The sequence below is a fragment of the Panthera leo genome, chromosome E2, assembly GCF_018350215.1.
Source record: "Panthera leo isolate Ple1 chromosome E2, P.leo_Ple1_pat1.1, whole genome shotgun sequence".
Lineage (NCBI taxonomy): Eukaryota > Metazoa > Chordata > Mammalia > Carnivora > Felidae > Panthera > Panthera leo.
This window is the reverse complement of record NC_056693.1, coordinates 29,505,381-29,577,469: the sequence shown is the minus strand read 5'-3', so window position 1 is coordinate 29,577,469 and position 72,089 is coordinate 29,505,381.

Genomic DNA, 72,089 nt, shown 5'->3' with positions numbered 1-72,089 from the left:
AAAAAAAAAAAGAGAGAGATTAGCAAATACCAGTTTATGGTTGAACATGGTCTGGAGATACATTTCCAGGCCCAGTTTGGAAATTTTTTCTAAAACTGACAACATTTAAAACTCAGACAATTGCACAGATATCTCTATATATTTCCGTTCGACTCTTAAGTCCAAAGGTGGCTAACATACCACAGTTTCCTATTTAGACAGGGTAGGTCATTTGCACTTTGATAGTCCTTACCTGGCACATTCCCCCCATTTATTTTACCTGCCTAACCTCTGTAGAAATTTGAGTTTGTAATTCTTGCAATAAGATTACAGGTTTCTGTGATATCTGATTATTATTATAACCAACCTCCCTTCCCACTAGCTTGTATCGCACTGACCCACCGACTGAGAACAAGTAGAAAAGCCGGATAAATGTTTGAGGAAATTTATTTGAAGGTACTGGAGAGCTAGTGAGGCAAGCAGGATTTAAAGAACTGTGGTTCCCGAGAAAAGGGAGATGCATGGAGTTAAACCTGAAAGTCCTTAACTTTCAGAAAAAGAAAGCACTTTTCTACCTGAGGCACTGGCAGATTCATAAGCAACAAGAAGTAAGAGAATATATATATATATTCTAAGTAGAAAATATCACCTACAAGAAGAATCTGAGCAAAAGGTTTTGCTTAGGAAGATAAAAAAAATTGGAATTTAGAATTTGCAAAATAGCCAGGCTATGAGAGGGCAAAATCCTAGAGAGAAAGGAGCCAAGAAATCCACTCAGTATCCCACATGACTTTTTTAGTTGAGGCATGGGACAATGTGTAAGCAGCAGCCCACAGCAGCATAAGATACTGGGCATAACTTTTTACAATCCCATGATGCTAGGGAGACAAATTGGGGTTTGGAGCTTTCCAGAAAGAGAAGGGATTTTAACAAACATCCCTGGCTTTCATTGGGCACCGCTGAATATCGCATCCTGGGCATGAGGGCAACTTAGAAGTAGTCTCAGTATCAAATGTGCTTCATTGGAAACCACCCCTCCTTTAACTGCCTGATAAAGCAGAGTAGAACCTCTTTGGGTGTAGACACCATCATTTGGATCCGCTATAGATTTTATACGTGGTACGTGACTCTCGGTAAAATGGGGCCAGACTGAAAGGACATAGTATTACTAAGTAAAAGCCGAAAGAAAAGAAAAAAAGAGCTGTCAGTAAAACAGATCCATAGGTAATTCAGACATCAGTGTATTAAGATATAGATTTAAAATCATTGTGACCGATATGTTCGATAAGGTAGACAACAAGATAAAGAATATCATCAGAAAAATAGAATCTATAAAAAAGAAGTAAATGAAAGTTACATTACTGAAAAATAATTTAAATTAAGAGCTCAATCTATAGGTTGAATGGCAGATAAGACAAGCTGAAAAAAGAATTAGTGAAATGAAAGACAAGTAAGAAGGTGTTCAGTCCGAAGATATTTAGGAGCACAATAAAAATGGACAACGCATACAAAAATCTAACATATGGGGAGTTGGAGCGTTAGTGATAGGAGAAAAAGAATGGAGCAAAATCAGTATTTGAGAAGATAATGACCAGCATTAACCCAAACTGAAGAAAGCACCATGCCAAAGATGATTTAAACTCTATGAACTCAAGCAGGGTGAACATAAAATGAAAAATAAATAAAAACAACACATGCTGAGGTGCACAGTAGTAAAACCGCTAAAAATCCAAACCAAAGAGAAACGTAAAGGCAGCTGTTTGGGAGGGGGTTGGTGGGAGGTATGAGAAAAGAAAAGTTTACCAGCAAAGAAACAAAACTGACAGCAATTTTTCAACCACACAATGGAAGTCAAAACACAAAGGAAGACATTTTTAAAGTTCTGAAAGGAAAGACCGTCAACTTAGAATTCTATACCAAGTGAAAATGCCCTCCCAAAAGAAGGGTAGAATAAAGACATTTCCAGACAAACAAAATCTAAAATAATTAGCCAGCAGCAGACTTGTACTAAAAGAAATAATAAGGAGGTGGTTTCAGATCGACACGTAAAAATGAGTGAAAGCGTTAAGAACAGAAAGCCTATAAATATGTGGGTAATCTACGTTAATATTAATGTTTTGTGGGGTTTAAAATATAGGTAGAATTAAAACCTCATAGTGATTATACAAGCCACGAGACAGAAGATGCAATGAAAGTTTTCGAAGATCTTTGTGTTAGGCCGAAGTTGCTAAAAACACTTTTACTGTCTCTATCGAATCAAGAATCCATATTGTAATATCTAGTTTAACCACTGACGGAACAGTGAAATTATATGTCACCAACAATTAATAGGATGAACACCAGAACAGTCTAAACTGCTTTATTCGTCCAAAAGGAAACAAGAGAAAAGATACAGAGGAACATAAAACCGATGGAACAAATAAGAAACAAAAACACATACGTCAGTAATTTCATTTAATTTATTCAGATTCAATGTCCCAGTTAAAAGACAAAGATAGACTGAATAAAACTTCAAAACCTAATTATCTGCAGCTTACGAGACAAGACTTAAATGCAAGGTAACACATAGGGTGAAACTGTACATTGTTAAAGACATACCATTCAAACACTAACCAAAAGGAAGCCGTTGTAGCTAGGCCGAAGCCAGAAGGGTAGATTTTATGCAAAAGTGAGTAATAAAGGGAGGTATTTCATAATATTGAATGACATAATATGTCAGGAAAATAGAACAATTCTAAACTTGTATGTACCTGAAACATAGCCTCAGAATATATAAAGCAAATATCAACAGAACCAAAAGAAGAAATTAAAAAAAAAAAAAACACCATAAGCATACTTGGAGATGTTACTGTACCTTTCTCAATGGCTGAAAAGATGAATATTTAAAGAATTATAACACGAGAGACCTGCACACCATGGCACGCACGGTCGTTGAGCTGTAGAAATACATATTCTTTCTTAAGTGAATATGGAATATTTACCTATTTGGGGCCATAAAGCAAATAGGATGATATTATCTATGGAACGCTCTTTGCAGTGAAATTAACCTAGATATTATTTTTTTGGTTATTGGAATATCCTTACATATTTGGCTATTAAAGAGGGCGTGTATAAATCATATATGTATCAAGGAAGACATCAGAGTAGAAATTAGAAAACATTCTGAGCTTAATAAAAATACAATACAGTAAACATTTTGGGATGCGGTTACAGCCATGGGTTAGGTACGAGGCTGACAGCCTTAAAGACACTTGTTTGAAAAAGGTAGATGGAGGGGCACCTGAGGGGCTCAGTCCGTTAAGCGTCAGACTTCAGCGCAGGTTGTGACCTCTTGGTCTGTGAGTTCCAGCCCCGCGTCGCACTCTGTGCTGACATCGCATAATCTGGAGCCTGCTTCGGATCCTATGTCTCCGTCTCTCTCTGCCCCACCCCTGCTCGTGCTCTGTCTCTCTTTGTCTTTCAAAATTGAATCAATGTTAAAAAAAATTTTTTTTAAAGAAAAAGGTAGATGGAAAATTAACATATTCATGTTAAGAAGTGAGAAAAAAAGAAAATGATGCTCAAAAGAAGAATGAGAGCTAAATGGCAGAATTTAATGAAATTAATGAAAAAAATATAAAGAGAACCAACAAATCCAAAAGAAAGAATTTCCTTAAAAAGATCAATATAATGGGTACAATCTGGCAAGAATGGAGATGACCCAGAAAAGAAAGTGTGTAAGAAAAGGGGCGCCTGGGTGGCTCAGTCGGTTAAGCATCCAACTTCGGCTCAGGTCACGATCGCATGGCTTGTGAGTTCGAGCCCCACGTTGGGCCCTGTGCTGACAGCTCAGAGCCTGGAGCCTGCTTGGGATTCTGTGTCTCCTTCCCTCTCTGCTCCTCCCCAACTTGTGCTCTGTCATCTCTATGTCTCTCAAAAAATAAATAAATGTAAAAACAAAAATTAAAAAAAAAGAAAAGATGAATAGCAGACCTGGGTTGCTCAAACCCTGCATATTTGTAAGAAAGGCCTGTGTTCAGGACAGGCTCTTGGCCAGCTCCTAGGAGATGAACTCTGAGTCCTTAGAAGATTTTGCTTGATGAGGGTGTTAGAGGTCTGAGGCAGTGGGCCATGCAGTACCCGTGTGACCTGATAGTTTACACTGACAAAGTAATTTTGGGGGAACAACTGTTTTTCGGACCCAGGGCAGGAATCTGACCAAGTAGCTGAAGTTAGTCACACAACTGCTGCAGGCCTACCGAACTGACATCCATTAAAAAGCCTGGTCACCAAGACTCACACGAGCATCTCTAGTTGATGGCACTTTGCACATGTTGTCGCACATTGTTGCTGGGGGAGTCGGGTGCCTCTGTGTGAACCCAGTGGGAGGAAGCACTGGGAAGCTTTACCTGGTTTCTCTTGGACTCTTCCCCATACACCTTTTCCTTGTGCCGATTTCAATCTGTATCGTTTCACTATAATAAATTGCAGCCATAGGTATCACAACTTTAGAGTCCCGTGGGTCCTACTAGCAAATCGTGGCCTCTGAGGGAAGTCTTGGGGTACCCACCACCACACACACTTGCATATACACACAGGTTACAAATTACTGATGTTAAGATGCAAAGGATAATAAGAAATTATTCTGATAATTTAAAGTATAAGAAATTTTAATTAAACAAAATTTTTTAAGTATTTATTTTTGAAAGAGAGAGAGAGAGAGAGAGAGCACAAGCAGGGAGGGGCAGAGAGAGAGGGAGACACAGAATCGGAAGCAGGCTCCAGGCTCCGAGCTGTCGGCACGGAGCCCGACGCGGGGCTCAAACTCACGAGCTGTGAGATCATGACCCGAGCCGAAGTCGGACGCCCAACTGACTGAGCCACCCAGGCGCCCCAAGTATAATAAATTTAAACTAATACATTTAAAAACTTGGACAGAATCAGCAAATTAATACAAGGCACCACTAAAAAAATTAGAAATAAAGTAGAATATATGACTAGCCATGTATCTACTAAAGAAACTATATGCACAACCAAAGATCTACTTACAAAGTAAAGCAATTCCTCTTGAGGGTCAGTAGTAGAAGAAAAAGAGAATTAAAGAGTTTATATTTCCAGATACCAATCTCATTACAAAGCTGTGGTAAATAAAAATTGTGAATTTTCCCCCCCATAAGACACATACAAACAATAAAACAAAATGGAGGGCCCCCAAATCCCACATCCACACAGATACACAGATGTGATACTGTAATGCAGTAGAGAAAGAGTAGCCTTTGCAGTAAATGGTGCCAGGCCAAGTGAGTATCCATGAAGAAAAAGAAGCGAATCTTGGCTTCTGTTTCACATCGAAGTCAAGAATGAGTTCCGTGTTGAGCACGTTTTCAATGTAAACGGTAAAAATAGTTTTCTAGAATTTATATAGGAGAATTATTTAGTGACCTAGGGGTAGGCAGATATCTTGTAAAAGTGCACAAAAAAGCACTAACCTTAAGGGGAAGAAAGACCTATAAGTTGGAATTTTACAAATAAAGAGCAAAAAGGAAGAGTGAGAGAAGATATTGCAATCCATTTATCTGATTCAGGGCTGGTATTCAGAGTGAACAATCACATGCTACAAATCAATAAATAAGACGGACAACCCAATAGCATAGTATGCAAAAAAAGTTTGAGCAGGCACTTTACAAGAGAGGAAATTCAAAGGGCCACTAAGCACATAGAAAGCATCAGCCTCCTTGGTCGTTAGAGAGACACAAATTAGAACCACTATGGTTTATATCCACATACCCGAAAATAACTAAAATTAAAACAAACTTAAAAATACTAAATGCTGACAGAGATGCAGAGTAATGGCTATTTTCCTACATTGGAGTGGATACACATAGTCTACATACTTGTACAACCACTTTTGAAAATTGGTAATCTCTGCTAAAGCTAACTGTATAGTCAACTTATGATTTAAGAATTCCTCTGACAGAAATGTACTTAACAGAGACACATACGCACGTGGACAAGGGCTGTCTAAGAATGTCCATAGCAGCATCTTTGGTGGCTAAAAATTGGAAACAATGGGAACGGCTACCAATAGTAAAACGTAAAAATAAGTTGTAGTCTATCCATACAATGAGATGTTTTAGGTCAATGAACAGTGAACAGATTACCGCTACCTTCAAAAACATGGATGAATCCTATGGATCAATTTTGAACGGAAAAAAAAAAAAAAAAAAGCCAAACACACAAAACGATACCTGTTACGTGATTCCCTTCAGACACACTGAAAACAGATTACATTGATCTGTGTTTTCAGATGTCTAGGAAATGGTTACCTTTGGGAAGAGGTGGGTTTTGATGTGGAGGGGATATAAAGGGCTTCTGGGGGTTCTGATTATATTTCGCTTATTCATCTGGGTACTGGTTACATAGGTGCGCCCACTTTGTGAAAATTTACTGACCTCCACCTGTGTGATTTATGTACTTTTTCTCTTTGTTATACATCAATTTTAAAAGTATACTAAAAAGAAAAAACATTTTATATAGATAAAGGTTAACAATGTCATTCCCTACGGTTTTGAGTTTCCACAGTGCTTGGTGGGAAAAAAATGGCGTTTCTTCCCCCTGGAGATCACTGAGAACCAGCTGCTGTCTAAGCAGCACGGGGCTTAGAGACTGCCTTCCACCATCAGGACCATGTAAGGCTTAACTGTGAAAACATCTCTGCTCGTGCCTTAACATTTTGACCAGGATGAGACAGGTTACGGTTTTCAAAACACTTTGCCGATATTTTCCCCTTGAGATGAAAGGAAGCTAAGCCAAGGATTCAGTTACTCGTATTTTCTCTCTTACTGTTGAGATGCTCAACCGTGGTCACTGGAAGATGGCGGGAAGGAAAGAGATGATACATCTGCACTTGGAGCAGGTTTGAGGGGTGAATCAGCCGTAATTGACCTTGAATGAACTAATTGCCAACAGAAGAAAACAAAATTTCCGTTAGAGGGAATTCCTGGGAGGTTCAGTTCATTAGATTTTGCCGCTCAGATCCTTGTTGGGATTATTGTAATACTTACTCCATTACTTCCGATTTTCTGTGGTTTGTGGGAACGACCTCATGGTCTACCAATTATTTCCATTTTTGCTGTATGTTAGTGGAACTCGTTTCTGATACTTGCAACCAAAGAAGCCTAGTTGATGGGCCACGTTACCATTTTGCGCAGCATGGAGACCCCTGGATTTTGCATAGCTAGTGCCTAGCAGGCAAGCAAACTCTCGGAGCAAAAGACAGTGAGAGCCAAGTCTCATGTGGTTTCCTCAATGCCCAGTGATTCCCTTTAGCCAACAGGGAGGGAAAAATGACTAATATTTACGTTTGGAGCTTCTTCTGAAAAGATTCAGTCTGGGATTTGGGAATATGAGTTCTTAGCAGTAGGCAGTGCCCGGTGGGAGAAATATATCCTTCCAATAGCAGTTAGGAGGACATAGCCAACTATACCCACAGCTATCGATAATAACATCAACAAAAACTGACACTTCTTCGGGACTTACTATGTGTCAGGCACAGTGTGAAACATGTTACAAGCATCATCTCATTGATGCTCAACCCAGTAGGGTGCCAAGATGGGTAGAATGTCAATTTCATGAGAGTGAGGGATTTTGTCTGCTTTGGTCCTTGTGTTCAAGGCACCTGAAAGACTGCCTAGTTTGTTAGTAGATAGTTGATGCTCCATAAGCTGGTCAAATGAGCTTGTTGGCTCTCATCATTGCATAGATTACATGTGGGCGAAGTAACCTGCCTGCATCTAGGAAGTGATAAATCAAGGATATTGTTCAGGTCATCAGGCTCCAAAGACAACAGTCTTCACCATGACCCAATTTTGACGTTTTGGGAAAACAAAACTGGTCAGAGAATAGAGAAAGTCTTGGTGGGGCAGTGCATCCAAAGGGTTTTGCTGACCCAAATCTTCCATGGCTTTGGAGCTGTCCCCTTGTTTCAAAGCCAAGTGGTGATGCTGTTAGGATTTGTGGAGAGGCAGGAAGGAAGCAAGTGTGTCACTCAATACTCCTTCACAGGATGAAATGAATGAGTGTAGAGAACTTTGTTGATCTTATTGACGATTCCCTCAAGTAGTCAATGGAACCTGTTCATCCGCTCACTTTACTTTTCAGAATCACAGAAAATGTTCCTATTCAGACTCATTAAAGAATGAAAACTATTATGAAGTTGAACTGACCACTGAATGACACATATTGAGGGAGGAAGAAATGGAGTCACAAGTGGACTCTGGTTCCTAAGTTGCCGTTTCTTTTGGATATTCAGTCCATGGGGACCAAACCGTCAAGATCAGTGGCAATTTCACTTTCCCAGGAAACCGTTCCCTATATCTGGTTGAAGAAAGTCTGCATCTTCCTTTGCAAAAACCACCAAAAAAAGACCCCAACAGATCTTACTAAAACACTGCTTATGATGTCTAAAATGATTTTGTAGCCAAGAATGAACTGCAATAGCAAAAACGACGACAACAACAATCTCTAAGTAGTGTCCTTTGGAGAACGGGCCTCTGAGAATGTTTCGGGGCATTCTTGAATTCAAGTGAATGTCAGAATCTGCTCTTAGAAACTGTTAATGTTGATTTCCGTTATTTTCTTTTTCTGTCTTATTCTGATTCCCTTCAGATGCGAATGGCAGAAACCTGACTTATTACCATCTCAGTGGTTCACATAACTGAAAAGTCTAGGGTCATGTAGCTGAGCTAAGGATACATCCCAGAGTTCAGATGATGTCATGAGGATTCCTTCTCTGTTGTCCCAGCTTTTAATTCTGCTTTTCTGTGTGCTTCAGTCTAGGTAGGTCCTCTCAAAGGGGTGGCCTCCAATAGCGTCAAGCCGAACGTCATCCCTCTGACTCCCAGTTGCAACCAAAGTCCAGGAACTTAGGATCTTTGGCTTGCTTTGAGCGACATAAAGCTCCCTAATCTGAAACCATGACTAGACAGAAAAATAAAGGTACCTGCTTTGGGAACTTACCTTCCCCCAAAATGTCTCTCTGACATCACAGACCATGGAGAGGTTTGCAACTATGATTTGGATTATGGCATTTCACCTCTGGAAGCCAATCTTTTTGGTAGATTTGATAAAGTGAGAGCCATCTTGGTCACAGCCTACCATTGTTTTGCTGGTCTAGGCCAGGCTGGTTCCTCTCACAGCTGTGGGCTTGACTTCTCCTCCTTCAGAAACTAATGGCCCCAGGAGAGGTGATCGTAGCGTCCCAGTGGCCACAGTTAACAATAAGAGTAATGGAAATAAGACATGGCTAGAAGGTGAGGACTCTATCTGGAGTCCCCCCTTAGTATATCATTATTTCCTTAAAAAGTATTAGACCTTATGATGTAGGGGTAAATAATACGGGCTGAGGAATAATATGGATCAATATTTATGTCAAGTCTATGATCTAACATAAAATACTTAACAGAACTATAAAGTGAAGATATTAAAAATATCTACACCACAGGGGTGTGCCTCACTCATGACCAAGGTAGGTGTCCCTATTGTGCCATCTTCCCAGTATTTACCTTCATGACTAGCATGCTCCCCCTTTCCCCTGAGTTGTAGGATTTGCAAAATGAGAAGGTTTTCCCCTCCTAACTCCTAGACTTTACTCTCCCAGCACATCTCATTCCTGTATAATAACTTCTCAGATAACCCTCAGTTCAAATCTTTCCTCTTCTACTCACTTCTTGGTTGACCCTGACCAAGAAAAACACACTTCTTGGTTGACCCTGACCAAGAAAAACACTCAATCTTCTCATCTGTCAAATGAGATTATTTGTATGTACTTCCCAAGGATGTAGTAAAGTTTCAGTTAGTGCATATATGGCATCTGGAACACGATAGATGCCAATAAGTTTTCTTTCATGTAGTGATTACTTGCATACAGGTGCCAGTGCTAGTTTTAAGTACTTTGGAAGTTTCAATTCATTTAATTCAGTTTTTTATTAATTTTTTAATGTTTGCTTATTTTTTTTGAGAGAGAGAGAGACAGAGTGCAAGCAGGGGAAGGGCAGAGAGAAAGAGAGAGAGAGAGAGAGACATAGACTCAGAAGCAGGCTCCAGGATCTGAGCTCTCAGCACAGAGCCTGTCGCGGGGCTCAAACCCACAAACTGTGAGATCACGACCTGAGCCAAAGAGAGATATTTAACCAACTGAGCCACCCAAGCACCCCAATTCAATTTTTTAAAGAATTAACCCTACCATTATTACCTTACAGACAAGGAAATGTTGAGACGTTTAGCGAGCTGCCGAAGGGAACACTGCTGGTACATGGTGGGAGTGAGATTTGAACTCAGGCAGTCTTACCCAGGCTCCGTTACCTTAACCACTTTTTCCTCTCTCACCTACTTCTTACCAGAAGATGACGGATGTGTGGTCAGAATTGAATGAAAGGTTGGGATGTCATCTCATATCTGTTTAGTGGAGCTTGAGTCCATCCTACCGTTCAACAGCGTATTTGCCCAAGGAAGTACTTAGTTGTGGAGAGTGGCAACGGTTTTCTAAGAGATGCAATTTTCCTTTATGCATCACGCTGAGTAGTATACTCAGTAGTATACTCACTGATTCCTCTTCGTGGAAGGCTTACTCAGGGCAGGTACCACATTGTGTCACTGATCACACATCGTCAAAGCTTTACAACTACCCGGTGACACAGCAACAAACCCCTAGTGTTGCTCAGCCAAGATACGGCAGATCCATGACTCTTGTGTTCAGAGGGCTTGCTTTTAATGGGCATGCCATACCATCACTGGTGTAACAAAGAACACCGAGAATACAGAGAAACGTCCTCCGCATGTCTGTGATGGTCCCTTGTTCTTAGAACCCACAATGAACACTTTTACTTCCGTCTTTAACCTGCCTTTGTTAATCATTTACCATAGTCTAGACAATAACTATGTGACGCTCGAAGGAGAGATCACTTTTGAGCTGTTTCACCCAACTTGGAGACATTGCCCAGGTCACATCATCTCACCATTCCTGCCAGCCTTGCATGATAGGATGTACTGGTGTGGGGTATGTCATCAATGTCACTGATTGTCCTCGTTACAAACCTTAACATAAATTTGTGTTTCAAGCTCCTGAAAACCAATAGCTGAAAGAGTAAAAAGACTTAAGATGAATGCAGGAATTTGGGGTTTACTTTCCTAGCGGTGGTCACTTCACTGTAATCATAAGCTTTATCACAAGGCGGATGAGGGAGATGATGGTCAATCTCACAAATATTGGACCTCCCATGGTCCTCCTCACCATACACTTTAGATACTGTAGTGGCCTCAGGGATATCAAAGTTTTCATAGATTTGAGAATGAACATAGCTAAGACTGATTAAGAAGTTATAACTTAGACTCACACTTAGAAGGTAAATATTGTACCAGTCAAATTTGACCGTTAATGAGCTGTGTCTGCCAATTCAAAAATAGGAAAATGCCCCTTTCTCTACTCTTTATCTCCTGAGCCCCACTTGTTTCTTAGCCCACTTGGGCCATGGGGTGTAAGTTTGGGCGAGAGAATCAATAAAATCTTGCCAGAGCAAATAGTTACAGTTTACTAATTTCCTGATGACCCTGTGTAGCATTAGTCTCAAGTTTCTCACTATTAAAATCTGGGCTCCGCTGTCTCAGAAGTGACCCCTCTGGCTAAAAAGACCATCAAGAATATGTGGCGTCTCAACCATCTCCCGCCCACAGACCAGCCTGATTAATCCCGATCGAGTCTTTGGAAAGCGCACAAATATAAACTATTCATTTATTTCAAATCGGCGGGCGCCGTGGGGAAGTTATCACATATAATCTAGTGTTAGTCTATCCACTGCATCATAAAAATTAATTTGTCTAATTAATGACATTAGTACTTCTATACATGCATAATTCATATTAATTGATAGGTCTGCCTAAAAAGAATACCTTTTGGAAGAAAAATGATCCCATTAGCGCAAGTTTAATCCAAATCAGGGCTGACAAAGCATGGAGCCTTCAAGGCGTATCTTCAGCTTTGTTAATTGTCATAAACATTCTAAATTGATTATTCTTACATTAGCATGAGACATTTCATTCATCAATGCTTTGCTGTAAAGGAAATTTGTCTAATGGATTTGGGTAGCTTAACTAAATAAGTAGTATTTTTTTTTTCCAGGGTAGCTAGAGGGGCATTCGAAGCATATTAATTCACTAATACTGGAGGGAAGAAAAATTAGCGGTGGAAATATATAGAAATATCATACAAAATTAGATTTCTGACACTGAATAATTTTTGTGATATCTATTTCAATGGTAATTGAGTGAACGCGCCTCCACTTTTATTGCTTTTCTGTTTTGCAAGCTCTGTGATAAACAGCTCATGTTAATATTTCTTATGAGTTATGTTCCTGCACCTGGTAGGGCCACAGGGGGTTGAGCTTGAGGATGAATGAGAGGAATATGCATTTTGGCTGGGGTGGGGGGGGGCTGCTAGAAGGCACAGGGATTATACGAGGATTGGCCATATAGCGCCATGGACCTTGGGCTTCTGGGGGAACCATTTCCACAGACATGTGCAGCCAGCTAAGCCACAGAAAGACAGTACACCTAGGTCTGATTGTGTCCCCATTCAGACACACTAGACATCTGGAGATTCATTAAATTTGGGGGCTGCCTCTCCTTTTTTTTTTTTTTTTTTTTAAGAAGTCATTGAGGAATTCTTTTTAATGGCCAAAAACAAAACCACTGGCTCATAGCCAAAGATTTACACAAAGCTGGTTTGGGATTCTCTGTTGGGGAAGCAAAAAGTTATGAATGAGCTAGGCAGTTCGATTTAACAGTTGCTTCTGTTCTCTTTTTGGACTGTGTAGACAGCTTCCACACTACGGGTTCTGGGCTCACCTAAGAAGTTTGTCTGGGTGTGGCAGGACTTGGGCCGTAAGGATCTTAGTTAGCCCAGGACATTGTCCATGATAGTCTCCTACTTGGAGCATCTCCTTCTCCTACTTCTTCTTGGCTTTCGCATAAGGGTGGATTTGAGATATGTCTAATACTTTAGACTATCAGAGGCCCTGGGAGACGGTACATCTGTATTAGAGTCTTAGCCAATCTTAGTGCCTGGGTGGCTCAGTCGCTTAAGCGTCCAACTTTACCTCAGGTCATGATCTCACAATTCATGGGTTTGAGCTCTGTGCCGACAGCTATCTCCCTCCCTCTCTGCCCGCCCCCTTTCCCCCCGGCCCCAAGCTCTGTGTTTCTCTCACTCTCTCAAAAATAAATAAACATTGAAAAAATTAAAAAGAAAGAGTCTTAGCCAGGTACTCAGAAACCAAGTGACCTTGGGCAAGTTTCTTAATGTCTTTGACCTTCAGTCTCTAAGAGCAGCAATTTCATTGTGTTGTTCTGATGATCACGTAAATGAGATAATGCACACACAAAGGGTTTAGGAGGACACGTGACTCATCACAACTGCCCCCAAAATTGAAACAATTATCTTTCACTATTATTTGGCTGAACTAGATGGAGACAAAGAGATGCTTTCTTGTGTTCTTACTACTCTTTGTAATTTCCCTTCTTTCCTGAAGAGTTTTTGACTCTAAGTGACATTTTTTCATAATCTCGATTTCCTTCAAGTTCAGAGTAGAGTCTTTTGGTCACTTGGCATCCACAGAAATTTCAGGCAAGTAAAAAGTGCTGGGGTGCCTAGGTGTCTCAATCAGTTGAAGGTCCAATTCTTGATTTAGGCTCAGGTCATGATCCCAGGGTCGCTGGATCGAGCCCTATATTGGGTTCCATGCTGAGCTGAACGTGGAGCCTGCTTATGATTCTCTCTGTCTCTCTGTCTCTTTATTTATCTCTCTCCTCCTGTCCCCCTTCCCCACTCTCTCTCTCTAAAAATAAAAAAATGAAAAAAAGGATTTCTTTAGAAAAAAAAAAAAAAAACAGCTAACAAACCTCCCATCAACCTTCCAGAACGTTGCAATAGTTGTTATTCCAAGTGTATCACTTACTTCAAAGTGTCTGTGCTTTGTCAAAAGAGCCAGCCTTGTGGGGTAGATTAAACTCGGGTTTCAGATTTAGATAAACCTGAACTGCAAACCTCTCTCATTCATTCATTCATTCACTCATTCATTCATTCAGAAGATGTTAAATGAGTACCAGTTGTGTTCCAGGCACTATGCCAGGTCTTGGGGATACTGACATGTGCTCAAGGAGTTGGCATTCTAGTCAAGTTGATGGAAAATACACCAGTGAGCACCAACATAGAGAATTGAGAGAGAGAAGAGCTGAGGAGAGAGGTAGACCAGGAATGTGGTGCAGAGTGGCTGGGCTGTGGGCAGAGGGGAGACTTCTTTAGCAAGGATGGTCAGAAAAAAACTCTGCTATAGAAACAGATCCATGAAAAGGAGCCATCTTTCCAGGAAAAGGGAACATCACAGGTGAAGTGCCTCTGCAAAAGGCAGGTTCTTGGCACATTTGAGGTCCAGAAAGGAGTGTGTGACTGCAGAATCGTCATCAAGGAGGAGGGTGGTAGGAAATGAGTCTCAGGATGGGCAGGGACTTGAATCAAACCCATCTCTGCCATTTTCTAAACTATTTTCTTGGGAAGGTTTCCCAGACTTCTCCAAGCTTCACTGTCCTCCTCTGCGAGATGAAACTAATCATGTTTGTTTTCTCACAAGGTTTTCTTCATGAGTAAACAAGGTATCTCAAGATTAGAGATAAATCCGGGCTCATAAAATGTTGTTCCCTTGTCTCTTTCCACTCCCTGAGTACTATTCCTTGACACGTATCGAAATATTTCCATTCTGTTGAATGGCCCTTACCCGATTTATTTTGGGGTTTTCATACAATCCACTAGATAGTTGCAGATTTCCTTCAACCAGAGACACCTTCTTCTGCTTGGTGACTGTACGTCTCACTTGACAAGACTGGTAGAGTCTGGAATAAACAGTGAGGACCAGAAAGAACTCATCCCCATCCCCCAACTTCTGAGGCAGAACTACTCACGGACTACATTCTATCTTTGGGTGTGTTCACCTTCCAGCATCTTGCACTCACTGCTGGCTCTTCCGGGATGTTTTCAGAAAACTCCTGACAAGCCCCATGTGTCTCATGATGTTCTCCCGGACCCTTCAGAACTGGAATCATTTCTTCCCTAGGCCCTAATCTCGAATCTTCCTGTTCTAATAGCTAATGATTTACACATCCATTTTCAGTCTGTTCACCAAGCTTTCTGTTTAGGTCTCAGTTTACGACGGAAAGGAAACACTTCCTAAAGTTGTTCATTTTGGTTTCCAGTAGACAGAATTTGGGAAGGATAGAGATATTGCATATCCCACAACTAAAATATACCAGATGTGTCACTTTATTCTGGTTTTTAACATATTATATTCCTGTTTTCCTAAGTGTAACTTAATATTGCTTTCAGCATGGAATGCGATACCCAAATTAGACAAAACATAAGCCATACCACTCCCCGAATATATATTTGTACATAGACTAATGGATGGGACTAGGGCAAATGATCTGTGTTAGATATTCCAAATGTGAAAAAAAAAAGAGGTTTGTAGCGATAGATTTAATAGCTATTGGGGGAGTGCTTACAATAATTGGTTATTGTTGAAAAGAAATGTCAGATATCATTATTGGCATTTACAATTTTAATTAGCTTGATCGCTGAGTCCAATATGTTATATTTTCCTCTTTTCAATTTCTTTTTTTTTTTTTTTTTTTTTCTGGAAGAAATAAAACCAATAAGCTTTCACAGTTATTTAAGGAAATGTTATTAAGATCCACAATGCTGGGATGTACTAATAGTTTAATGGATAAAGAATAAGGGTCATTTTTCATGCTAAAACACAGCCTTGAAATGAAATACTTGCCCCATTTCCTACAGAGACAGAGCGGCGGAATGCACGATTTCCTCCAAGCCCTTGGTTTGTTCAAGGTGTCCTGTACTTTTTGATCTTTGTGCCACCCATTCTCCACCACCCACCCTTGTTTCAAGGAAGAGGATGAATGGGGGACAGCTCCAGGAGATTTTGAGTTGAAGAACTGAATTCTGTGCGAGGCATGGCTTTGAAGCTTAAAAGGCAAGGCATCTTTCCTCCCAGGCACCTCCAGGGTTAGAAGTTTCCTGTTTACCTGCAGGTGGTTCTAGACACTTTTGGTAGCATCCTACACATGCAATTTCATTCTGCAAGGTGTTTCATAAACGGGAGAAGATCGGCTTCTCCTGATGTGTAATAGTCCCAACCCACATATTGCCAACGATCACAAGGTCATCTCTTTTCTGAAGCAAACAGCCCGGAACGTAGGTGGGTTTTCAGAGACCTCTTAATTATTTATCGATTGTGATATTGTGACATAAGAAGAAATATGTATTTTGATGTTCACCCCCAGCTCTTGGCCAGAGGTCTTAAAACCTTTGAAATTTCCTACACGATGCAAGTTCTAGGGGCATATTTTGGTCTGATGTTTGGTCTCTTCTTTGGTTCCTGACACAGAGCTCCTAAATTCCTTAGAAATTCTAAGGTGATAGGATAATTTTTATTCTACGGACATGACGCTTGAGGCCCCAGATACCTTCGGGATGGAGGCTGGTCGTCCGAAAGACAAAGTTATGATTGGAAGCTTAGACATTTCAGCCCCATCCTCGGGGAAGGAGAAGGGCTAGAGATTGAGTTAGTGATGAAGGCCTGTGTAATGAAGCCTCCGTAAAAATACCTGAGCTACAGAGTTTGGAGAACTTCCAGTTGGTGAACACATCTACATGCCAGGTGGGTGCCATGGCGAGTGTTTTGGGAGTAGAGAACAGAGGAAAAATGGAGACTTTTTCCTTTTCTACACACACACACACACACACACACACACACACACACACACATACATAATGTATATACTATCTGTATCATGCACAGTATATACTTGAATAACCTGTTCAAACATCATGATGCATGGAATTTTAAATATTTATTTTGAGAGAGAGAGAGAGAGCACAAGCAGGGGAGGGGCAGGGAGAGAGGGAAAGAGCGACTTCCAAACTGGCTCCACACTGTCAGTGCAGAGCCCAACACGGGGCTCGATCTCATGAACCGTGGGATCATGACCTGAGCTGAAACCAGGAGTCAGATGCCACACCGACTGAGCCACCCAGGTGCTTCCAAGTGGAATTTTAAATGCAAAATTCTGAAGCCAGACAGAAAAGCTTTTAAATCACTCTTGCTTGGGGATTATCAGTGCCACCTCATACAGGTGACTAAGGATGATATAACTAACATGGACACTCTAGGCTCCCTCGTAACATGTGTTGGGGCTTGGAGAAAGGAGGCGAAAGAGGCCTATACGCCATATGCCTCAATATGTAAAATTATAAGTCAAGCTAACAAACTGCTTAACATATTCTGTCCTTGACAAATATAAATCACAATTTCGCAGAGTTGCACGATGGAATGTGGCTGTTCCCTGAGAGTGGAGTTCTAGCTCCTCCTGTGGTACTCAGTAATATCTACCTTCGTTTCCTTCACCAGCTTCCTCCCACATAGAGGGAGGCTTTAGCTCTTGAGTGTGGACAGTCTGGCCTGCATTTCTAGTCTCTTCCTCTGTCTCTTTAATGAGCTACCCCTTCAGGTACAGGGGTATGTACTTGGGGTAGTATCATCCCACCCTCGGAAAAGCAGATCCCCAGAAGCAGATCAGGGGTAACTGATTAAGGGTGTTTCAGGGTCCTGGGGCTGTGGAGTGTGGTCCAAGGAGGAGACAGGTTTCTGCACAGATCCAACTCCTTGGCCTCAGTGGTATTTTGGCCAGAGGTAGCCAGAGTAGAGACACTTTGAAGGATGAGGCCCAGGGCTAAGGGTAGCACTGAAAATTCCTTTGCATGGTTAAACTCATTATCTGGATGTTTTAGCTTTAAAAGCTCCCTACAAAACAGGTATTATTAAAAATTAGAGATGAGGTTCACTTCTATCAAATTATCCAGTAAACAAGTTGTTTCTTTGTTGCCATTTCTTCAAAGAGACCCAACCAGTATAGTCATGGTTCATTTTTGGATGGGAGGATAGGAGATCTCACACTATTGGAAAGAGTAGAAGAGAGAGAGAGAGAGAGAGAGAGAGAGAGGAGACATTCTACTATAGCTTATGGAAACAGTAAAAGAAGCTAAAAGATCTTTGTATCATACTATTGGCTAGAGGAGACAAAAATTTTGGAAAAGCCAGCCTGAATTTTAGCTCTAATCAAAAATGATACCATCATGCTTCAACAGGGGCCTTCATCTTGTACAAGTTGGTTGCGTGTGCTTTGATAGACTTTCTGTGCCTTCTCACTGAATGGTCCCAAGGAAGTCACGTAAGTGAAGGTTGTTTGTGTCAGTATCTAATTTCTGTAAGTTCAGTAATGGCCGAGCTCCATTTATTTTCCCCAAGTGTAATGAATACTGTATAAGCCCGTGTTCTCAGTCATCGACGTCAGGTTTCTCGATGATCCGAAGGAAAATTGAACCTCTTTGTTGGCTCAGCGTCAGCAGACATTTTCTCAGCACATTGTATCTCTGCACAGGATTGGTGGAGAAAATGTTTGGTAAATTTCTTCAAAGCCACGTACATCCTCTTGGACAGTGAAGTTGAGTGGGCCTGGAATCCCTGGTTGAACTGAGTAGATGAGTTCCTGGCAGGAGTTTGGGAGGACCTGCTGGGGCCACAGTGTCCTTGTGGGGACACTGTGCCCTGTGTCCTTTCACTTAAGAAGGATAGAAGTGGAGGCAGGACCTGGGAGCAGCCTGAGGCCTGCCAGTCTATGGAGGAGTTGGCACTGGGTGGTTGAGTATTAAGTATGTTGAAGCCAGAAAACTTCAGAAACATTCTTGATAGAATATCTGGGCTCAATTCTCTCTTCAGAGACCTAGAAAATAGCAGAGTACTCACCCTCCCTATCCCCCTGCTCTTCTGGTTGTGCGTGTCTGAATGAGACAAAAAGCTCAGGGAAGTTCTTACTTAACCTTTACATCTTAAAGCAAAAGGATCTATGGGTATGTCAAGTCTCCAGGATCCTGTATGATCCCGGACTGTCTTTTTTACCACCCTTGTCTTATACTACTTCCCCTCTTGTTTTGTTTTGTTTTTACACTTTTCTAGACAAATGGACCTTCTTTTATGTCCCCCTAAAGCTGTGTCAGCTCCCACCTCAGCGCCTTTGCACACACAGTTTTCTCTGGAATGATCTCTCAGGACACCACAGGCCTCCCTCCTCACTTGACCCTTGTCTTCTCACTCACCTCCATGCCTCAGGTCTAAATGTAGGAGCCATATCCTCAGGGACCCTTTTGTCTATCTTTCATGTTCCATCGGGTCCTTCGTGATGTGCTGCTTGCATAGAGTTCTTGAACATGGACTTGGCAGCGCTGTGCCCACTTGGAATTATCTGATGTTGCCAAGCAGGCCGTCGGAACAACGTGAGTACGCTGCTCACTGCCTGGGACAGTGCAGGTGCTCCGTATACATACATGTGCATTTGCACATGCGTATACACAGTGTAGGGATTGATTTGAGGGCTGACAGCCAAGTGGAGGACCATTTCTGTCTTTGGAGGGAGGCATCAAAGAATAGTGTAAAGGACTTTGGTATGGAAGACAAGAATCCTAGGCCCTAGACCCAGTCCTAAAATTAATTTCTTGGGTGACTTTGAAAGGTTATGAGAAGAAAAAGTGCCTAGAAATTCCCAATATCATGGCAAAGTAAGATAAGAAAGGAGAGGAGACTTATTTGAGTCAACCATATAAAATTGTTGATTTTGACTTTTTTTTTTTTTTTTAACTTACTCAAGTGGCCATTTCATAGGGTTTAAACCAACTGAATAGAGAAGGTCTCCATAGAATCCATAGAATTTAGCTCTGTCATGGGGTTGTTGAGTTTTGTCTGCAAAGCCGGAGGTCCCATTTTTTTTTTTTTCCAACGTTTTTTATTTATTTTTGGGACAGAGAGAGACAGAGCATGAACGGGGGAGGGGCAGAGAGAGAGGGAGACACAGAATCGGAAACAGGCTCCAGGCTCCGAGCCATCAGCCCAGAGCCTGATGCGGGGCTCGAACTCACGGACTGCGAGATCGTGACCTGGCTGAAGTCGGACGCTCAACCGACTGCGCCACCCAGGCGCCCCTCGGAGGTCCCATTTTTAAGGGAGTTTTCTTCCAAGATCGTTGGTCAGAAGGTGAGGAAGAAAATCCATTCTGTACAGGACACAGAGAACCTGCCCTAACTAATCCTTTTGGGCAAAAAGGCGGGCCGTGGTAGCTACTGCCCCATAATCACATTTCCTCACTCCTGGTCATAAACCCCAAATCTTGCCTTTTAACATGCTTTGAAACGATGATCTGTTTCCATGTTCGCACGCCTGCCCCTCGGCCTTTGTGAAGCAATTTCCACAGAAACAATGGTCTGCCACCAAATAAGAGTTTACTAAGAATAAAAATTGAATTTCGTCTGCCAGTTGACAAGCTGATTGATCTGGGGGCTCCCGTGACTGAATCCTCTCCTAAGCACATCCTCATTTATCATGTGCAAGATTGTTTCAGAATCAATAGCAGCCCGGCGCAGACACGTCTCTGCTGGGGACCCGTCAGGGCCCACAGCCATCCCTATAATACTGCTAATTTTTGGACACAATTACTTCCACAGTTAAATCCTTCTACATCTGTCGTCCTCGGACTCTCACTAGAGTTATTTGCTGAGGTCATCATTTTTAATACGCTTCTTGTAAACGCTGAACCTTAAGGAGTTTGCCTTTTGTCCTTGTGAGGTTAATTTCTTGCCCCCGCTCTTTTTCCTCAAAAAAAAAAAAAAATCTGTGTTTGGGAGTTATGTTGTATGTTAGGATGGCAGTCAGGTTCAAGTTTCCATCTACACCTGATATCAAAAGATGTACCATATACAAGCAGGAGTGAGGCAACTTGACTTCAGGGCTAGCACCGTTTGGATTAGCTGTGTGTCTCTGGCGGTTGTCTTTCCCTCTCTGGGCTTCATGTCAAGAAATTGGGTCACATCAAGTCTTAAGTACAGTCTGTCTTGAACACACTATTTGTCCAAGTCAGAGACTATGAACTGGAGTTCCATGGGTGGGATTGAGCCTACAGATGGGTCTCATTTGGCTTCTAAGGTATCTGTTTTTTGCGTATTTAATTTGATTCAGGTTTATTTTTGCCTACTTTCAGGAAGTAATTTGGTAATATTTTAAATTTGCCGACAGCACAATTCACTTTTTTGTTGTACACTTCTTTTCATCTGAATTTTGTCACATGCGTGCGTTGTTATATGCACTGCACACAGGATATAGAACAAGTCCAGCATCCTAAAGAATCCCTTCATGCTCCTCTCTTACACCCAAGCCCCTCCCCCACTCCTAACCCCTAACAACCAGATCTGCTGTTTCCAAAGTTTTGCCTGTTTAGGATGTCATATAATACAACTTCACAGTTATATAACCTTTTTGATGACATTTTTAAAAAGTTTATTTATTTATTTTTTGAGAGAGAGAGAGAACAGGGCAGAGGGAGAGAGAGAGGGAGAGACAGAATCCCACGCAGGCTCCTCACTGTCAGCATGGAACCCGACGCGGGGTTCGATCCCACGAGATCGTGACCCAAGCTGAAATCTAGAGTCAGATACTTAACCAACTGAGCAACCCCCCCCAGGCGCCCCCAGTCATATAACCTTTTTAAACTGAGTTATTCTACTTAGCATAATGCATTTGAGATCCATCTATGTTGTAGGGGGTCAACAACTTGCTCCTTTTTTGTTTCTGAAAAGTATTCCATTGTATGGATTTTACCACTGTTGGTTTGTCCATTTGTCCACTGAAGGATATTCGAGCTCTTTCAAGTTTTGGACAATTATGAATAATGCTCCCATAGACTTTGTTTTGTATGTACATGTTTTCAGTTCTCTGCTATAAATTTCTGGAAGTAGGATTGCTGGGTCATATGGTAAGCGTGTTTTTCACTTTTTCAGGAAATGCCAGAGCGTTTCCCAGAGTGACCATGCCATTTCGTACTCCTTCCAGCAAAATGTGTAGGAGAATTCCTGTTTCTCTACATCCTCACTGACACTTGATATTGCCAGCATTTTTTATTTGAATCATTCTAATAGTTATATAGTAGTGCCTCATTGTTTTTTTAATTTGGGTTTTTCTAATAAGTAATGACACGGAACATCTATTCTTGTGTTCATTTGGCATCATATATCTTCTTTGGTGAAGTATTTGTTCAAGTATGGTGTCTGGTTTTTAAATTAGGTTGCTTATTTACTTATTCTATTTTCTAAGTCGTTTTTCTAAATGTATTTTAGATGCAAGTCTTTTGTTGTGTATATGATACACAAATAATTTCCCCCAGCCTGTGGCTTTCTTTTTACTCTCTTCATCGTGCTTTTCATGGAAAAATGGGGGGAAAAAAGAAATGTTCCATTTTGATAAAGTCCCTATCATTTTTCTATTTATCACTTTTTTTGTATTGTGCTTTTGAGGTCAAATTTAAGATGTCTTTGCCTAAGCCAAAGCCATGAAGATTTAGTTCTGCCTTGGCCTCTAAGAGTTTTATAGTATTATATTTTGTATTTGGGTCTCCATTTCACATTAATTTTATCTAATGTAAGGTGTGAGTCAAGGTTTTCTGTTTTGTTTTGTTTTGTTTTGTTTTTTTGCATATGGATGTCCACTTTCTTACAGCACCATTTGTCAAGAGGGCTATCTTTGCTCCATTGAATTGTTGTCAAAAGGCTAAAAATCTGTTGATATTTATGTGCACCAGAGAACTTCTGGATTTTCGAATGCTATTCCATTGGCCTGTGACTATGTTTTCATAAATGCCATCCTATCTTGACGACCATAGCTTTCTAGTACCTCTTCAAATTTGGTAGTGTGAGTCCTCTAACTTTGTTCTTTTTCAAAATCGTCTTGACCACTCTAGCTCCTTATCTTCCCATATACATTTTGTAATCAGTTAGTGTGTGCCTACAAAGAATCTTGCTGGGATTTGGATTGGCACTGAATTAAATCTATGAATCAATTTTGGGAGAATTGGCACGTTAGCTATATTGACTCTTTTGGTCCATGGGCACAGTACGCCTTTCTCTCTATTTGGGCACTTTTTGTTCTCATTCATCAGCATTGTGTAATTTATGAATTCTGACCCGGCACCTATTTTGGCAGATTTATGTCTCTAATTTCATTTGGGGGAGCTATTATAAACGGTACTGTTTGAAAATATTTTATTTACAGTAGTTTGTTCATTGCTAGTATCTAGTAATACAATCGATTTATATATTGATCTTTTATTCTGCAACCTTGCTAAACTCACTTGGTGCTAGGAGCTTTTTTTAGGCTCCTTGTGATTTTTCTGTGAAGAAAATTATACTATTTGTGGATAAGTTTAGTTTTATTTTTTTTATTTGTTTAAATCTGGACACCTTTATTTCTTTTTCTAGACCTATTTAATTTGTTAGGGCTTCCAGTACAATATTGATTAAGAGTATAAGAGTGGGCAGCCTTGACTAGTCTCTAGTCAAGAGAAAGCATTCGATATGATGTTGGCTTCATAGATACTCTTTATCATGTTCCCCTTCTATTCCTACTCTTCTGAGAATTTTTATTACAAGTGGATGCTGAACTTTGCCAAATGCTTCCTCTGTATCCATCGATAGGATCATATATTGCGATGAATTGCAGTGATTGATTTTTGAGGGTTGAATCAGGCCTGCAATCCTGTGATAAACCCCACTTGATTACGTAGCAGATTTTAAAAGAACACTTCGAATTTTTAGTTTCTCTTGAAAATTCAGAAGATCTTGCACCACTGAGTCAGAAATCCTGCCTGGCCACAAGCTAGAATCGAAGAGAGGCCATCCTCTAGCCAACTGGCAGGTGCCCTCGGTAAACCACAGTGGAAGCCAGAGTCGAGACCTATTTACCGTGGCATGTGCACGCTTGTTTTTGTTTTTTTTTTTTTAAGCAAAGAAGTATTTACGACAGTGCCTTCGGAAAAGCGGGAAGCAAAAGATAGACAAAGAATGCTGTGTATTTCAAGGAAAATGGAAGAAAGCACATAATTTCTGGCCTGTGATCAATATCCCCAGGCATTTTTCTCATACCTGCCTGCTGCTATCCCAGTTGTCACACCTGGGTCCCCGTAGGCATCTGGATTTGAAGCTGTAAATGAATAGTCTAGGTATTACTCCCATATATGTCCAGTACACAACCATGCCAGACCTCCCTTGCACTCATGGTTCTAAAACTAATTTCAAAAGGCAAATAAGCACGTAGTAAACAAAAAGGCAGAGTTTCTGAGAGGAGATGCCTGAGAACCCAAGTCTCTGCCTCACTTTTAAACCCTCCTACCCTGCTGCTTCTCCCCAGAGAAGACCACTTTCCCCATTCTCTCGACTGTCCCTCTGGAGGCCCTCTGTGCAGCACATACATCTGCGACACTGGTACCCAAATGAAGATGCCGTACACATTTCCTCACCTTGCCTTTTTCCCTAACTACAGCACAGTATGCTAAATGCATTTTCTCTTCCTTATGATGTTCTTTTTTTAAAAAAAAAAAATTTTTTTTAACGTTTATTTATTTTTGAGAGACAGAGAGAGACAGAGCATGAACGGGGGAGGGTCAGAGAGAGGGAGGCACAGAATCTGAAACAGGCTCCAGGCTCTGAGCCGTCAGCACAGAGCCCGACGCGGGGCTCGAACTCACGGACCGCGAGATCGTGACCTGAGCCGAAGTCGGCCGCTCAACCGACTGAGCCACCCAGGCGCCCCTTCCTTATGATGTTCTTAAGGCATTTTCTTTTCTCTAGCTTCCTTTATTGTAAGAATAGAGGACATAATACAGAACATGCAAAATACATGTTAATAGACTTTATGTTATCAGTAAGGCTTCTAGTCAACAGCAGGCTATTAGTGCTACAGTTAAGGTTTGGGGGAGTGAAAAGGTTTACACAGATTTTTGACTGTGCGAGGGGTTGGCACCCCCTAATCTCTGCACTGTTCAAGGATCAAACCCATCCATGTATATTTAATGCATTATGTTAGATAGCATAATACGTATTGTGACAGGCGGTCCTGAGTGTTATTGTGGAAAATAAAGTGGAGTCAGAAGACAAGAAATATTGAGAAGCGGGGTTGCAGTCTTAAACTGAGTGGTCAGGAAAGGCCTCACTGAGAATATGGCCTTTTGGGAGGGAGGAAATTGTACACCTGGATATACAGATGACTCCCTTCTTTTTAAGTGCAGCATAGTATTCTAAATGTATGGTACATGGTACGTTTCCCAATCTGTGATAAGCGACTACTAGGTTGTTTCTGCTGTATGGCCAATAAACAAGGCGACAGAGATTATCTTTGCAACCACTGTTCGGATATATGTGCAAAATTGACTAGCGTGGGAAAAATCTTAAAAGTAGAGCTGTTGCACCGGAAGAAAGAATCATCTGTATCCGTTCCCATGTTGCCCACTAGAGACAGTTTCTTACGGATAGGGACCAAATCTTAGACATCACTGGATTTCCTGAGCTAAGAGGATATTTTTGGTTTGAACGCACAACAGCTCAGAACTGACACAGAGCGAAATGGTTGGAGTAGGGCTGTCCATTCTTCTAGTAAGCACACCAACTTTCTCTGTTCCCCAGACTATATCCTCCAGCTTCAATACACAGCCACCACCTTGGACTCTAACTGACTTGGCTGAGCTCGTCTGGGGAACCTACCAAGGATAGAAAGTGAAAAACCTCTTCCTTCGGCAGTAAACAGTATGTTTTTTTCCTCAGCATAGAACGAACACTGTGCCTTCAGGGTGTTAATCCTTGAAGACTCACCCCAAAGGCAAAACGAATAATTCACTTCACACACTTAGGTACTGGCAGACTTATAAATGTGTCTGTCTTTGGGGTATCCAAAGGAGTCTACACGTCCTGAAGGTCAAGATAACTAAGAAAGCTGGCACATTCCAAGGACTGTTAAAGTTAAAATCAGCCTCGTTTGGGGGGGAAAAATACAAAAACAAAAACTCTCCTGGCCAAGACATGATGGATATGTAGCAACTTAGAGCCCTGATAATATTTCCGGGGGATGTCAGAACATTTACAATTATTCAGTGCTTAGAACTCATTTGCTCCCCGGCATTATCTTTGTTGGTCGCAAAAGGAAGTATCCTTGAAGTGTATAGGGAAAGGTCAGCTCATAAATATAATAGGCAAGCTCTTTGCTTTTAGTTTGGTTAAAGAAGGTAAACAAATATATACAAATAAGCAAGTCAACTATAAACAGCTGGATGGTATGCCAGAATTTGTAGGGCCGGAGACCCTTGCGGGTGCCAGGGCCCCGTATTCCCAGGTAGAGCACCAAGAAACAGTTCCTATTAAGCCCCTCATATCTTATTATTTTTATACCATAAATTGCCGTTAGGCCTTCCCGTGGAAGAGGCGATGATGATCATTTACACATGCTGGACAGATAAATGATTCAATTCTTAGTTACAAGAGACTGTTGACAGTGATTACTGATGCTCATTTCTTTCACGCACATTATATGGGGCAGGAAACTCCAGGTTTAGAGGCCTTTCATGTTTTTTCAAAGTAAATCAGTCACTCCCATAATAATTATTTATTATTCCACGTTGGCAGACAGTTGGATGCATTTATGACAGTTAAGAGCTTTAGACAAAATGCTGCAAAGTGATGCAACCAATAAAATATTTTATAGCATGGGAGATAGCAACAATAATTAGAAGGCCTGGGTAACAATGAGAGAAAAGACAGCGAGGTTTTCCCAGTGACTCCTGGTGAATCTCCACCTATGTTTTGGGCTCGTTCAGGACCAAGGAGCCGGTATTCACCTAAGATTTGGATTCAGACCACCAGGGATCTTTGCAAAGAGCTTTCTTCCCGAAATACCGTCCACCCTTCGATCTGTTTATATAGTTTACTTTTTGTTCTTAATCCCAACTGTTACCCAGCATTTTCTATGCACCAGGTATCCTACCGAGACCTGCGTAGACTCTTACCTCTCTGGAAGGACCCTTGACTGAGAAGGGTGTGCCTTCCAGCTGTTAACTGTGAATGACGTCCTCTTCCTGCTCCACATCTAGCTTTATTCCAGAAGTTTCTCAGAGTTACGCTTCCATGAAAACAGAACGCTTCAAAAATCTGGGTTCGTTTGTCACAAGGGTTGCTTCACGTTACTTTATTTCTTAAAGCTATTTCTCTTTGAGAACACATTAGGGGAGAAAATAGTGGGAAAAGTTAAGTTTCAAACTTCACACTGTTGACCGCCAATCACCTCTCTGAGGTACAGGTTGCTTAGGTCACCTCTCAGAGGTATTATGTGAACAGTCAGTCCTGCTATGATTCTACATATGCATTCCTGGAAGTCACCACACTGTGAAAAAAAGCAATAAAACCCACAGGCCTTATGGGAAAAAACGGGGGTTGGGTACAAGACTCAAAAACATCAGTAACAGGTTTTCTTTTAAAGTAAAAAACGTAAGAATATAATGAAAATCCTAGCACCATGTTACAGGTGTTAAATGGTTACAAAATACATAAAATAATATGGCACTTTACCTTGAAAAAGACCCGAAGTCTGCTTGTAGAAATGGATGTTGGAAGGATTGTAGTTTGTTTCTGTGAATTAGTAGAAGCAGGGTCACCTGAAATCTGATGGAAACTTCAGACACCAGATGTGGGTGGGTATGGCTTCTAACACGGAGTGAACCAAGGTAGCTGGTAAATGTCCGAGGTGTGTGTATATGTGTGTTTGTGTATTCTTAAATGGCTTCCACTGGCAGAGTGCGGTTTTCTGTGTTCACCCACCATTTCTTACATAAGAAATTGTGCAGAAGCCAAGTTCCCATGATGTTCAAATTGTTCCCTAATAGATCAGTCAAATCTTGTGTTCTCAAAACATATATTATAGCAAGACTGAATGTATATATGAGAATGTGTTTTTACTCTCAACATAAACTGTTAATGTAGAGTGGCTCCTTTTTGAAATGTTGAAAATATGTAAAATGGTAAAGATATGTCGTCTTTAATCCCAAAGCAATCATGGTGGGGGTTTTTTGTCTCTTCCTTTATTTTTAAAAGATTATATATATATATATGTATATATGTACGTATATATATACATATGTATATATACGTATATATATACACATATATGTATGTATGTATGTACATATATATACACATATATGCATGTATGTACATATATATGTACATATGTATATGTATATATATACGTATATATATGTATGTATATACGTGTATATATACATATATATATGTATATATATTAAACTTGACTGAGAGAGAGGGTCTACTAAAGGGATTTGTTGAATTCAAGTTGAGTCGTTTCCATGGTAAATGGTAACACTTCCTCAAGAACTAATTTTATTTTAGATGGAAAGAACCCAAATGCCCACCAACTGGTGGCTGGATAAACAAATGTGATATGTCCATCCAGTGGAAAATTACTCAGCCACAAAAAGAATGAGGTACTGACATATGCTATAATACAGATGAACCTTGAAAACATTGACACTTCAGTGAAAGAAGTCAGGCAGAAAAGGCCACATATTATATGATTCCATTCATATGAAAATCCAGAATAGGGAAGTCTATACAGACAGGAAGAAAATCAGTGGTTGTCTAGGGCTGAGGGCAGGGATGGAGAATAGAGGATTGCTAGCTAAAGGTACTGAGCTTCTTTTCAGGGAGACAAAAATTTCCAAAAATTGACTGTGGGGATGGTCACCCATATCTATAAATATACTACAAACCACTGGATTGCACATTTTAAGTGGGTGAATTGTAAGGTATGTGAAACAAAATAAAGCTGTCAAAAAAAAAAAAGGAATTTCATTTTAGGTTTTATCCAGATGGTTCTGTGAGAGGAGGCACTAAGACCTCCATGTTCTTCGAAGCTCACGAGTGTGATGGGCTCAACTAAGTCTGGTGCATGGAGGTGAGGATTATCTGCAGATTTCTAGATGTTTGGATGTTGTGCATGTTGCTGTCCAATGAGGAAGTTTGCCAGTCCCTTTCCACTACGATCTCTCTGTTGAGGTTTTGTCCATCTTCATTCTGATAAGCTTCGTGGCCACCTGTGGCATATCCCCGATCTGTTTAAGAAGATCACACGAGAGCCTTGTTTTCTGAATTCTTCCATATCTGAGAATACCTTTCTTTTGTCTTCCCCTAAGTAAGACAACTTAGTTGGGTAGAAAAGTACTAGGTTATTTTCCCTCTGAAGTCTGCAGATTTGGTGATGCTGTCTTCGGACTTCAAAAATTTCAGAGAAGTTTAAGAGCAGCCTGATTTGGTTTCTCTGAAGAAATCATGAGTTTTCTACTTGGGCACTTACAGTGTTTTTCTTGGTACTTAGAGTTTGGAAATGTTTCCAAGGTGAGATTCAGTATTGGTCTTTTTCATTGATTTGTGCTGGAACTGTGGTGAACCATTCTCTCTCTCTCTTTCTTTTTTTTAATTTTTTTTTTGCATTTATTTATTTATTTTGAGAGAGAGACAGAGAGAGAGTGAGCAGGGGAGGGGCAGAGAGAGAGGGAGAGAGAATCCCAAGCAGGCTCCACGCTCTCAGCGCGGAGCCTGATGCGGGGCTCGAACTCACCAACTGTGAGATCATGACCTGAGCCGAAACCAAGAGTCGGACACTCAACTGACTGAGCCACCCAGGTGCCCCTGGGTTGAGCCATTCTGATATGCATGTTTTATCAGCTCAGAGAGGCTTGATGTCTGTAACTACTGGCTATAGTCCCAATAGTTTTGATTTCTTCCTTTAGACGATTTGTATTGTTAATCTCTTAAAAATGTGTATTTCTTTTTTTTATCCTCCACAGCTATGATCTTGAGCATTGTTTTTACCCTTGTGTGATTTTTAAAGTTTCAGGAGAGCTTCGCAAGTTCATCCTCCAATCACTGGCATATTTCACGCTGCCCCAATCCTACTTGGAATAACCCTTGTGAGAACTTATGATGCTCTATTTTTAATTTTTCCTTTCGTCCTAATCTACTCTGGTCTTTATGACTTTATACTACAGCTTCAGTGAAGCCATGTCTTATGGTCTCCTTCTAAATAGAAAATGGTTTTAAAAGGTTATGGTGGGGGGCAGGGGGTGGGTGGCACCTGGGTGGCTCAGTGGGTTAACTGTCTGACTTCAGCTCAGGTCTTGATCTCGTGGTTTGTGAGTTTGAGCCCCACACCGGGCTCTGTGCTAACAGCATGTAGCCTGCTTGGGGTTCTCTCTCTGCCTATCGCCCACTCTCTCTCTCTCTTTCTCTAAAAATAAATAAATAAACTTTAAAAAAGAGGTTATAGGGTTTTTATAGTAAATAAGTTTCTAAATCCTCTTTCCTTTACAGCTTCGGAATAACAAAGCTTTATCGTCTCTCCATTATTTCACAGATTTTAATTTTCTTGTGGACTCAAATCACAAATGAGGCAGTAGGGCAGAGTTCTTAAGATTAAAGCTCAGATATTTGACAGACTGCATCCAAATCCTAGCTCTCAGTTACTCTCTGTTCACCTTTGGGCTAGTTAATTATGCCCTTTTTGTTTAAGATTCATCATCCGTATGACAGGACTATTTATACACATAATGGAGTTCTTCTCAGTGCCTGACATTTAGTGCATGCAAAAAATATATATAATTTTTCAACTGAGAAGAAACCTACCTGGATCCAGAATATGACCCTGGCTGGGTCAACATATTGTTTCTAGTCCTCCTTCCCCTTGTATATTCCAGTAGTCTCCAGAAGTTATAATCTGTGAATGGAGATCAAAGGAGAGTCATTCATACAAACTGACAAAGGAGATCCACAAGTCCAGTTCTTTTCATCTAGAAATTCTCATGGAAGTAAAGAGATGGCAGTTTTCTGGTTGGAAGAGCCCTTGGAATTCTGAACCAGTGAAAAGCAGCAAAAACTGGGATGAAAAATCTTCCTATCCTTGAGTTCTTCAATCCTGTTGTGTTGCCTTTGTTCTATGAGAGTTTCTTCTAGATTTTGTCTGTTGACTGGAAGACCTAACTATCGATGGTGGTGGTGGGATTCTTGCCTTCCCCCATCTTCTGCTCAAACTTGGAGTCAGAAAAAAGGCTTATGAAAGCCTAAACATGTGTGCTATTAGGTACTTTGGTGTTTGCTGAGTCCCGAGAGTTCTTCTGAGGGGCTGATTGTCTCTTGCCACACACTCACAGGGACTACTTTCAAAGGGAATCAGTTGTCCCCAAATCAGAGAATCTCAGAGTTGGACAGGTCATTCGAAATTATAGAGACGAAGCTACTGCCTGGTAGTCAAATTCTCTTCAAACCACCCCTTTCATACGGCTTGTCCGATCTCTTCTTGAACTACCTTCTGTGATAGCTAGCAAGCTCACCAGCCATCAGCATGGCCCATCCCTTGTTGGACAAGTTCCTTACCCAAAGTGAAATCTGTCCCCTGTGTATGCTTAAAATTTTTTTTTAATATTTATTTATTTTTGAGAGAGAGAGAGAGAGAGAGCACAAGCCACGAGCAGAGGAAGGGCAGAGAGAGGGAGACACAGAATCCGAAGCAGGCTCCAGGTTCTGAGCTGTCAACAAAGAGCCCAGCATGGGGCTGGAACCCATGAATCATACGATCATGACCTGAGCTGAAGTCGGCTGCTTAACCAACTGAGCCACCCAGGCTCCCCCTTTTTTTTAAAAAAAAAATTTTAATGTTTTGCATAATGCTTTTTAAATGAAGAAGAAATCTATTATACTGGTGAGGGGGTATGTACAAGAAATAGAAAGCCCCGGAGCTATTACAAGCAGAGAGGTATTTAATAAATGGACTTAGCTACTTCAAAATTATTTTAAAACTTAGGTGGATCAGAAGTCAGGGGATTGATACCGGATTTTTTTTCCTAAGTTTAACTTTTTTTTTATTGAACTATAATGTACATACAAAAAATGAAATTGAGTTTTTACTGCAGAATCAACTGACAGAAGACTGTTTCTATCCCCACTTCTATCCCCACAGCTGTCTCACGTTCACAAATATGGTTCTCAGGCAATGGAACATGTAATTGGGCAACTACAAACACACAGGCCCATCATAGGTTGTTTGTCCACCAGTCTTGCCAAAGAAACATGGCTCTGCCTTCTTTCTACCTTCCACATCTCAGAGGATCCATCCCATCCACAGAACTCAAATCACAGTGAGTGCTCTGATTGCAAGGTGTTTTTGCAAGTTTTTCATCTTGCCAACCTCTTGACAACGCAGGCCAAGGGACAGTAGGCAGTATTAAGAAAGTTATAGAGCCAGACGGACAGAAATCTCTTACCAAAATATTTCTTCCCATGCCTTTACTCATATAATCTACAGTAGTGGGGCTCAGGAAGAAAAACCCTTTGACAAGTTATCAGTGCCTTCTGGGTGGGATAAATGCTTAACCCTTGGAAGATATTAACGGCCAAGTTCAAAATAGTTTTTCAGGTTAGTCAAGGATCTGATGAGCGAGGTATTCCTGTCCTGAGGTTCAGGGTCCTGAGATTCAATGAGGCAACTGAGGGAAAGACCGGGAAAGGAGAATAAAATAATAATGAATATATATGAGGTTTTGTTCCTCAAGAAAAAATAGCTCTGATGCTTTATTTTCATGAACCTTCATGAAAATAAAAACAAAGGACCCCAAAGATAGGGCCATCATGTAGACCTTCAAAACCATTCCTCTCCGGCGAGCATATCATTTATCATTGTGCCAATAGGCAAGGAAAGATCACCATGAACAACCTACCATGATCACACTTGACCAGTGGAAAATAGAATGACATTATGGGATGCCAAGGACCTTTGCCTGTTCCTTTTCCATCTCTCTGGAGACTAGCAGTATGATCAGGAAGTTTATTCACTTGTAAACACACCTTATTTTTAACATCTTAGTCATATTCGGCTGGGTTATCATTGCTTATGTTATTCAAATGACTCATTTCCTCTAGCAGCCTGCAAATATTAGACATTATCATATCCCATATCTGTCTTATGCTCTGTGTCCCTGAGGACTATTGTGTAGTTTATCCGAAAGAAGAGTTTTAGAGGAAAATCATACCAAAGGCCAAGCTCATGCAAGAAAGAAAAAAGCAAATTGCACATGTAGCTTTTTATTTGAAGGCTCAATGCACCAGAAAGGTTCTGTTAGTGATGGTTGTAGAATGTAGATAGATGGCAGCAATAAAATCAGATATAAGGAAAAAGCAATCAAATCACTGAACAGGTCACATTCAAAATATATTATATCAGAATCGGGGGCAATCTACCTTAGGGTGTCTGTTGCTTACCCCAAAAAAGGCTTCTGAGAAGTGTCCATACATCCTTCCCTTCAACCCATGTATGCCTGATTCAATACTACATTTCAAATCTTTTCCTATAATCAGACGGTATTCTTATTGTTCCATGAAAATTTTATATTCACCTACGCTTTTTTGTCTTTGCGGTTCATAATAGGTTCTAATGGGGTCCCGTCCAAATTCCCTTTTCCTGGCCAGTGCGCCCATCCTCCGCTGCTGAGCCGCCTTACTCACGAGGCCACCCCTCATGTCAAGGGACATCCATAACCAGTGACTGACTGCCATGGTGTTCGGGAGTCCTGCTCCCTTGCCTTGAAGGGGAGAAATTCCACAATGCATCCAAATCTGTATCTCATGCTTTCCTTTCAGGGAACCTGACCCCAGATAGTGCTAAGGTAGCTTTTTTACTTTTCCTGTTTAGAACTCTAAGCCTGGGTCTTTTCTGCTTCTCCAAGGTAGTCAAGGTCCTCTTGGGTTTCCACTTCCTTCCAGCAGCCTTGCCTGATAGTCCCAATTCTAGCTCTCTCTCCCCTCCTCTGAGCTGCTGAAATCATTCTCTGAATGCTCTTTTGGCTGTTGTCTTGTAGGGTTGGCTTCCATCTTGGCATATATATATAAATTGCAAGTGCTTTAGAGTGGATGCTGCTGAGGTATGCCATACGTGGTCAATAAAGGATGTCCATCTAGCTTCATGTGCAGTAGATTTCCCAGGAGGGGTTGAACTTTCCAAATGAACATCTATAAACTGAGCCCTTAGGCCCAAGAACCTGGGTCTGGAATTAAGAGTAGGCTATGCCTGGGGGACCCTGCTCCAGGTATATGGATTGGTCCTTTTAAAAGCAAGGTAGGGTTGTTACTTGGCAAGATGGGAATGACTTTCCCCAGAGTTTCCCAAGCTATTTTTATGGAAACAGGATATTCTCTAGGTAAACTGAGAATAAACGATTCCATCCTCAAGTGTATTTGGAAATACGCAGTATGGCCAATGGAAATCCCCAACATACACCAAAGGCTGTGAAAATTCCTATGCATTAAAAAAAAATCTGTCTGTCTGGGGTGCCTGGGTGGCTCAGTCGGTTAAGCGTCCAACTTCGGCTCAGGTCGTGATCTCACGGTCCGTGGGTTCGAGCCCCGCGTCGGGCTCTGTGCTGACAGCTCAGAGCCTGGAGCCCATTTCAGATTCTGTGTCTCCCTCTCTCTCTACCCCTCCCCTGTTCATGCTCTGTCTCTCTCTGTCTCAAAAATAAATAAATGTTAAAAAAAAATAAAAAAAAAATCTGTCTAACTTTGTTGAATGTAATATTGTTCCAGATTTGTGTGACCATAGAATTTATGTTAGCATAATAAGAATTATCTCGTGGAACTATCCTTCTGTGGGCACCTTTAGGAAAATGCTAGTTGTGGTAGTGGTGGTGTTGGGGTAGGAAGGAGGAGAGCTAGTGAGGGTCCTGGTAACCTGGGAGCATGTGAAATTTGGAGGAACCCATTCTAAATTTGTGGCAGATTGCACATGAAGCCAGGCATCTTCCAAATGAGAAAACTCATTTGGCTACAGCAGCATGAGATGTCTCAACATTGTTCCCATCCATCCTGTAGTTGATAACGAGGGGCTGTGTGGGGATTCAGAGCTCAAGAAACCCATCCTACCCCCTCTCCCCAATGTCAGAGACTCCTGTGGCAAACTTGGCTTTGAGATTCTACTTAAGCAGGCAGAGTTGTTCCTTCCTGATTCGTTGAAGATGGACTTGTTGGTTTGGTGTGGGGTTGACCATGGGAGACGGCAGCTGGGTGGTAGTAAAAAGGGAGTCTGTTTTATTTCAAGGATTACCAGTTTCTAAACACATTTCTCAAAATGGCATTCCAGGAATTTATTCCTCACAGGAATCCCATGGAATCTATGAAACAGGTATTAGCATCATCCCCACATTACAGGCGGGGAACAGGAAGCTCAGAGAGCAGATGAGTGTTTGGACCACATGATACATTCAGTTTTCTATCCATCCATCTATTCACTCAGGAAATATTTATCAACTACCAGCTCCATGCCAGGGCCCCTGCCTTTGCATTCTGCCCACATTTGTTCTGCTCAGAAAATGAACAAGCCACTCCTAGCAGGCAAGGTGCTTGGTCTTGGCACAGTAGCAAGATGGTGTTCAGTTCAGCAAACACAGGTAAAATCCCTACTGTGGGCGGATCCCGGGTCTGGGCCATTTCTTTGGGGGAACTTGGAAGATCTATAAAGTCTAAAAACCAAACTCTTGACTCTGTTTTTCATGGGCTGGTGTTCTAACCAGTTTGACCCATATTTTCTTTGAGTACACACATTATTAAGTTTTAAAAGGTTTATACGTTTCCCAGCTGTCAGATTTTCATAAGGTTGACTTTAGCTCAAGAGAAGTTGAGGCAAAACCAACTGGTATTGGTACTGTTGACATTTTGGGCTGAGCAACGTTATTGTGAGGGCCTATTCTGTGCATTGTAGGATGTTTAATAGCATCCCTGACCTCTACCCGTTAAATGCCAGTAGCCTTCCCAAAGTTGTGCACCAAATATGTCTCCAGACTTTGGCAAATGTCCCCTGGTGGGGTGGGGATTGGGGGACAGGATTAGCCCCAGTTGAGAGCCATTGTCCTAACACGTCATCAGCGTACCACATGGCCTTTAGTTCTAGGACCTGCAGGCTGGGGGGGTAGGAAAAAAAAAGTTGAGGAAAGTGTGACAAGTTGTAAAGCAGCTTGCTGAAGGTCGGGCTAGAATTAGCTGCATGGTGAAGGTTAGAACCCATGACTTCTGATCTCGACTGAGTGTCATCCTGCATGTTCTACTGTGGCAGTGGCCCTCAGCTGGGTGGCCCCTGCCAAAGCCCGTGCCCTTTGCAACCAGAGGTGAGAGGAAAAGTGGAGGAAGGGATCCTTACTCCCAAATGGAAGGACCACGTGACTCTGGAGGTGAGGCGCTCGTAATGTGTGCTTCCTGGTTTCACTGCGAATTAGGACCGTCTGCACTTGAGCAGCCCAAAGATTGTAATGCTCCTCCGGTAGAATTGTCTTAACCCACCGTGGGGCTTGGGGATAATGGGTGTTGGGCTCACGACAAGCAAACTGCCCCTTTCCCAGACTTCAGGTCAAAGATGATCAAGTTGACTCTCTTCTGGGCAGCAGATTAACTCTTGCTTTTTACATCTGTGTACATCCTGCCTTGGGTTAAAAAAAAAAAAAAAATTGTCGGGGCAGGACGTGGGGTTGGTTGGGAGCCACGGGCCTAAGCCTCTGTTTATGACACATGTCATATTTCATGGACCGCGTCTGGACCCCACCTGCCTCCTTAATCTCCTCGGAATGCTGGTGCTCCCTCTGTGGGCTGTGTGTTATTCTGATGATTTCAGTGGGTACTGCAGTTTCCAATTTCCTAACCTTTCTATTAAAATTAATATTTAGATTTTATAACTTTAAAACTGGAAGAGTGATGGAAGCAGTATTTGATGTTTATGTCCCCCAGTCACGAAAATGCTCCCACTCTCCCTCACGCCGGGCCACACACATGTAGTCACAATAAATAGCATTTAACATGTTTACAGAATGGAGAGGGTGAGGAGGGCTTCTGTTTTTATATTGATGGGCTCAGCTGGGCTGGGGATACTATTGTTTACAATGAGCTACATTTTTTGTTGTTCTGATTTACCCTCAAATTAAATCTTTATTTCAGAAACCAACCCCAGGGAGTCCCTGTAACGAGGGAATGTAATAAACAGCATTAGGGAAGGGCCCGTAGCCGCTGCTCCCTGGTAATTAGTCCAAATGTCTCAATCAGAGTAGTTTTCAGAGTTTTATGGCTGCAGTTTGGCCACAAGTTTATTTGTAAAAGCTGGTCTGCCATTTTGCTCAGGGTGGCCTTTGCCCTTCGGGGAAGGGTGTTGGGGCTTGTCAGCGTGGGACATGGGGCAGTCAGACTTTCAGGTTTGCTTGGGGGCGACGCCCAGCTTCCTTCTTAGCATCCGTCTCTAAATTAAAAATTGTCCACGTTTAAAGAACCTGGGAAGGGAAATGATATCGGGCCTCAGTCTGGAGGACAGGCAAGGGAGAAGCGGCCGAGGTTGGGACCGAGCGTGCGGGAGCATTCCCACCCGGGCAGAGTGACTGTCCTATAAAGCCTGGCAGAAAAGTTATTAAAAAGCTCTGGGTACCTGGGGTGGGGCCCGGACCCGGGCGGTGCACCCCCCTCCGCCCCCAGCTTGGTGGGAAGAAGGAAGCTTGGGCCTCGGCAACACCCTCAGGGATCTAGAAGTTCCCTGGGGGGCCTGTAAGCTGCGAGACCTCCAGGCCTCCCAGAAAAGGAACCAGAGAGTGCACAGCGGCAGGACCAGCTGTGGTCAGACTCCCATTTCACCCTCGCTGGCAACACAAAGCAGAAAATGCAGAGCGCCGGCCCGGGTCTCCGTGTACATTTCCCCTGCCGTCTTGACTGTCTTCGTAAGGCCCGCTTATTTGCTCAGTTATTAACTCAGTACCATGGTAACATAGCGATATTCAGCCATCTCATTTTCTGAGCCGAGTGGTTAAGACAGGGGCGTGGATGGGTCAGAGGTTTCTTGGAGCATGATAGATGGACAGCTTAAATCAGAAAATGCAGAAAGCATGATGTCAGTGTTTAAGAGCCTCTGCCTGCTGCTAAGTCGCTTAACCTGGTTGGGGGCGGGAGGGTTGCAGTGGGGCCCGGAGAAGGAGGTGGTCAGGCAGATATACCTCTCCATCTGGTGGGAAGGAGAGTGTGGTGGGGGGGGGGGTGAGGTGCACAGGGTGAGGAGTTCAAGTCAACTGGTCCTTCCTCACACACACTGTCGGATTATTTCTTTACTTTTCAGTAACATTTTCTATCTCCTGCGGAACCTAAGAAATCAGCATTCGCTGAGTCCGAGGGTCTGCAAAAGTTTTCTGTAAAGGACCAGATGGTAAACATTTTAGGTTTTGTGGGCCACACGGCCTCTGTCACAACTACTCACTGTGCTCTTAGGGGGAAACAGCCATCAGCCATACCTAAATGAATGGGCGTGGCTGTGTTGCAATAAAACTTTATTTACAAAATCGGGGGTGCCTGGGTGGCTCCGCTGGTTAAGCTTCCATCTCTTGATTTAGGCTCAGGTCATGATCTTGCAGTTCGTTGGTTCGAGCCCTGTGTCAGGTTCTTTACACTGATGGTGCTGAGCCTGCTTGGGATTCTCTCTCTCTTCCTCTCTTTCTGCCCCTCCCCTGCTCTCTCTCGCTCTCTCTCTCTCTCAAAATAAATGAATCAACTTAACAAAACAAAACTTTATTTGCAAAATCAAGTGATGGACAGGATTTGGCCTGTGGTTTGCTTGGCCTGTGGTTTGCTCACTCCATAATAATCTTTTGTTCCCCCTTCTGTGTTAACTTTTACTCTTTCTTTACTCTCCCTTTCCCTGACTTCCTTCCTTTTCTCCTTCCTCTTTCCTCTCTTCTTCCTCTCTTTCTCTCTCTCTCTTTTCCTTTCTTCTTTTTGTCCTGAACTATGCCATACACTGCGAAAGGTCACAGTCTTGTCCCTTACACCACTTCTATTAGGGAATATTAATGAGGAAGCAGATCATTAAAATAAAATATTGTAGCTGATGCTAGTTACCCAATATCTATCTCCATTTCTTTCTCAAGATTAGGCAATTTTGTTCAGAGTGGCAATGTCCCAGATTTTAAACAAAAAAAAAATCACTTCTCCTGATTTCCTTGTAGCTAGAGGTGGCCATGTGACAAGGTTCTGGCCAATGAGACACAGGTAGGAAGAACTTGGAGATAGCATCCCTTAAGCAAGCCCCTTTGGCTTCTGACTCTTGGCCCTTCCATTTTCTTTCCACCTGGAATGCTGCTATGATTCCTGGAAGGGCAGCAGCTCCATTGAGAGCATTAGGATAAAAGCTATGCGCTGAAAATGCGAACAAGAAGGTGCCAAGAGCCTGGGCGGGTCCCTGATGACATCGCCTACCTCTGAACTTCTTATTGTTCAAGCTAATACAGCAGGCTTTTGTCTTACATTCAGCCCAAGGAAACAGTAATGGACTGAATTATTATTAGCTGTGGATTAACATTTCATGCACAAGAATTATTTACAGAGTCTAGAAAAGAAAATAAGCATGACCACTCTAAGATTATTGACGTGTCACCTCACGCTGTGTGCCTCAACGCTTGGCAATGTTCCCCACAATTAAAGGAGGCACTTGGCTAACAATGCAGATGCAGCATTGTTTTAAAAACGATTTATGATGGGGGCGCCTGGACGGCTCAGTCGATTGAGCGCCAGACTCTGGATTTCGGTTCGGGTCATAATCTCACGGTTTTGTGAGTTCGAGCCCCACATGGGCTCTGTGCTGACAGCCAGGAGCCTGCTTGAGATGCTCCCTCTTTCCCTGCCCCTCCCTCACTCGCACTCTCTCTGTCTCTCTCAACATAAGTAACTAAGCTTCAAAAATTGTAACATGACTTATGATGACTGGGTTGTTGACTCACTCTGGGAAACCAGTGCAGTCGGTTTAGATGTGAGGTAGAGGGGAGCAGATCTGGACTCACTTGTAGAAATCTGCCATTGTAAAAGGTTTCTGTCCTCGTGCGGGTAAAGACAGTCATGGACTCAGGCTGAATTGTCAACAGGGTTAACGCCTTGATTGTGCCTTTTGACTGTCAGGGATGTTACACATTTGGGGACATCAGTAAATTAAAAACAACTTGTGTGTGAGTGTATTTGTGTGTATATACATGCACTGGGGAGGGGGATCAAGGAAATCATGACCACAGTAGCACATTATCTTTCACCAGCTTCAGAAACACCATTTAACAGGTCTCCAGAGAGACCTCAGTCATCTGAAGCCTCCAGTTGAGGCTCCCAGTCCAGCGTGGCAATCGGGGAAATGGATGAGTTTCCACATTGCTGGTGGGCATCAGTCGGTTGATAAACTCCTGGCCTGATACCCAATTCACCGAAAGCACACCGCTCAAATTCACCTATCATGGGGGAGGTGGGGAGTGGGACGACGTGAGAGAGGGGCTGCGGAACGGAAAACTAGACAGAAAGCTCCTTGAAGGAGTTTCTTCCAAAGGAGGGTTCTTCAGGAACGAGGGAGAGCATCGCTCTGCCTGCTTTTGATCGAAAGCCTGTTGCATGGGTAACATTCCTGGGACACTCACTGGGATCCCTTCTCAACGCTAGACTCAAACAGCGCTTAGAAATCAGGGCCTTGGCTTAAGCGCCTGAAATTCATGGACTCGTATCATCCACGGGCCATACCTTTGGTGATCAGTAGCCCTTGGGTGTCTCTGGCTCTCTTCCGTCTGCTTGACCTCCTTCTCCTACCTTCTTTCTCAGTTTCTTGATACACGGAACACATCCTGGCCAGTGAACGTTGCCGAGATGCTTTTTTTTTTTTTTTTTTTTTTCTTTTTGCGGAGAATTGTGACATTGAGCCATACCTGGACTGCAGTCAGAAGCTTTCTAGGAAACTTCGCGGCACTTTGCAGAAGCCCTCTGCTTTTGGGTCAGCATTTTGGAAGGAGAGACAATTGATTCTTTCAGCCTTGCCGAGGCAGTTCTTTTTGATGTGTATCAAGTGTGTTTTGACACAATCCCCTGAGTCATTGCGGTTTTCAATATTCCTGGGCCTGTAATGAAAGTCAAAGAGGGGGATCTGTTCACTTAATGTTGATTTCTAATATTGATGGCACATTAGCCCATTTGTGTTTCAGAAGCTTCAAGGGATGGAATTAACCCCTTGGGTTTCAGATTAGGTACACCTCTTGTGGGACTGTGGCTGTCAAAAGCTGATACTGTCACCAGAGACAAAGGGACTTCTTGAGAAGCACGTGTCATGCTTATTCAGATAATTTTTTTTTCTTTACCGTTATCAATTTTATGGTACATACAACAGCTGCAGAAGAATTTGTGGGCTTTTTTTTTTTTTTTGGCTGTAAGGCATCTTAGAGAGTGTTTGCCAATTTTCTGTCTCAAAAAAAGGTGTCTTCGCATCTTGATTTAGCCCTGAATAATTCAACAGAATCTCTAATAACAGACTTGCATGTTGCAAAACCCCAAAACATGTTGTAAGCTTAAAGAGGCAGCAAGAAATTTAGCATCACAAACAGACGTCAAGGAATCAAAGCTAGGAGGTCTTTAGAGGGTAGGGGTTCATGCTTCACACATGTGCTGATGCTTATTTTTTGCTGACAGTTTCCTTGTTTTTCACAGAGCAGTGGCTTCTAAAAGGGCCAAAAAAAAAAAAAAAATTCCTGGATGTTGGCTGTTGCTCTTAATTTCCTTTTTATAAGAATTCCCTTCTTATGGCTTCTTCCTTCCTTCTTCCTACCTTCCCCTCCTCTACCTCCCTCCCTTCCTTCCTTCCTTCCTTCCCTCCTTCCTTCCTTCCATCTATCCAACACATTATTATTGAGTGCCTACAATTTGCCAACCAGTGGTTAGGGGTTGAGGATCTGATGATTAGTAAAGAAAAAACTAGCCCCTCATCTAGAGTAGAATAGTGTTCTCTCTCCCAAAGGCCAGGTACTTTTGTTGTTCTCTTGGATTCTGAGATAAGCCAATGTCTTTTTAACAAATCCCCTGTCATCCTCCTGCCCCTCCCCACCAATTCCTCCCTTAATCTTTTTAAATGGCTTTTGTTTCGTGGTTTTCCGCCAAAATCATGAGGAGTGTATTGGCAACCCTGACATACAGGGGAGCATAGGGAGGGACTGGGGGTGCTGGGTTTGGGGAGATTGTGACTTTGGAAGCTGTGTTTATATATTTGCTTTATGTATTGAAGGGTTGTCCTTAGAAGTGGAATTAATTTAATCTATATCTTTCCAAGGGGCATATGTAAGACTAAATGGGAAACAGATTTTGGCCCAAGGGAACCATACGTTTTCTTTTTTTTAAATTTGTTTATGTATTTATTTTTGAGAGAGAGAGAGAGAGAGAGGGATAGAGAGTGAGGAGGGGAGGGGCGGAGAGAGAGGAGCGGGACAGAGAGAATCCCAAGCAGGCTCCACGCTCCCAAGCAGAATCCTAAGCAGTGTAGAGCCTGATGCAGGGCTTGAACTCACGAACCGTGAGATCATGACCCGAGCTGAAATCAAGAGTCGGAATGTTAACCAACTGAGCCACCCAGGCACCCCAAAGGAACCATAAATTTTCTAACAATCAGGGTAAAGGGAACTGTGCCTGACTCTGAGCTAAGTATGTATGTGTGTTTGTGTTTGCATATATTTCTCTGTAGGTATAGGCCATGGTTTCTCAACATCACCACTACTGACATTTTGGGTCAGATAATGGGGAGACTTTGTGGGAAGCTATCCTGTACATTGTAGGATGTTCAGCGTCCTGATTTCTACCCACTAGATGCCAGTAGCATCCCCAGTTATGACAACCAAAACATCTCTGGTCTTTGCCAGATGTCCCCTGGAAGGCAAAATGGCTTTCGGTTGAGAAAGATATATAAATATATAATAATTACATAACGAATGTATCATGGCATATTTATTTTAATATTTATTATTATTGAATATATGCATTATGCTATTATATAATGATATTTATATATTAGTTATAATATATAATGTATTTAGAATATGCATTTACCTATTATATAAATATTTCTATATTATATTTATATGTTCACATATATAGCATATTATAGTATGTGTAGTATAATTTATAGACATTGGGTGGACAGACATTTAGATGGATAGACAGGCTTTTCTGGTATAGAACTGGGTCTCTGACTTCAAACCGACAGATTCTCTGGAAACCACATAGCTTCTCTGGGGGTGTAGGGGCTCCTCAATTCTAGAGTTACTGCAGGCGACCACAACTTGTCAGGCAGAGGAGAAGGGGAGGCTCTTCAGGTAGGGGGTCAGACTGTGGAATCCGTAAGCCGCGCACCCCCCACTCCAACTCACAGATTTTACCATTCCGTTAAGACCAGCTTTAGGTTAATGAAACTGGTGTCAGTTTCCGAGGGAATATACCAAACTGAGGGTATGCCAGCGGGCCCCCCACCCCCACCCCGTGCTGTTTGAGACATGAGGCGGATTTGCAGGGCAGGATGAGTGGAAATGGTTGAACTTGTTGGGGTTTAATTGGCAATCAAACATTTGCTTCCTGGATGCAGGCGTGTCACTGTGAAAGCACACCCAGGACGTTCCTTTCTCTGGCTGAAGTTATTAATATGTGTTGATTGATGTCAAAATGGGAATTAAATCATAAACGTGCTCCAGGGCCTCGGTCTGCTGGCTTGGCAGCTTCCTTAGCCTTGTCACTTTGGAGAGACAGCTCGCGTGGCCCTGCCTCATTTTTCTGATGATTACTTAAGGATTTCACTTTATCATCATTTGTCCACGAGCAGGTTTTGTTCTCCCTCCCATTAGTATTGCCTCCACCGTGGCGCAGTTGGAACACAGTTGTTACCTGCAAAGGAACCCTGGGTGGATTTCATACTCGGGTGAAACAATGGGGTTGTACGCTCTATAAAGAAAACAAAACAAAACAAACTGTTCCCAATTAGTGCTATTTACAGACATGTAACACCACGGCTGCCGATCAGGAGTGCATGGTTCTTTCCCATGGGGGTCCCAAAATTCCTAGCACCCGCTCGCAGGCATAAAAAAGCATGGTCTTTCTCATTTCCAAGTTAATCCGATTTGAGTGTGGGCTGAGAGGGACCAGAGCTTCCCGAAGGGCCTGGCAGAACCGGGCAGATCAGCATCATTACCAGACCACACACATTATGTTTAATAGCCAGACTGTGCACTGGACCAGAGAAAAATCGGCGAATTAAAAATTCCTGAGGAACAGCCTCTCTCTTCCTCACGCCGTGGAGGCTTTCGTACTGACTCCATCATCTCTTACTTCAATTTCGACAGCCTCCTAAAGGGCGTCACCGAGTCTAGAGGCGCCTCGTTCCCATTCCCGTTCTCCAGTGTTGGCGAAGTGACCCCCTGAAGCCCCCGTAGGAGCAGGCCATTTCCCTCACTTCAAAACCATTCTGGTTAGGGGCGCCTGGGTGGCTCAGTCGGTTAAGCGTCCCACTTTGGCTCAGGTCGTGATCTGGCGGTTCATGGGTTCGAGCCCCGTGTCGGGCTCTGTGCTGACAGCTCAGAGCCTGGAGCCTGCTTCGGATTCTTTGTCTCCCTCTCTCTCTGCCCTTCCTTGCCGCCCCCCCCCCCCCCCCCCGCCAAATAAAAGTAAACATTAAAAACAAAACAAAACAATTCCGGTTCCTCGGTGCTTAGAGGACAGATTTCAAAATCCAAGTGATTGTGATAAATGACCCTTCAGAATCTTCAGACCCAGCCTCTGCCAGGGAAGCCATCCTGTCCCCATGGATCTTGCCCCATGACACAGTTTCCTACAATGACCCTCTTTGTTTTGTGGTTTCCTTGGCTGTGAAGGCTTCTTCATGTCCCAGTTGAAACATATTTTTACTCTCCAAGGGTCCCTCAACACAGTATATCCAATTCATCATGTGATATTCCAGTTTTGTCTAATTACACATTTGTTTATTTATCTGTTCATAAATCTGTCTCCTTTTTTCCCCTCTAGCCTTTTGTCCCCTCTAGCCTTGGTAGAGTATAGGCCCCTCGATACCTGGGACATAAATAGTTGCTCATTAAAATGTTTCAGAACAGGGGCTCCTGGGTGGCTCAGTCGGTTAAGCCTCCGACTTCGGCTCAGGTCATGATCTCACAGTTTGTGAGTTCAAGCACTGCGTCAGGCTCTGTGCTGACAGCTCGGAGCCTGGAGCCTGCTTTGGATTCTTTGCCTCCCTCTTTCTCTGCCCCTCCTCCTCTCACACTCTGTCTCTCTCTCTCTCTCAAAATAAATTAACATTAAAAAAATTTAAATGTTTCAGAACAAATGCATGAAGACATAATTGAATATAAGTGTGAATAAACAAACAGGCTCTCCTCGCTTCCAAATCATTCCTCGGAATAAATTGGCAAAACTCATATTAGTATAGCATTGAATAGTGGCCGAGAGCCCAGATTCCGGATTGAATCCTAGCTTTGCCACGTCACTAACTAGATATTTGACCTTGACAGACCTTCTCTCTGCCCTCAGCAGTTTTACCTGTAAAATGGGGATAATAATATCCTCTCGTTCTCAGAGTTGTCAGGAGAATGAAACAGAGAAGGTAGAACCTGGCCAGGAATAGTATCCTGTTAGCACTGTTTTTGGAGACCCCAGCATTTCGCAGAATCTCTCTCAAGCAGGGGTTCTCCACTTATACAATAGCATCATCAAGAGTGATTAACAAATGTATAGCTTCTGGGGCCTTACCCCAGGCCAAGTGAATCAGAACCTCTGGGGTGGGACTCCGGCCTGAATTCACTATTTAATGAAGAAACTTCAAAGAAGTGTTTGTTCACAGAAGGAAGGTGGTGAGGCACCCAGAAGCTAGCCACAGTGAGAAGCCATTGGCACTGGTGAACCGAAGGAAGAAGCAGGGATGGTGTCCCTGGAGCCAGGGAGAGCTGGGGCCCTGGAGGATGGGCTGCAGCGGACTGTGGTCACTTGAGGACAGACGCAACCCCAAGGCAGGGAAGCCAGGGGAAAGAGCCACCTGACCTCTTTCCCCTCCTGCCCTTCTGTCTCCAGGGGAGGACAGAGTCCAGCCATAATCCAGCTGGCGAGAGAGGTCAGGGACCCCATCATCCGGAGTCAGCATCCATGGGCATAGACCAGGAAGAGAAGTACAGAGAGTGGGTTCGAGGAGACAAAGGGGGTTTTAAAAGCCGACATATCAATTCTAAGCAGGGGGGAAATCCCCAGGGGCTTCTCAATCTTGTGGAATATGACCCACTGCCTCCATCGGGCCTCCCTGTGGACCCCTCGCCAACCCCTCCAGCAGCCAGTGCGAGAGGCATCCACGGGCAGAAAGCACACAGACAGCTTTCCTATACCCCAGCTCTCAGTAGTTACTTCCTTCGGGGTCCTTATTCCAGGACACCAGCGACTGGAGGAAATTGTTTCCAGGAAGTACCCTGGGCACATAAACCAGATGGCTTTATGTCCAAGGTCACGGCTGCCTTTCTTTCTGGGAATTTGGGTGCTGGACGCCCAGGAGCCTCCGTCAATGGGAATTCGTAATGCTCTCCCTTCGGTGCGGGAAGGAGGCTCCTGGCTCTTGCCTTTTTATTTTTAATCCAAGCAAACATGCCAGAGGAGACCCTTGAGATTTCTACCATATGTCAGATCATCTGACTCAGCCAAATTTGCATAACCCCATGGTGGAATTTGGGAGTGGAAGGGTGCTGGGTACCCCAGACAAAGTGCTTCAGTTTGCACTGAACCCACCAGCTTGTTTTCCCATCGACTGTGTCGGCACGTTGCAGAAGACTTCATTCCTGCCGCTTCCTTTCCAAAAGGAGGAAGATATAAATCACAGGCGCAGAAGTAACTAGCAGTTGTGACATTTTGTTACAGAGTTTAATTACATGAATCATAAAATATTGCTACAATTTTCCAAACTGTTAAACCTTAATTAATATGAACCCACAGGGACCACCTTGATCGTTCTAAATATTCTGAATCACAACTCCTACTGAATGCTTCCACCCGCCTGAAGTGCTTTGTAATTTGCAAAAAGTGATTAATTATTAGAAATGAAACCAGACAAATTAATTTAATATAAATGAGGCTGTACATGATTTGATTAATTCTTTTTAATTACCTATATGTTATTTTTTCAATAGTTGAACAAAGGACCCTATTCTTCTCCTGCGTGTTCATATTCATTAATCTCATTAGCACAGAGTATTAATATAATTTTATCACACATTCCAGAAGTACGGCGCATTGACAAACCATAATGAATCGTGGCATTAGTGTCCTCTCACTACATTAATTTCAAGACATGCTTGGCTCATCTGCAATTTACTTTGAGACTTAGTTTAAAATGAGCTGAATAAGCGTGTAATTATGACATCTGCTTCTTTTCAGGTACCTCCTTTGTAAATCAGTGACAAAGGAATAGCAGGTTTAAAGATGTGTTAACACTTGGATAGCATGTATAATTGCAATATGGCGATGTGTAATGAAGATTAAATTAGACTGTACTATACCTGACATATGCAAGAACGTAATTGAACTGTAGTCATTGTTACAGTAGAAGCAGCTGCAAAATACCAATATTTGAATCGAGGAAAGTAAAAGGAAATTAGGAAAGGCGAAGGGGATATTCTCAATGAGTTACCAAGAAAAGAACCAGGCTGCAAATCCTAGGATTTCAGCCTCTTTCTCCCTTTGTGGTTGATGACAGTTGGTCATGAATTTCATGAAAATTTCCAAAAGGGTCCATTTCGGATGTCGCTGGGGCATGACCTCACGCTGCATATCTTGGATGTTCAGCACTTCTGCTCCAGGCCATGGGGTCAGCACCGTGCCCAACCTTCCCATCTTGAGCCTCAGGCAGGGAATTGGAATTCTGGGATTGGTGTCTAGACTGTCCACGTGGTTAACCCTAGATCTCCCTGAGTAAGACCCTCAGAATGACAAAATGATCTGAGGTTGCCTGGGGAGCATAGGAACCCTGGAATCTGCACCTGGGGGAAACTTAGGAGGAAAGATTTAAGGGTCTGTGGTCATCGGAGGGCCATCCCAAGTTGGGATAGAGAATGAAACCACATCGTCTATCACAAACCCTCCCCTATCCTTCCTGACAACAAATGCTTATGGCAGCCCTTGCCCTTAGGATCTGTTCAATTTTGGGTAAGGATTTATCACATGCCAAATCTACCGGGTGCCTTGGGTATCCCTGGGCAACGTGGGTCCCCCCCCCCCCCACCCAGCTGTGTCTATGGATTTTCTCTCTTGCCAGCTCCTAAGTGCCTGAGTGTAGAGTGTGACAGGAGCCAAAAAAATATTGCTTGTGAGTTTAACAAATACTCCCAAGGAATTTGGGGCCATATCTCAAAGCAATTTTAAGAAATTGACTTACCCAACGAAATCCCCATGTCAGCCTTATTAAGTTGGTGGTAAAGAGACGGGAAGAGGCAGTAAAAAAAAAAGAGATAAAAAGAACAGGGCCTCATCCAAAAGTGCTGGCAGGGAAATGCCGATGTAGGGGCTGGACAAGACAAAGCAGGGGGCATCACTTACACAGGTTGAGACGTTGAGCTACTCGAAGGAATCTTGTACCAGAAAGGATTGACTTCTGTGTTTATCACCTAAGCATACCCTCTGAGAGAGAATGTGGTATTTGCAAAGTTACTGTGATAGAACCATTACATGTTAGACTTTGGAAGTGACCTGGAGATCGTCTATGAAAGGGTGCTGTTGAGTGCCGAGCAGTAGAAAAGATGGTCATGGAGAGTTTTCTGCAAAGTTTTGGAATAAGAAAGAAAGGCGTGGCTTTCAACTTGCAGAGAAGGGTATTTCAACGTCAATCTTTTTCTCCCCTCACCCATTTATTCTTCAGTGTATCTAATAATATTATAACCCATATCCAGCTCATCCTATACGCCAGGTATTACATTAAGCACTCGGATTACAAGAGGGAACAAGACAGAAGCAGTTTCTGCCCCCGGTAGGAATCATGTAGATCCAGCCTGTTTGGCGGTCAAAGGCAATCTGAAGGAAAACAGACCTAGGACATGGGTTGTTTTCTCCTTTTTCTCTGTGCTCGAGACGGTGTGAACCTAGACTTCCCGTATATAAAGGATCATGTGGGGGCGCTCATTGTTTCCTTATCCTTCTCCCCTCCCACTTGCCCCCTTAATGTGAGTGAGAAATGGTCTTTGAGGACTGTCTTATACTTCCTAAATGCTCCCCACTTCTGCTTGTCCACACCTGCCAGAAAGCCCCTGCGTGGGCATCTCCCGGCCAGCACCTTCAGACGAAGCCCTGTTCCTTTCAGCTCCTTCCCTTCCTCTTCACGTTACCTTACCAGTTACGGACATGATTGCTTATTTAACAAATGTATGTACCTCTTGTTTAAGTATTAAGTCGTCGATGACACACTAAGTACCACATTCAGAGTTCTCATTCTGTATTAGAGCCTATTGCTTAAAACAAGCCCTATTTTAGGGGCACCTGGCTGGCTGTCAGTTAAGCGTCTGACTCTTGATTGTAGCTCAGGTCAAGATCTCGCGGTTGGTGGGACTGAGCCCCCCATCATGCTTCATACTGAGCCTGCTTGAGATTCTCTCTCCACACCCTCTGCCCCTTCTTTGCTTTCTCTCTCTCTCTCTCAAAAACTAACCAAATAAAAATAATAAGCACATAAATAAAATCATAAATGGATCAATAAATAAAGATAATAAATGAATCAATAAGTAAATAAGCCCTATTTTAGGGTCTCCAGTTCCTTAAGGATTGAAAGGAAGCAAGCCAGCGCATATTTATTGATTGATTGATTTTTAATGTTTATTCATTTTTGAGAGACAGAGAGACAGAGCATGAGCAGGGGAGGGGCAGAGAGAGAGGGAGACCCAGAATCCGAAGCAGGCTCCAGGCTCCGAGCTGTCAGCACAGAGCCCGACGCGGGGCTCGAACCCATGAACCGTGAGATCATTCCCTGAACTGAAGTCGGATGCTTAACCAACTGACCCACCCAGGCGCCCCACAGCACACATTTAAATCAGGGTGTGAACTGAAGGAGAGAGACAGTGCATCAACTGGGATAGACGAAGCTGTGCTGCAGCGACAAATACGACAAAAGATCTCAGGGACAGCAAACAGCGTAGGCTCTGTTCCACGTGGCCAGAGCAACCTCTGGCTTCAGAGCCGCTGTTACCATCCAGATGCTGGGCGTGCTCTGAAGGGTCTGAGGCCACAAGTGAAAGTTCCAGTCCAGATGTGGCTCCGGCCACTTCTGCTCACAGCTCCTTGGCCAGAGTCAGTCCTCCGGCCCCACCCAGACACGGGGGCCGGGAGCACAATCCCATGTGTGCTCAGGAGGGAGCAGGGTGGGAAGCTTGGGCAGACAGCCCGAACGGCTAGCACACCGGGTGATCGGTTATTAACATCCTTGTAGAGGTTTTTAAGTCCACTTGCTAGAATGAGGCTCCAAATTGGGTCAAATAGGTAGCCCATCCTGAATTTCTTGGCTCAACATCGAGCATCTCACCTGCCCAAAGACACTGACTCTGTCCCCCCGAGTAAAAGTGGAGTTTCTTGGAAAGTTGCAAGGAAAAAGCAAATCCACCGTGCTTCTAACTAGCCAGGGGTACGAGGCAGTGCGTTCCCAGTCGGCTTTGAATCATCTCTTCTTGGGGCACCTGGGCGGCTCAGGTAAGCGTCTGACTCTGCATCTCGGCTCAGGCCGTGATCTCCCAGCATGGGGGATGAAGCCCCCCGCACTGGGCTCTGTGCTGAGAGCACGGAGCCTGCCTGGGCTTCTCTGTCTCCCTCTCTCTCTGTTCCTCCCTCTCTTTCTCTCTCTCAAGATAAATAAATAAACTTTATAAATACATACATACATACATAAATCGTCTCTTCTTGTATATGGAAAACCGAGAAAGACAGACACCTGTCACTGGTATGGGATACTCCTTGCACAATGATAAATCTTTGTCTTGAAGATTTAGGTGACAGATCAGATGGTCTGGTCAACCATAAAGATGGTTTCACGGAGCAGCTGCATTTTTGTTGTTGTTGTTTATTTGTTTGTTTTTACCCTTTGGAACTTTAAAAGTTCCTTTGGAACCACACAGTTCTCTAAACAAGGCATCCCCTGACAGCAAGAGCTATTTCTGCCCAGAAGAGGAAAGGTTAACGTTTTTCATAATAATGGGTTTCACCCCGCATGACACAGATGAAGCCTGCAATTGTTTTTTATCTCCTCCGGGCTTGCCTAGCCATCTAAAAGTCTTAGTTAGTGGGAGGGAGCCAGGGGGGAAATCACTACCGAACTCCAAAGCAAAGCTGCTGGCCTAGGCTTTTGTGTGCTCAGTGTGAAAGGTCTGTGACACCGCTCTTGTGGATGTGTTACTGCAAACTCGCGTCTTACGACTTAAATCCCCTGAATTGTCTCCATGATCAGGGTGTGAAAGGAGACCCTGCAATCTCATATGCTGCTGGCCAGGGCCATGATTTTGCACAAGGACTTTGAAAAACTGTAGCAATATGGACTGCAGCCAAACGCATGCTTTATCTTCGACGTAGCCGTTTTACTTTTGGGTATATTCGCAATAGAACTGAAGATACGTACTCACCAACAGACATGTATAAGAGTGTTCATAGAAACAGTAGGCACAAAAACCCCACACTAGAAACATATGCTCCATCAAGAGTTGAATGAAGGAAATGTGGTCTATCTGAATAATGGCATGCCATGCAGTGATGCAAATACTGAGCTCGTACTGAGTGAATCTCCAGACTTAATGTAGAACAAAATAAGCCAAAGAGAAAAAGAGTACCTACAGAATGACTCAAGTCGTATAAAATGCAGAAAACGAAACAGGCAAAATTAATCTCTAGTGATGGAGGTCAGAAGAGTAGTCCCCTCTGGGGAGAAAGAGGGGGCAGGGAGGAACCTCCTGTGATGCTGAGATTTTCTCTGCTTTCATCTAGGTGGGGATGATGTGGATGGAGAATGCACAAGGATACGTGCATTTACTGCATGTACATTATGTGTCCATTAAAAATAAATGGAAGCTGAGCCTGGGTGGCTCAGTCGGTTAAGCTCAGTTGCTATCAGCTCAGGTCATCATCTCACAATTGGTGGGATTGAGCCCCACGTCCGAGCTGTCAGTGCAGAGCCTGCTTGGGATTCTCTCTCTCCCTCTCTCTCTACCCCTCCCCGACTCACACCTGTGCAGGCTCTCTCTCTCTCTCAAAATAAATAAATAAACTGAAATAAATTAAATGGAAGCTAAAAGCAGATATGCTGGGTTACCTAAGTACTGTTTTCATTTAATCTGTACAAAGCATGTTGACATACAGGGCGTATATTTGTGGTTTTGTGTGTGTGTGTGTGTGTGTGTGTGTGTGTGTGTGTTCACATGCGCATGCGTGCATACCTTAATTAGCTCTGTGACCTGGATGTTTAGGAACTTACTTACCCAGTCAGTTACTTTCTCAATTTCCTTAACTGTAACTTTATGACAACAATAATGATATCTGCTTAGAGGATTATTGAGATGGTCAGAATAAGGGATATGTATGATATATGTGAAAGAATAACATATATGTGTGTGTATAATGGGAGTGTGTACGTAGGCATGCATATCACACACACACACACACACACACACACACCTTCTATGTGAAAGAAGGAAAAGAATATTTGCTGGTTGCCCATTCATTCTGTTCAGTCACTTGTGCAGCAAATACATATCAAGCCAAAGGCATACCATGCTGAGGTCCCTGTAATGGAGAAACAAAAGAACGGACACTAAATATTTGTGCCCCCTGAGGTAGCCCCTCTCCTAGAGATGACTAGAGACATACTCAGCTTCTAGCTTTCTGAGCTGTCTCCTCCTTCTTCTTATCCAACTTTTTCTGCAGGCAGGATACGGGGCACTAAACTGAATTGGCGTTTACATAAGTATAATCACTTTTCCCTCCCAGAGATTCTATCTGGCTTAGATTGATTAGGGTCCCTGTAGACCTCCACTTTCCATGTACGTTTAGAGGTGGTCCGAGGCCCAGACTCTGGGGCCACACTGCCTCATCCAGATCCCACTCTGTCTCTTACCAGCTGAATGACCTTGGCAAGTTACGGAACCCCACCGTCTGCTCAATGTTCTCATCTGAAACATGGGGATAATAGTTAGCTACCACAGGGTATTTTTGTAAAGATTAAATCAAAATGTATATTTATTTATATGTAAGTACCTTCAAAGCTATTTTATATAATCTATGTATGTATTACAACATATATACACAATCACTTACTGTATATTTGAATTACAATATCTACTTCACAAGGTTGTTGTAAAGAGTAAATGAATGTATAAATGAATATAGGTCTATATTCATTTAAATATCTTAAGTGATTTTATACATGTTGCAATATAAATAATCACTCCGTGCATGTATACATAATACATACATGTCATACATCTATATGCATATACAAGTATATACACACACACACATCACTTAGAAAGTTGTTGCCTGGAGGGGCGCCTGGGTGACTCATTCGGTTGGGCGACCGACTTCAGCTCAGGTCATGATCCCACCGCTCGTGAGTTCAAGCCCCTCATCGGGCTCTGCGCTGACAGCTCAGAGCCTGGAGCCTGCTTCGGATTCTGTGTCTCCCTCTGTCTCTGCCCCATGCCCCACTTGCACTCCGTCTGTCCCTCAAAAATAAATAAACATTAAAATAAATTTAAAAAAAAGAAAAGAAAGTTGTTGCCTCATAAATATTCATAAGTTTCTACACCCAATTATTGTTACTGATGGACTGTATCTGGATAGATAGGTAGATAGATGATAGATAGATAGATAGATAGATAGATAGATAGATAGATAGATATGGCTACAACAGAAGGATAATTATGCCTGAATTTTTGTGGTTTGAACTCAGCACGGCCCCATCTCCAGGCTTTTTGTTTTTGGTGCGTTGGGGTGAAGGTATGTAAAAAGACTGGAATCCCAGCCTTGTCCCCCGCGCACCCCAGCAGAGACACATTCCAGAGTTGGGAAAGCACAGATACCAAAGGAAGGCTGCCTTTTATCCATCTCCTAATGTGAAATATAAAACAGTCCAAGTCATTGAATAGGTAAAAGAAAACAGAAATAGAAATTCAACCAACTTGCCAATGCTCTGAAACAAGAATAAAGAGGGACAAAGTGAGGAAGGCAAACATGGGAGAGAGCTGGAAGAGAAGGCCTGTGTGGGGTGAGAAGTGAACACAGCATCTCATTGAGCAAGTTTAATAGGCTCTCGGGGCCCCCGAATCGGGGTAGGAACACAATTTAAAAAGGGAGCGTAAATGAAACTCTGATAGACTGTGTAGAGGGGATTATTCGTTGGTTCAAATTTTATTTGAAAGAACTGAAAGACAGGGTCCAGAAACCCCAGGCTTTGGCTGATGAAAAAATAATCAAACAAAACATTTATTTTCACTAATTTAAAGGGACTTCCATGACTCTGAGGCTGAGAAATAGGCAAGCAACTGAGGCCCGAGGCCGCCTAGTCTGGGCAGGCTGGCTCTCCAGGGGCCATAGAGAAGCGACTGCCAGCCCCTTTGTCGAGTGCCTCTTGAAGGAATGTCAGTGGCCCCGCATGGGCAGAAAGATGATTCGTCACTGCCAGTTGAGTAAGGCCACAATCCATGGGTAGGCGAGGTTTCGCCAGAAAGGGATGGGCATCCCAGGTCTCTGTCTCCCAGAAGAAATGAAGGTCATGATGCTGAGTATCAAAACCTGACAGCCTGGAAGTCTGAAGGCCAGAGACTGCCTTACGGTCCCGTTGGTCTGCACGGAGGAGTCTACAGGGCCCTAGGGAGGCTTTAAGGACAACCCTTTGCCACCAGAGCTGTGTTGAAGGCACCAACACAGAGGAGGGTATATCTGAAAGCCAATTAGCTAGCTTGAGGTTTCTGTTTGTTTCCCACAACAGCAACCAGACACTGTGTCCACCGCCCCATCTACCACCAAGGCCAGCGTTGTCCGTGTGCAGCCTGCGCGGTTGAGCAGAGCCTGGCACTTAGAGGGGCCCTGGGTTTAGTGCTCTGTGTTGCCATCTTGAAATTCTCAATGACTTTGAACAAAGGGGCTCCATGAAGTATGTGGCTGGTCCTGGCTCCCACTCTGGGATCGAGCCACTCGCTCCCCCAGCTGCCAACACTGTTGGCTAATGAGAGTCTGTAGCTGAGGCTTTGACCTTGTCTGAAGACAGCCGTCTTGCCCAAGGTTAAATCCTCTTTCCAGAATCAGCGCAACGTAGGGCAGATTGGAGGGTACGGAGACCCAGCCCCTTTGTTCCATCTGGGATCACGACAGGCCTCTTACTAAACCTCCTGTATGCAAATCTCCATCTCAGGCTCCCTCTCCAGGGATCCAGAAGTAAGACACCCTAAGGTTTTGGTAAAGTGTTGCCTACGTGTTCCGTTCTCATCTCAGGTGTGCTACCGGGATTCAGGGAAGGGATCTTGCATCCACATGCGGACCAGGAGGCTGGCATGGCAGTAGCAGCAATGATCGGTGAAAATCTCCCCAGGGTAAGGTAGAGAAAATGGGGTCAGAGAGGTTAATGAGTTGCCCCCCCAAGGCCATACAGATGGTAAGAGCCTTAGCTAGGATTCAAACTTGGGATTCCTGACCCCTAATTAGATTCCTTTGAAATAAGTTGTCACACTTCTTAACCCCACAGGGAGCCTGGCAGGTCTGATTTAGCACTACATGCAAAGGAGTTATGGGCATCCTCTCCTTCTTTGAACTTCCAACATACTTTCCTGGGAACTGGCTGGTGGCTCTTTGTATATTACTCTTTATAACCTAGAAACCACTCTTTCCTTTGAGTTTCAGATAAAATTGGGTTATTTCCTCACCCACAGGGAGTAGGAAATCCAGCATGGCTCCAGTATCTCTAGGATTTTTCCTCCGCCAACGTCAGCTCAGCTGAGGGCATCAGGAAGGCAAAATTTTCAAGTCCCACTCAGACCAGCTGAGCCAAACTCTGGAGACGGTGTCCGGGAAACCTTCCAGGGGATTCTGCTGTGCTAAAGTTCCACCGCTCCACAGAGCTGGTCTTGGGAATTTGCCTAACCACACCTGACTCTGACTTTTGCCAGGCAGGAAGTAGTCTCACCTTATCTGCAAAGGATAAGTCCCAAGACCTTCCAGTGGATGCCTGAAAGTGTAAATAGTACGGAACCCTATATATACTATGTGTTTTCCTCTGTGTACTTAGCTGTGATAAAGTTTAATTTATAAATTAGGCACAGTAAGAGATTACCAATAATAACTAGTCATAAAATAGAATAATTATAACAATATACTGTAATAAAAGTTATGTGAATGTGGTCTCTCTCTTGAAATATCTCATTGGGATATTTCCTTCTCTTGAGGGAGATTGGGATATTCACCTTCTCTTGGGCTTCTGACTGCATGTCCGAAGGAGAATTCTCTGCTTCCGGACCGCAGGTAACTGAATCTGTAGAAAGCGAAGCCGTGGATCAGGGGGAATTGCAGGATGTTTGATGTCAGTCTCCTTCACGTCTCCCCTCTTGTAGCTTTTCCTTCTCGTTGCTTCCTGCAAACCCAAGCCAGCAACTGAGCCCCATTTTCGTGATTTCCCCTAAATTCCATTTACACATGCAGTTGAATGCAGCACATTGTACCCAAAACGAAGAAGAAAACGAGGAAAATGATGGGGGGGGGGGGGAATTGCCCCTAAACACAACCCAGTACACACGTGGTGCTGTCAGGCATTCAGTCCAGGGCTTTAGAATTCCTCAGCCATGGGGAACTTTCTCTGGTTGCCTCTTCTGGGCCCATCTCCCTGCCAGGTTCCTGTCTCTTCATTGCTCTTGGGTGTCCTTGCTTCTGATCCTTTGCTGGTCTCCCCCTCCCCTACTCACTTCCTCTTCACTTATTTTCCTCTTGGTTTCTTTCCGGGCCCCTCGTCATCTCACTCGAGGATCATCCTTTCAAAGCCAGAATGACCCATCAAGAGGAGTTTGATGTCAGTGCTTCCAGTGGCCATGACTCCTCGGGCACATGTAATTCATTCTTACTGGTCTTTCAGCACCACCCAGATTGTGGCTTTGTGCCACCTGTGTGCCCAGGACAGGTGCTGCCACTTAGGTGAGGAGTAAATCCCTGTCGGCTTGGGTTGACCTTGACCCAGTACTGCTGGGGATGGCTTTGGCTTTGATGTTCTCTAAGGCCAAGGTTTCAAACAAATGGCGCCTTGAGCTTTCTGGCACCTGCTGAACCACAGAATGTGAGAATGTCCAAATCAAGGAGATCCAGGTAACCCCCTCTGAACATGAAGAGTTGAGAACAAACCCTTTGAATCAGCAGGGCCAGCCTTGACGGAATTGTGCTGGAGACGCATTAACACCTTTTAGTCCTGTTTCATCCTGTTCTCCACTCCCTTCTCCCATAATTCTTCTCCAAGAGCCTTTGTCTCTCTTCTCAGGGCTCTCATTCACTCTCAGGAATCAGAGAATCCCTCTGTCCAGAGCCTCCTTCGCTGAAGAGAGAGACAACAAAAGCTTCCCCACCCACCTGTCCTAATTCTCCTGTGCTCAGTAAGACCTGATCCAGTGAAACTAGTTCATGCCATACAGCTAAGGTGGATGAGAGTTTAAATAAGATCCCTTCAGGAGACCTCTCTGTTGTTGTTGTTGTTTATTATAATTTCTTTTTTAATCAGGGGACCTCTTTTTTTTTTTTTTTTTTTAACGCTTATTTATTATCGAGACACAGAGAGAGTCAGAGCATGAGCATGGGAGGGGTGGAGAGAGGGGGAGACACAGAATCCGAAGCAGGTTCCGGGCTCTGAGCTGTCAGCACAGAGCCCGATGCAGGGGCTCGAACCCGCAAACCGCGAGATCATGACCTGAGCCGAAGTCGGACGCTTAACCAACTGAACCACCCAGGCACCGTGAGACGTCTTTGTTTTATTCTAGGACTTCGGAGGCTTCCGTGTAAGACCTCAGCGGGCTCATGAGACCTTTTCTGGGTGCTCGTTCGTCATTTTATAGCGTTTTCCCTGGGAGGCAGCATGCCCAGAGATTAAGCCCGCAGGCCAACATTTAAACTGGGGCTCACCTCCTGCTAGCTGTGCAAACTTGGAGACGTACCTTAATCTCTCTGTCTCCGTTATTTCACCTATGAAATGGACATGATACTGACAGGTGAGCAAAGCAATAATTCAACAACAAATGTAAGGCTCAGTGAAGTTGCGGTTTCATGATTGTTCTGTACGCGCATGGTCCTGTTTGTGAAGGTTAATGCTGGCGTGACTGCAGGAAATCAGCAGCTGCCTCGGAGTGTGGTCCGATCCAAGATGACCAGTGCAGCCCAAGCAACCTCGTGGTACTCCGGAAAGCAAACGGGAAGTCTTGGTTTTGTGTATGAGGTACCCGGTTTCAGGAGGGCCTGCTTTTATTCCATCTTCCTCCCCAGCCCAGCTACCCCCTTCGTTCCCCTAGCATAGCATATGTCTCCTTGCCTTTTACTGCTCCACAGGCGCCTTCCCCACAGCCTGGCCAGGATGCACAGAGTGACACAGGATGTCAGTTGAGAAATGAGTGGTTAGTGGTGATGACAGGCCACACCGCAATTCTGTCGAGAAGCCCTCCCTGGAGGGGCCCCCGGGAGCAGGCGAGAAGCCCCACAGTCTCCCTCTAATTTGTACCACACCAGGGAAGGGCAGGATGGCTCCCACATGAGGAAGATCCCTCCTGTTCACACACCCACAACCCATTGACGGAATTAACTCCGGAGACCGGCTCCGGAAACGTTTCCAAGGGAAATGATTAATAGTAAAAGGTTGGGATGCTTAAGAATGTAGCTTCACACCCTGCAGATCAAAACCCAGTGCCCGCAGCAGCAAATGATTTATATTCCACAGCAGTATCGTACCATCTGCTTTGTTCTGATCCAAATAACTGAGGCTGAGAAGTTATTTCATAGTAATATAGCTACCATCTATTTGGCTGGAATTATGTGCCAGGCCGTATGCTAAAGTCTGCATGGGTAACTTCTCTTGGAATTCCGACACTTGTCTTGTGTGGCATGTAGCGTTATTTCTTTTCGCCGATGAGGAAATCGCTCTGTTGAAGTTAAGTGGGATTTGAGCCTGCCTCCAAAATCATGTCCTTAACCACAGCTCTATCTTGCCTCCTAATAGCCGATGTTCTGGAACCTGGTTGAATAACACAGGGTTACCTGTGTTTTGGAGTCAAACCTACTATCTCAAGAGGAACTGGAAATGTTTTTCCTTCATACTCCATAATAGCCTTTTTTTTATCACTGTTCTTAGTACACTATACTACAATTACTTGGTTATGACCTTGGATGTTCACCCTAGCTTGAACTTCCTGAGGATCTGGGGCCAGATGGTTTTAACATATTTACATTCTAAAGTCCATTACCCTCAACAGACATGAATGAAAGAATGATGAATGAATGAATGAATGAATACAAGCCCTTCTGACTCCCAGCCCAGTGCTCCATCCACCATTTTCTGCAGACTAGCCTTTTCTTGTGACCTTTACATGGTTTTTCTCTTGGGATTTTCAACAAATTGAACTAGAATTAACATTTCTTCATGATGTTTAGGAATGATAAAACTAATTCTCCCTGAGATCTCACAGGACACTGACCAAGTTCACAAAACAAAGCATCTTGTTTTCTTTCTTATCTCCTGAGATACATGCCACTCCCTCTTGCAGTGCAATTGGTAGAAGGAAAAAAAAAAAATGATGATGATGCTCTCAGGCTATTTGGAAATATTGGCCAAACTATCGCCTTCTTAAATGATTTTAAGCTAGACATATAACTCTAGGACTGACATCCCCCAGTGATTTATACAATTAGGGGTGGTTCTCGCAGAGTGACTACTTAACATCCCTGTAATAACCCGACTGCATGAGCTTTGGGGGGCTGCTTCTAAGTGTCATGCTAAGCCACTTTAATCTACCGGTTGTGCCTCTGTCTTGTCTTTTTCTGATCATTTTCACATAAAGGTACTCATAGAATTTAGTTTTGTGTGCTGTGCTATTCAATTAACATTGCAATACGAGCATCTGACAGGGTAGTCTAAAGAGTTGGATGCCTCGATTTTAGTCTTTCTTAATATTTCCAAGTGACTGTATCATAATTTATTTAGCTTTTTCTCTATTGTAGGATATTTATGTTGTATCCAGTATTACAGTCGCACAATACAGCAATGTGATAAATAACCCCAAGGAGAGAGCTTTCTCTGAGCTTCTCTCTTTGGACTGTTTCCTTAGGGTCAATTCCCAGCAGCCTGCCATTTATTCTTGATAACTGGATTTGTGAACAAGAGATGAGCTCACCAGGGGACACCGAACAAGGGAAGAAAGTTAACTCGCTAGTCCCTGAACACTTTGAAGATGATTATCTAGCCGAAATGTCTGCCCTAGTCCAGAGAAAGCATTGCATTTTATTTTAATCTTTCTTTGCCAATATATTTTTATTCAAAAGCAGGACTCCCGTTGGAAAGAGTGAAGCAGAACAAATGCATATAATAAGGAGAAGTCAAGGACTAGCTTCTACCACAACCCCTCTATTCCCACCCCACCGTGATGACAGATTTGAACAGCTTGGTGTGCATCCTTCTACACATTTCTCCATGGGCATGCAAATAGACACATGCTTAGAAACGCATTTTTATTTATTTTAGTTTTTTTACATTTTTTATTCTATTTAAATCCAAGTTAGTTAGCATAGAGTAAAATGATGATTGTAGGAGTAAATTTAGTGACTCATCACTTACATATAACACCCAGTACTCATCCCAGCAAGCGCCCTCCTTCACGCCCATCACCCATCTTGCCCATCCCCACCCACCCACCACCCCTTCAGCAACCCCCCGTTTGTTCTCTGTATTTAAGAGTTTCTTACGGTTTACCTCTCTCTCTCTTTTTATCTTATGTTTCCTTCCCTTCCCCTGTGTTCATCTGTTGTGTTTCGTAAATTCCACATATGATTGAAATCATATGATATTTATCTTTCTTTGACCAACTTGTTTCGCTTAGCACGATGTACTCTAGTTCCATCCACATTGTTGCATATGGCAAGATTTCATTTTTTTTGATCACGAAGTAATATTCCATTGTGTGTGTATGCATATGTGTGTGTGTATATATATATATATGTATATACACATATATATATCTATATACATATATATATATATGTATATATATCTATATACATATATACATGCATATATACATACATACATGCATATATATATACATACATACACGCATATATATATATACGCGTGTATGTATGTATATATATATGCATGTATGTATGTATATATGCATGTATATATGTATATAGATATAGATGATATAGATATTCTTTATGCATTCATCAATAGACATTTGGTCTCTTTCCATACTTTGGCTATTGTTGATAGTGCTGCTATAAACATTGGGGTGCATGTGCCCCTATGAATCAGCATACCTGTATCTCTTGGATAAATACTTAGTAGTGCAATTGCTGGATCATAAACACATTTTTTAAAGACAAATGTAAACACATTTTTAAATACAAATAGGCTTTTATATATCACACTGTATTCTGGGTAACTTATGTCATTTTTTTTTTTTTTTTGCATGTAACAATATACCATGGAAATCCTTTCAGGTCAATAAGTAAAGAGCTAGCTCATTCTTCATAAAAAACTGAGTAATATTCCATAATAGGAGGTTTCACAGTTTATTCAGCTATTTTTAAGTTCCATTTATTTAAACTAAACTAAAACAAAATTCACTCATTTCTCCCACCCCAGCTCCCTGCCTCTGACAACTACCAGTCTGCTTTCTGTATTTATGAGCCTGGTTTGTTTATTTTTAGATTCCATATATGACAGATCACATACAGTTATTTGTCTTTCTGTCTGATTTATTTTACTTAACCTTGAGGTTCATCCATGTTGTCACAAAGGGCAAGATTTCTTTTTTTGATGAGTGAATAATATTTCATGACACACATGCACACACACACACACACACTCACACCACAATTTCTTTTTTTTCCTATATCTTGTAATCACTATTGTAATTTCCTATATCTTGTATCACTATTGTAAATAATGTTGCAATGAACATGGGGGAGGTGCATACATCTTTTTGAGCTTTTGTTTGTTTGTTTTCCTTAGATAAACAGCCAGAAGTAGAATTGCTGGGTCATATGTTTTTCTATGTTTAATATTTTGAGGAACCTCTATACTGTTTTTCACACGGGCTGCACCAATTTGCGTTCCCGCCAACAGTGCACAAGGGCTCCCTTTTCTCCACATTCTCATCAAAACTTGATATTTCTGGTCGTTTCGATAACAGCCATTCTAACAGGTGTGAGGTGATATTTCATTGTGGCTTTGATTTGCATTTCCTTGATGATTAATGATGTAGACCATTTTTTCATGTACCTATTGGCCATCTGTATGTCTTCTTTGGAAAAATTCAAGTCTTCTGCCCATTTTTAAAACGGATTGTTGGTTTTTTTCCCTGACTTGTAGGAGTTCTTTCTATATTTTGGATATTAACCCCTCATTAGATATATAATTCACAAATATTTTCTCCCATTTTGTAGGTCACTTTTTCATTTTGCTGATGGTTTCCTTTGCCCTGCACAGGCTTTGTAGTTTGACTTACTTCCACTTGTGTATTTTGGCTTGTGTTGCTTTTGCTTTAGGTGTCATAGTGCAAAAATGGTTGCCAAGACCCAGGTCAAGGAACTTACTGCCTATATTTCCTCCTAGGAGTTTTATGGTTTCAGTTCTTATGGTCAAGTCATTAATCCATTTTGAGTTAACTTTTGTGTATAGTATCAAGTAATGGTCCAGTCTCATTCTTTTGCATGTGGCTGTCCAGTTTTCCCACGGACAGTGGATCTCCCAATGGAGATTGTCCTTTCTCCATTGTTTATTCCTGCCTCCTTTGTTGTAAATGAGGCATATATGTGTGGGTTTATTTCTCTATTCTATTCCATTGATCTCTGTGTCTGTTTTTTTTAATATGTATTTATTTTTGAGAGAGAGAGAGAGAGTGTGAGTGGGTGAAGGGCAGAGAGAGAGTGGGAGACACAGAATCTGAAGCAGGCTCCAGGCTCTGAGCTGTCAGCATATAGCCCAAAGTGGGGCTTAAATTCATGAACTGCGAGATCATGACCTGAGCTGAAGTCAGATACTTAACCCACTGAGCCACCCAGGTGCCCCTATGTGTCTCTAATTTTTAAGCCAACACTATACTGTTTTAATTACTATAGTTTTGTAATATAATTTGAATTCAGGGAGCATGATGCCTTGAGCTTTGTTATTCTTTCTTAGGATGACTTTGGCTATCTGGGGTCTCTTATGGTTCATTCAATTCTAACATTGCTCCATTTATATGAAATATGCCATTGGAATTTTGGTAGGGGTTGCCTTGAAGTTATATATTGCTTTGGGTAGTATGGACATTTTAAAATGTTAATTCTTCTAATCCATTCTAATCCAATAAATTTCTATTTATTTGTGTCTTCTTCAATTTCTTTTATTAGTTTATGAGTCTTTATTAGTCTTGCTGTTTTCATTGTACAGGTTTATCACTTCCCTGGTTAAATTTATCCCTAGGTATTATATTATATTTGATGCAATTATAAATGGGATTTTTTCTTTCTTTCTTTCTTTCTTTCTTTCTTTCTTTCTTTCTTTCTTTCTTTCTTTCCTTCTTTGATAGAGCATGCAAATGGGAAAGAGGGGCAGAGGGAAAGAGAGAATCTCAAGCATGGAGTCTGACATGAGGCTCGATCCTACGACTCTGGGATCATGACCTGAGCCAAAATCAAGAGTCAGATAGATGCTCAACCAACTGAGCCACGCAGGTGCCTCATGGGTTTGTTTTCTTAACTTCTCTTTCAGATTGGTCATTATTAGTGTATGGAAGCACAACATATTTTTGCATATTGATTCTGTATCCTGCAATTTTATTGAGTTCATTTATTAGTGCTTACAGTATTTTGATGAAGACGTTAGGGTTTTCTATATATAATATCACGTCACTTGCAAATAGTGACAATTTTACCTCTTCCTTTCCAATTTGGATGCCTATTATTATTACTATCTTTATTACTTTATTGCTCCATCCAGAACTTTTAATAGTAGGTTGAACAAAAGTGGCGAGAGTGGGCAGCCTTGTCTTGTTCCTGATCTTAGAAGAAAAGCTTTTAGCTTTTTACTATTCAGTATGATGTTAACTGTAGGCTTGCCATATATGGACTTTATTATTCTGAGTTACACTCCCTCTCTACCCACTTTGTTGACAGTTTTTCTGATGAATTGATGGTGAATTTTGTCAAATGTTTTTCTCTGCACCTGTTGAGATGATCATATGATTTTTATCCTTTGTGTTGTTAATGGTGTATCACATTGACTGGTTTATGGATATTAAATCATCCTTGCATCTCTGGAATAAATCCTACTTGATCCTGGTATATGATTTTTTAATGTATTATTGAATTTGGCTTCCTAATTTTCTGTTGAGGATTTTTGCATCTGTGTTCATCAGGGATATTGGCCTGTCATTTTTTTTTTTGTGGCCTCCTTATCCGGTTTTGGTATCAGGGTACTACTAGCCTTGTAAGTGAATTTGTAAGAGTTCCCTTCTCTTCTATTTTTGGAAAAGTTTCAGAGCGACTGGGATCAACTCGTCTTTGAAAATTTGGCAGAATTTACCAGTGAAGCTGTCTGGTCCTGGACTTCTGTTTGTTGGACGGTTTTTGATGACTAATTCAGTCTCCTTACTAGTAATTTGTTAGTTCAGATTTTCTATTTCAGTATGTTGCAGTCTTGGCAGGTTGTATGTTTCTAGGAATTTATCCATTTCTTCTAGGTTCTCCAATTTGTCGTCCTGTCATTGTTCATTGTACTGTCTTATAATCTTTTATATTTCTGTGACATCATTTTAAACATCCCTTTCGTTTCTGAGTTTGAGTCCTCTTTTTTTCTTGGTGAGTCAAGCTGAAGATTTGCCAATTTTGTTTACCTCTTCAAAGAACCAGCTCTTGGTTCCACTGATCTTTTCTACAGTCTTTTTAGTATCTACTTCATTTATTCCTGCGCTAATCTTTGTCATTTCCTTCCTTCCACTAACTGTGGGCTTTGTTTCTCCTTTTGCTAGTTTCTTGAGGTGTAAAGTTGGGTTGTTTACTTGAACCTTTTATTTCATGAGGTGGGCATTTATCGCTGTGAACATTCCTCTTAGAACTACTTTTGCTGCATTGCACAAATTTGGGTGACACTTCCATTTTCATTTGTCTCAAGGCATTTTCTGATTTCTCTTTGGATTTTTTTCTTCGGTCCATTGTTTATCCAATAGCACGTTGTCTAATTTTCACACATTTGTGAGTTTTAGTTCTCTTCATGCAGTTAACATCTAGTTTCATACCATTGTGGTCAGAAAAGATGCTTGATTATGATTTCAATCCTTTTAAATTGTTAGGACTTTTTTGGGGGCCTGACATTTGATCTATCTTGGAAAATCTTCCATGTGCACTTCAGAAGAATGGGTGCTATTGCTTTTGGATGGAATGTTCTAGAAATATCTGTTAAGTCCATCTGGTTAACATGTCATTTCAGGCCAGTGTTTCCTTCTTGGTTTTCTGCCTGCATTGAGATAAGTAGGATATTAAAGTCTCCTATTATTATTGTATCCCTATCAATTTTTCCCTTTAAGTCTGTTAATATTTGCTTGATATATTCAGATGCTGCTATGTTGGGTTTGTAAATATTTATAAATGTTGTACCTTCTTGTTGGATTTGCCCATTTATCATTATGTAACACCGTCCTTTGTCTCTTATTACTATCTGTGTTTTAAAGTCTATTATGTGTGATATAAGTATAGTTAATCCAGCTTTCTTTTTGTTTCCATTTGCATGGAATATCTTTTTCCATTCTTTCACTTTCAGGCTGTGTGTGTCCTTGCATCCGAGGTGAGTGTCTTGTAGGCAGAATGTAGATGGGTCTTGTTTAACCCATTCAGCCACTCTGTCTTTTGATTGGAAAATTTAGTTCATTTTCATTTCAAGTAATTGTTTTAAGTTTATTTACTTAGAGAGAAAGACAGCTGGAGAGGGTCAGAGAGAGAGAGAGAGAGAGAGAGAGAGTCCCAAGCAGGCTCCACACTAGTCGTGTGCTGATGCGGGGCTTGAACTCATGAACCGCGAGATCATGGCCTGAGCTGAAACCAAGAGACAGATGGTTAACTGACTGAGCCACCCAGGCACCCACATTTAAAGTAATTTTTAAAAAATGTTTATTTATTTTTGAGAGAGAGAGAAAGAGAGAACATGTGCAGGGGAGGGGCAGAGAGAGAGGGAGACCAAAGATTTCTGCTCTGACAGCAGTGAGCCTGATGTGGGGCTCATGGGGGCTCGAACTCACAAAACATGAGATCGTGACCTGAGTCGAATTCAGATGCTCAACTGACTGAGCCACCCAGGTGCCCCTAAAGTAATTATTGATAGGTCTCTGCTTATTGCCATTTTGTTCATTGTTTTTTGGCTGTTTTTGTAGCTCCTGTCTGTTCCTTGATTCGTCTCTTACTCTTTTCCTCTGTGTTTGATGGCTTTCTTTAGTGGTCTGCTTATATTCCCTTCTCTTTATCTTTTGTGTGCTTACCTACTGTAGGTTTTTGCCTTGTGGCTACCCTAAGGCTTATATAAACAACTTCTATTGGTAACAGTCTATTTTAAGTTGATAACTTAAGTGTGATCCCACTGTAAAGCTCAACATTATTACTCCCTCTCATGTTTTACGTTTTTTATGTCACATTTTACATCTTTTTATCTTGTGAATCCCTGAACTAATTATTTTAATTATAGTTTTTACTACTTATGTCTTTTAATCTTCATACTGGCTTTATAAGTGATTCATCCAGTATCTTTACTATATATTTACCTTTCCAGTGAGAAATATTCTTTCATATGTGTTCCTGTTACTTATTAGCTGCTTTTCTTTTCAGCTTAAAGAAATCCCATTAGCATTTTTTGTAAGGCCAGGTTAGTGGTAATGAACTCCTTTAGCTTTTGCGTGTCTGGAACAGTTATTTTTGAATTAATGGAAATTCAGGTTGCTTCCAGACAAAATTTCTACCGAGCTGTTAGGAAAAAAAAAAGTTCAAATGTAAATATCACTAGGATTATTTCCTCCTTCGTTCTTCTTAACAATTCCCAATTATTTTCATGGGGCGTATGTGTCTTCTTAACTGGGCACATCGATGCCTATGTCTGACGACTGTCACGGAATGCAGAACTCAGTGCGGCCCTTCTTGAATTGCCAGGTTTATTTTACAGTTTATATTGCAGGATGGGCCTTATTTGGGTTGCAACGAACATCTATTGAGCGTCCACTATGGCGTTCCAGCAGATACAGGTGGAGAACAGAGAACCGTAAAGAAAGAAAGAAAAACGACAATAAGGAAGTCAGTCTCTCTAGATCAAAGGGGCTTGTGTAACGAACGATTTAGTTTTACTTAAAGAAAGGCGGATTAATGCCACCTAGTGATGCCTTCAAAGGAAGTAGTAGTCTTTGGGAGAGATAAACCCGCATACAAATGACGCAAGGCAAGGAATAAAAATTGGGACATACAAGTTAAGTGTAAGGATTGAGAATGGAAGTACCTAGCCGCAAGCCTCCCCCCAGGATACCCATTGCAATATTTAGAGCGGTCTACATTAAAAAAAAAATCACGTTGGGGTGAAGGTGCAGGGCAGCGTTACAAAACAGTCTTTGGAGCCAGTAGGGTTTCCTGCTCATGTACCCAAGCATCAGTATCTAGCTTAACAGTAATCGCTGTTATGTAGCAGAAAGCAGACCAGCTTTGGAGCTACAGACACCTAGGTTCAACTCCATGACTCATTGGTTCATCTCTCCTTTCGCTCACGAAGCACCAACCCTAGGCAAGGGACTGTGCGGGCGTCGTGGATACAGCAGAGAACAAGACGACGTCCCCGCCCTCTTGATATGCTCATACTAGTGGAGGAGAACGGATAATGAGCACGAACCTTCAGCTAGTGTTGAGAGCTATAAAGACAACACGGGAGGGGGGGGGGGGGGATGTGATGGAGAGGCCTGAAGGAAGAGTCCAGGCCAGACCGGATGATGAGAAAGGCCCGAAGGTGGCGGGACCTGCCTGAGTGGAAGGAGCAGGTCACGCACACACATCTGTGGGGAGAGCCTCCAAAGCAGAGGGAACGGGCGTGGTGTGCACGGGCACAGAGAGAAAAAGCCCGCGTGGCCAGGACGTGGGAGGGGAAGAGGCGAGTGGTATGAGGTCAGAGGCAAGATCAGATAGGAGAGTCCGGATTTTATTTTCACTGCAGTGAGAATCCATGGGGTGTAATGGGAAAGTGGTGGGTGGCAGGACGGCGGGGCATGATGTAATCCAATTTAAACCTTCCAACTCCTGTTCTGATTGCCGTGCGGGAAACAAATCACGGAGAGGCAAGCGTGGACGCAGAGTGAGCCACGGGGGGGTTCATGCTATGGACCAGGTAGGACATGATGGTGGCCTCAGCCCTGGTAATGACAGGGAGAGGACAATTCCCGAAGCCATGAGCCTCCCATAGGCGCTGACTTTACCTCTCAAACCCCGATGTGTGTTCATCTGTGAAGCCGGGATGCCAGCTCTCAGAGGCCATTGGGAGGGGCATTCTGGAACTTGTACGCCAACACCTAAGCACAGTGCCTGGGACACGGTCTGTGCTCCCTGCATGGCACCGACACTCACTCTGCTCTACCTCACTTTGGCTCATTTGCAAACAACGAGGAGTGGCGGGTAATCACCAGAGGCTGATAGGACGCTGACCATTCTAATGGATTCGAATGAGATGAAAACCCAGGAAGAAACAACGAAAAAGAAAAAAAACAATACAAGGAAATTTACATCGAGGTGTTGAAGAAGGTCCCCAGAAGCAAACGCAAATGGTGGTTTTGATTCCTGTCCATGCGATGGTCACGTATCTCAAGGAGCTGTGCACACAATCGCTAAACTTAGGGAATCCTATTAACGAGGGACAGAGAGATAGCGGGCAGAATGGGGCTTTCTGTTTTTATCCACCCCCCCCCCCAATGGTCTGCGAGTGGGAGAGGCCCTTTATGTCCCTGGTAAACATGAGCTCCTATTGCAGGTGTTTGAGTTTATCACAGAGAGGAAATGACTTTTTTTACACCTAATTTAATCTGAAGCTATTCACAGTTTAAAATGTTTAGTAACGGTGACCTTTTTAATGACTAACACATTGCAGGTGGTCCTGTTGTAGCCAGCAGTTAATGTTTGCCATCAGAAAGAGAGAGAGAGAGAATTAAATGACCACTCCATGGCAGTTGTCTTTGCCTTGCAGGGTTCAAAGGACAGCTGGTTCTGAAGGGGGCCATAGTTAAGAGTCTGTGAAAAAAAAGATGGGGTCATTTCTCCTCAATGGGAGAGCAACTTTCCTTTTCCTGGCCTTTCTTGGAACTGAGGTTTGGGCAGAACGTCTCAGAAAGAACCACAAACCAGATATCGCTAGCTGTTTTCTTTTTCAAAGGACAGATGGGTCTGTGATATTTCAATGGCCGACAATGGACAAGGAATTGTTTTGGTTGCTGACCGTTGTCTGAATTCTTGGACTTTTCCCACCATTTTGCACGAGACTGGGGGGACCATGGGATGTCCAGGGAAGAACCATTGCAGATGAGTGATGGAGGCCCAGGGCGAGAGAAGAAGGAATCGACCCAGTGGCTTATGGCAGATCTTATCCCACACACCAGCTCGCTTGACGATGTGCTAGATCCCATGCACCCGCAAGGGGCTTTCGTTCTCAGTCAGTCCCAAATGAGGTGATCGGCTGGGCTGCTTGATTATCCAAGTGGCTTGGATAAGGGCCCACAGCTTGTCTCTAAGTCACCTTTCAGGGCTCTTGCATCTGTGTCAATACCCTAAGAGTTCTGCTTTATGGAGACCAGAGCGGTTCATATGTCAAGGCAAAAGTATCCCGAGTGTGTACTTGGCCCGCAGGGCAGTGCGGCCTTGGTGTCCGCAAACATCATCTTTAGTTTATAACTAAGGAAGCAGATACCTAATGCCGTGTCTTGACTCTCCCAGGAAGCCCTCTCTGGAGTATGTCTCTGCCCTTTAAGCAGTGGGTTTCATTGTTTTAGCCTTTTCCTTCCTCCTCCTGGCCCCCACGCCTAATAGCTCTTGGAGACTATGAACACCCCCGCCCCCACTTTTATGGGAAGAAGCAGCTTTGGGGCCCAGGAGAGTCTGCTTTGCTGACTGGCACCTTACGCCTCACCATGAGCAGCGGTTCCCCATCCTGGGTGATTTGCATGGCACCTGTTTGCCCAGCCCTACGAATTTTATTCTGAAGTCATTAACATCCGCCCAGTCATTTGTGTTGGGAGTCAGACTTCCGAGCTCTGTGTTCACTGAACTGATTCTGGCTCACTGTCTTGTTAGGTTGCTGGGACCACAAGAGTGCTTATAACAGAAGCCTTCTTACTGTTTACACCTAAGGAAGTATAGAGGATGTGGAAAGACAGAGGTCTGCTGGTATGTTTTCAGGGCTTCTAATGAGACATCAGCTGGTTCTAAGGAACCTGCACGGTCTTTAATTTTTTCCACACACGTGCCGAGGACTAAAGCCATTCACTGTCACACAAGAGGCTTGGTCCTCAAGTGCACCCTCTTTCAGAGGTTTTCCTGTATCCCACCCCCTTTCTCTTAGTCATTATTGTTTAAAAAAAATCATTCGATTCTAAAAAATAGACTGGGATGGTGGTTGCACAACTCAGAAAAATCCCCTAAAAATCACTGAATTCTACACTTCAAATGTGAAGGAAAGTTAACTTCAAAAATTCTGAGCCCAAACATTAAAAAAATTAAAAGAAGAAGAGGAAGAAGAAGAAGAAGAAGAAGAAGAAGAAGAAGAAGAAGAAGAAGAAGAAGAACTACAACGACACCTGGGCGACCGACTTCAGCCCAGGTCATCATCTCATGTTCTGTGGGTTCAAGCCCTGCGTGGGGCTCTGTGATAACAGCTCAGAGCCTGGAGCCTGCTTCCAATTCTGTGTTTCCCTCTCTCTCTTCTCCTCCCTCCTTTTGATTGTGTTCTATCAAAAATAAATAAACATTCAAAAAACTTTTTTTTTAAATTCTGAGCTCTATGCAATTACATTTGGTGCATTTTTTTCCTTCATGTTCTCTATACCTCAGCAAGAGAGTTTATAAAATGAAAAACTCACCTATAAACAAAAAAAAAATACAGGAGAACGCAAATTTGCATTTCATACCTTATTAAAATTACACCTCACCAACAAAATGTCAGAAACAGAAAAGGTGGTTCATTTATAGAGCATCTTTTCTTTGGCTTGCTAGTTATACCAGAATCTTTATGCTGTTAGGGGGAATCAGAATTGAATATGATGTATCAACAGACTCAAAATAATACGAGAAAATAAAACTACATGTTTCAAAATATAGGCAATGAACTGTTCTTCCCTGGCGACATTGCATGTGTTTCTAAAGGTTATATTAGTGATCAATGTACTTGGTGTCACTTATTCATAGTTAAAATGGTGTAAGGAAAGAAATCGAAAAACATTTGAATTCTCTCTCCTTCACCCTATCACATTCTCACCCTGAACGCTCTTTTTTTTCCCCCCTGAGCTCAAGAACAGTTAAAGTTGGTACCTATATTAATGTGAGTACTTTATTGTCCTGAAATTACGGCTTTTGAAGTTTCTTCCTTTCTGAAACAAAAAAGAAAAACCATGGTTGACATCAAAGAGGAGGAATTCTCCTCACTAGCAATTATGGTCCCTTAATGTTACTCAATATCCACCCCGTTGCAAACTGCCTTTGCTTTTTGTAACATGTACTTATTTTGATCAACACCTTTAGAAAAAGTACCTAAAAGTACCCAACTACCTATAAAACCCTCGCTGGATTCTTCCCGGTGGTGGTTGTTGTGAATCAAAATACCCCTTAATAATGCATTCTGCCATATATGATTGTGGGTGTTTTTTTCTTTTAAAGAAAACATTTAATTACTATTGGAGAGTTCTAACTGTTAGCT